This window comes from Poecilia reticulata, chromosome 12, assembly GCF_904066995.2.
Source record: "Poecilia reticulata chromosome 12, P_reticulata-male-v2, whole genome shotgun sequence".
Lineage (NCBI taxonomy): Eukaryota > Metazoa > Chordata > Actinopteri > Cyprinodontiformes > Poeciliidae > Poecilia > Poecilia reticulata.
The window spans coordinates 32,572,121-32,642,676 of record NC_088841.1 but is presented as its reverse complement, the minus strand read 5'-3'; the positions used below and the strand labels follow the sequence as shown (position 1 = coordinate 32,642,676).

Sequence of the window (70,556 nt, the reverse complement as noted above, 5' to 3'; positions counted from 1 at the left end):
TTTTTTTATATGTTGTGTTTTAATTACAGCACTTTGTATCAGCTGTGGTTGTTTTAAAGTGCTTTGTAAATAAAGTTGGTTTGGTTTGATTCCACTTAACCTACAGGGCTAAGTGGATCAAGTTAATAATGTAGCTGTCACATTCAGTCTTCAGTTGTTTCAGTGGCTACCTGTATTAGATGTGTGCAAGTTTTCCTGCCGTGTTGCCCTCTGGACTGTGTTTGAGCTTCTCTTTATTAAATTATAATCATCATCATCATCATTCTGGGTCAGTGTTCATCCTCACCACCAACAACAACATATGACAGTTTAAGTTTTGAAGGAATATGTGTTTCTGAACAGTTGATTGATACTTTATATCTAGTCACCTACGTTGGCATTAGCTGCATTGTGTTTACAGCAGAACTCCTTGGTGAAGCACACAACATCTCAGGCAGATTAGCCAATGTAGAGAGGAGATACAGCTATTTATTAACCGAAAGGGTGCAGTAGAGTCAAGTTATAATCTAATCTTTAGAGGTCCACCAGTCGATCATAGAAAATCTGGTGCAAAACGGATGAAGCCTGGTTGATTTAGAGGCAGACAAAAACAGGTGACTTCCTGTTGGAGGGGGGCGTGGCTAAGGTGATGTCATCATATGACCTTGTGAATGTGATCAAGGCTGGCCAATAATGAGACATGGAAAGTCTGATGAAGTTGTCACTTTTCCTGTAGAAGTTATTGCATTTTAGTATTTCATGGCACAAAGCCAAAGTTTGACACTTAGCCACGCCCACACGCTTTGATGTATGAGAATTCTTTTGATAACTTTTCTCCTTCAATGTCTTAGGTGTGTGCTGAGCGAGTTTGAAGTCTGTATCTCAAAAGCTGTAGGAGGAGTTCGATCAGATGCGACGTCTATGAAAAATAGGAAATGGCAGCTTTGATCCAAAATGGCCGACTTCCTGTTGGGTTTGGACCATTGCTCCAAGAGACTTTTTTGTACATCCTGACAAGATACACATGTGTATCAAGTTTCATAATTCTAGGTTAAAGCATGGCTTGGGGCTGATGATTTAAAATATTCTAGAGGGCGCTGTTGAGACATTAGGCCACGCCCACCAAATATTGCACTGGATTACTGTCCGGAGTTGGATCAGGATCCATCTCAGTGAGTTTGGTGCAACTGGACTCACAATTGTGGAATTAACAGCCAAACGTAAGGACAGGTATATTCACCACGCCGCCACGCCCACTTGCTGCATCCAAACCAAACGGGGTTGGACACCCTGACACAACAACATGTCTTTTGTCTGTCGACAGTGTTTCATGTTGATTAGGTCAAAGGGGTCAGATAGTGAATGTTCGCAGTAAAACATGACACTTCCTGTTCTAAGGGGGCGTGGCTTAGGTAATCTCAAAATTTCACAACTGGGTGTCGTAGGTCATCCAAAGGTGATCACACACAGAAAGTTTGGTGGCTCTGTGAGTTTATTTGTAAGAGATATAACAGTTTATTACATTCTGGTGAGTCGGTGAACTTTGACCCCTGGAACGACCCCTTCAGCATGCTCGAAAACTCACAAATTTGATAACTTTGAATCGGTGACGCCTTATGAACAATCTGACCGAGTTTGAAGCCGATCGATCGAAATCCCTAGGAGGAGTTCGATCAAATGCGACGTCTGTAAACGGCCAAAATGGGGGCAAAATCGGAACTTCAATCCAAAATGGCCGACTTCCTGGGATACTTGCACTATGACATTAATTGTAAATTCTGAGTGTCTTGGGGAGCTCTACAACTGTACCAAATTTCAAGTCTCTACGATAAAGTAAGTGAATAGGAAAGGGTCTTTTGAAAGTTGCTAGGGGGCGCCATTGAGCCGTTTCTTGTGCGATTTTTGCGAGGACCTTAAAATACGTAAATTTTAAACGGGTTCTATGCGCCCGCCAAGTTTGGTGAGTTTTTGAATATGATAAAGCCCCCAAAAAGCCAATTCATTTGGGGGGCAGAATCGTAATAATAATTAAAGCTCCGCGGAGCCTCAAGCGGCCCGAGCAGCCAAGCGCCGCTCCGGCCTATAGCCACCGCGGGGGACCCAGCACCGCCGCCCGCCTGCCACCGCGTACCCTTTCGCACAGTTGAGGCGCGCGTCCGCCAGGCAGTTCGCACCGTTTACTTCGGCATGGTTCCCTGGCGACACACCACAAATTTGGTGTAGATCGGTAGATTTAGAGAGGAGATATTGATGATGGGATAATCTAGGCGCACTGAAGAGTAAAATCACAATTCAAACCCGTTGGGCTCTTTAGCATTAGCACAGGTCAAACGTTTCCAGTTTGGTTCCAATCGGAAGATGCGTGTTAGTTCATAGACAATTTTATGCATATGGCGAAGGACAGCCAGTTGGCCACGCCCCCATGAGTCAGAGTTCATCATCACAGTTCCTCATCAGGTCATATAATGTCAGGTGTTAGAAGATTAATTCCATATGTATTTCTCAGTAAAAATAAGACATACAGTAGAAAAAACAGGTAACTTCCAGTCAAAAGTGGGCGGAGCTACGGTTACGTCATCATCTGACCATGAGAATGTAATGAGGGTTTGTCAGTATTGAGACATAGGAAGTCTGAAGCAGCTGTGACCTTGTATGTGGAAGTTATTTCACTGATGTTTTATGGCGAATAGTCAAAGTTTTGCACTTAGCCACGCCCACATGCGTTGACATACAAAAATTCCTGTGATAACTTTAGACCTATAATCTCTGAACTCTCTGCTCACTGAGTTTGAAGTCTGTATCTGAAACGCTGTAGGAGGAGTTCGATCAAATATGACGTCTCTGAAAAACAGCAAATGGCGGCTTTGATCCAAAATGGCCGACTTCCTGTTGGGTTTGGACCATGGCTCCAAGAGACTTTTCTGTAGGTCTTGACAAGATACACAAGTGTACCAAGTTTCATAATTCTAGGTTAAAGAATGGCTTGGGGCTGGTTATTTAAAATTTTCAAGGGGGCGCTGTTGAGACATTAGGCCACGCCCACAAAAAGTCACACTGGATTCCTGACGAGGGGCCCACAAGGATCAAACCTAGTGAGTTTGGTGCAGCTGGGCTTTAAACTGTGGAAATCAAGGCCAAACGTAAGGAGACGGCGTTAAAGGTCACTTCGCCACGCCGCCACGCCCACCTGCTGCATCCAAACCAAACGGGATTGGACACCCTGACACACCAACATGTCTTCTGTCTGTGGACACAGTTTCATGTTGATTAGGTCAAAGGGGTCAGATAGTGAACGTTCGCAGTAAAACATGACACTTCCTGTTCTAAGGGGGCGTGGCTTAGGTAATCTCAAAATTTCACAACTGGGTGTCGTAGGTCATCCAAAGGTGATCACACACAGAAAGTTTGGTGGCTCTGTGAGTTTATTTGTAAGAGATATAACAGTTTATTACATTCTGGTGAGTCGGTGAACTTTGACCCCTGCTACGACCCCTTCAGCATGCTCGAAAACTCACGAGTTTGATAACTTTGAATCGGCCATGCCTTATGAACAATCTCACCGAGTTTGAAGCCGATCGATCGAAATCCCTAGGAGGAGTTCGATCAAATGCGACGTGTGTAAACGGCCAAAATGGGCTCAAAATCGGAACTTCAATCCAAAATGGCCGACTTCCTAGGACAGTTGCACTATGACATTAATTGTAAATTCTGAGTGTCTTGGGGAGCTCTACAACTGTACCGACTTTCAAGTCTCTACGATAAAGTAAGTGAATAGAAAAGGGTCTTTTGAAAGTTTCTAGGGGGCGCCCTTGAGCAGTTTCTTATGCGATTTTTGCGATGACTTTAAAATACGTAAATTTTCACCAGGCTCTATGCGGCCGCCAAGTTTGGTGAGTTTTTGAATATGATAAAGCCCCCAAAAAGCCAATTTACTTTACGGAAGAATAATAAGAATAATAATTTACAGCACGAAAACAATAGGCCTTCGCAGCGCTTAGCTGCTCGGGCCTAATAATAAACAGCACGATTACAATAGGCCTTCGCAGCGCTTAGCTGCTCGGGCCTAATTAAAGCTCCGCGGAGCCTCAAGCGGCCCGAGCAGCCAAGCGCCGCTCCGGCCTATAGCCACCGCGGGGACCCAGCACCGCCGCCCGCCTTCCACCGCGTACCCTTTTGCACAGTTGAAGCGTGCCTTCGCCAGGCAGTTCGCACCGTTGACTTCGGCATGGTTCCCTGAGGACACACCACAAATTTCGTGCAGATCGGTCGATGTAGAGAGGAGATATTGATGATGGGATAATCTAGGGGGCGCTGTAGAGTAAAATCACAATTCAAACCCGTTGGGCTCTTTAGCATTTAGCACAGGTCAAACGTATCCAGTTTGGTGCCAATCGGAAGATGCGTGTGTGATTCAGAGACAGTTGTATGCATATGGCGAAGGACAGACAGTTGGCCACACCCCATGAGTCAGAGTTCATCCTCACAGTTCATCATCAGGTCATATTATGTTAGGTGGTAGATGATTAATTCCATATGTATTACTCAGTAAAATAAGACATACAGTAGAAAAACAGCTGAATTCCTGTAAAAGTGGGCGGAGCTAAGGTTACGTCATCATCTGACCATGAGAATCTAATGAGGGTTGGTCAGTAGTGAGACATAGGAAGTCTGAATCAACTGTGACCTTGTATGTGGAAGTTATGTCACTTTGATGTTTTATGGCGAATAGTCAAAGTTTTGCACTTAGCCACGCCCACATGCTTTGACATACAAAAATTCCTGTGATAACATTAGACCTTTAATGTCTGAACTCTCTTCTCACTGAGTTGGAAGTCTGTATGTCAAACGCTGGAGGAGGAGTTCGATCAAATATGACGTCTATGAAAAACAGCAAATGCCGGCTTTGATCCAAAATGGCCGACTTCCTGTTGGGTTTGGACCATGGCTCCAAGAGACTTTTTTGTAGGTCGTGACATTGTACACAAGTGTACCAAGTTTCATATTCTAGGTTAAAGAATGGCTTGGGGCTGATTATTTAAAATCTTCAAGGGGGCGCTGTTGAGACATTAGGCCACGCCCACAAAAAATAACACTGGATTCCTGTCGAGGGGCCCACAAGGATCAATCCTAGTGAGTTTGGTGCAGCTGGGCTTTAAACTGTGGAATTCAAGGCCAAACGTAAGGAGACGGCGTTAAAGGTGACTTCGCCACGCCGCCACGTCCACCTGCTGCATCAAAACCAAACGGGGTTGGACACCCTCACACACCAACATGTCTTCTGTCTGTGGACACAGTTTCATGTTGATTAGGTGAAAGGGGTCAGATAGTGAACGTTCGCAGTAAAACATGACACTTCCTGTTCTAAGGGGGCGTGGCTTAGGTAATCTCAAAATTTCACAACTGGGTGTCATAGGTCATCCAAAGGTGATCACACACAGAAAGTTTGGTGGCTCTGTGAGTTTATTTGTAAGAGATATAACAGTTTATTACATTCTGGTGAGTCGGTGAACTTTGACCCCTGGAACGACCCCTTCAACATGCTCGAAAACTCACGAATTTGATAACTTTGAATCGGCCATGCCTTATGAACAATCTGACCAAGTTTGAAGCCGATCGATGGAAATCCCTAGGAGGAGTTCGATCAAATGCGACGTCTTTAAACGGCCAAAATGGGCACAAAATCGGAACTTCAATCCAAAATGGCCGACTTCCTAGGATAGTTGCACTATGACATTAATTGTAAATTCTCAGTGTCTTGGGGAGCTCTACAACTGTACCAAATTTGAAGTCTCTACGATAAAGTAAGTGAATAGAAAAGGGTCTTTTGAATGTTGCTAGGGGGCGCCCTTGAGCCGTTTCTTGTGCGATTTTTGCGATGACCTTAAAATACATAAATTTTAAACGGGTTCTATGCGCCCGCCAAGTTTGGTGAGTTTTTGAATATGATAAAGCCCCCAAAAAGCCAATTCATTTGGCACAAGAATAATAATTAAAGCTCCGCGGAGCCTCAAGCGGCCCGAGCAGCCAAGCGCCGCTCCGACCTATAGCCACCGCGGGGGACCCAGCACCGCCGGCCGCCTGCCACCGCGTACGCTCTCACAGAGTTGAGGTGAGCGTCTGCCAGGTAGTTCGCAGCGTTTACTTCGGCATGGTTCCCTGGCGACACACAACAAATTTAGTGCAGATCGGTCGCTGTAGAGAGGAGATATTGGTGATGGGATAACCTAGGGGGCGCTGTAGAGTAAAATCACAATTCAATCCCGTTTGGCTCTTTAGCATTGAACACAGGTCAAACGTATCCAGTTTGGTTCCAATGGGAAGATGCGTGTGTGATTCAGAGACAATTTTATGCATATGGTGAAGGACAGCCAGTTGGCCACGCCCCCATGAGTCAGAGTTCATCATCACAGTTCATCATCAGGTCATATTATGTGAGGTGGTAGAAGATTAATTCCATATGTATTTCTCAGTAAAAATAAGACATACAGTAGAAAAAACAGGTGACCTCCTGTCAAAAGTGGGCGGAGCTAAGGTTACGTCATCATCTGACCATGAGAATGTAATGAGGGTTGGTCAGTACTGAGACATAGGAAGTCTGAAGCAGCTGTGACCTTGTATGTGGAAGTTATGTCACTTTGATGTTTTATGGCGAATAGTAAAAGTTTGGCACTTAGCCACGGCCACATGCTTTGACATACAAAAATTCTGTGATAACTTTAGTCCTTTAATGTCTGAACTTTCTGCTGACTGAGTTTGAAGTCTGTATCCAAAACTGAAGGAGGAGTTCGATCAATATGACGTCTATGAAAAACAGCAAATGGTGAATTTAATCCAAAATGGCCGACTTTCTGTTGGGTTTGGACCATGGCTCCAAGAGCTTTTTTGTAGGTCCTGACACGATACACAAGTGTACCACGTTTCATAATTCTAGGTTAAACAATGGCTTGGGGCTGATTATTTAAAATCTTTAAGGGGGCGCTGTTGAGACATTAGGCCACGCCCACAAAAAATAACACTGGATTCCTGTGGAGGGGCCCACAAGGATCAAACCTAGTGAGTTTGGTGAAGCTGGGCTTTAAACTGTGGAATTCAAGGCCAAACGTAAGGAGACGTAGTTAAAGGTCACTTCGCCACGCCGCCACGCCCTCCTGCTGCATCCAAACCAAACGGGGTTGGACACCCTGACACACCAACATGTCTTCTGTCTGTCGACAGTGTTTCATGTTGATTAGGTCTAAGGGGTCAGATAGTGAACGTTCGCAGTAAAACATGACACTTCCTGTTCTAAGGGGGCGTGGCTTAGGTAATCTCAAAATTTCACAACTAGGTGTCGTAGGTCATCCAAAGGTGATCACACACAGAAAGTTTGGTGGCTCTGTGAGTTTATTTGTAAGAGATATAACAGTTTATTACATTCTGGTGAGTCGGTGAACTTTGACCCCTGGTACGACCCCTTCAGCATGCTCGAAAACTCACGAATTTGATAACTTTGAATCGGCCATGCCTTATGAACAATCTTACCGAGTTTGAAGCCGATCGATCGAAATCCCTATGAGGAGTTCGATCAAATGCGACGTGTGTAAATGGCTAAAATGGGGGCAAAATCGGAACTTCAATCCAAAATGGCCGACTTCCTGGGATACCTGCACTATGACATTAATTGTAAATTCAGAGTGTCTTGGGGAGCTCTACAACTGTACCGAATTTCAAGTCTCTACGATAAAGTAAGTGAATAGGAAAGGGTCTTTTGAAAGTTGCTAGGGGGCGCCCTTGAGCCGTTTCTTGTGCGATATTTGCGAGGACCTTAAAATACGTAAATTTCACACGGGCTCTATGCGCCCGCCAAGTTTGGTGAGTTTTTGAATATGATAAAGCCCCCAAAAAGGCAATTCATTTGGGGGGCAGAATCGTAATAATAATTAAAGCTCCGCGGAGCCTCAAGCGGCCCGAGCAGCCAAGCGCCGCTCCGGCCTATAGCCACCGCGGGGGACCCAGCACCGCCGCCCGCCTGCCACCGCGTACCCTTTCGCACAGTTGAGGCACGCGTCCGCCAGGCAGTTTGCACCGTTGAGTTCGGCATGGTTCCCTGGCTACACATCACAAATTTCGTGCAGATCGGTCGATGTAGAGAGGAGAAATTGATGATGGGATAATCTAGGGGGCGCTGTAGAGTAAAACCACAATTCAAAGCCGTTGGGCTCTTTAGCATTGAGCACAGGTCAAACGTATCCAGTTTGGTTAGACTCGGAAGATGCTTGTTTGATTCAGAGACAATTTTATGCATATGGTGAAGGACAGCCAGTTGGCCATGCTCCCATGAGTCAGAGGTCTTCATCACAGTTCATCATCAGGTCATATAATTCAGGTGGTAGAAGATTAATTCCATATGTATTACTCTGTAAAAATAAGACATACAGTAGAAAAAACAGGTAACTTCCAGTCAAAAGTGGGCGGGGCTAAGGTGACGTCATCATCTGACCATGAGAAGTTAATGAGGGTCGATCAGTAGTGAGACATAGGAAGTCTGAAGCAGCTGTGACCTTTTATGTGGAAGTTATGTCACTTTGATGTTTTATGGCAAATAGTCAAAGTTTTGCACTTAGCCACGCCCACATGCTTTGACATACAATAATTCCTGTGATAACTTAGGACCTTTAATATCTGAACTCTACTGACTGAGTTTGAAGTCTGTATCTGAAACGCTGTAGGAGGAGTTTGATCAAATATTACGTCTCTGAAAACAGCAAATGGAGGATTTAATCCAAAATGGCCGACTTTCTGTTGGGTTTGGATCATGGCTCCAAGAGGCTTTTTTGTAGGTCCTGACACGATACATAAGTGTACCAAGTTTCATAATTCTAGGTTAAAGAATGGCTTGGGGCTGATTATTTAAAATCTTCAAGGGGGCGCTGTTGAGACATTAGGCCACGCCCACAAAAATCACACTGGATTCCTGTCGAGGGGCCCACAAGGATCAAACCTAGTGAGTTTGGTGCAGCTGGGCTTTAAACTGTGGAATTAGAGGACAAACGTAAGGAGACGGCGTTAAAGGTCACTTCGCCACGCCACCACGCCCACCTGCTGCATCCAAACCAAACGGGGTTGGACACCGTAATACACCAACATGTCTTCTGTCTGTGGACACAGTTTCATGTTGATTAGGTGAAAGGGTCAGATAGTGAACGTTCGCAGTAAAACATGACACTTCCTGTTCTAAGGGGGCGTGGCTTAGGTAATCTAAAATTTCACAACTGGGTGTCGTAGGTCATCCAAAGGTGATCACACACAGAAAGTTTGGTGGCTCTGTGAGTTTATTTGTAAGAGATATAACAGTTTATTACATTCTGGTGAGTCGGTGAACTTTGACCCCTGGAACGACCCCTTCAACATGCTCGAAAACTCACAAATTTGATAACTTTGAATCGGTGACGCCTTATGAACAATCTGACCGAGTTTGAAGCCGATCGATCGAAATCCCTAGGAGGAGTTCGATCAAATGCGACTTCTGTAAACGGCCAAAATGGGCTCAAAATCGGAACTTCAATCCAAAATGGCCGACTTCCTGGGATACTTGCACTATGACATTAATTGTAAATTCTGAGTGTCTTGGGAGCTCTACAACTGTACCAAATTTCAAGTCTCTACGATAAAGTAAGTGAATAGGAAAGGGTCTTTTGACAGTTGCTAGGGGGCGCCCTTGAGCCGTTTCTCATGCGATTTTGCAAGGACCTTAAATACATAAATTTCACACGGGCTCTATGCGCCCGCCAAGTTTGGTGAGTTTTGAATATGATAAAGCCCCCAAAAAGCCAATTCATTTGGCACAAGAATAATAATAAACAGCACGATTACAATAGGCCTTCGCAGCGCTTAGCTGCTCGGGCCTAATAATAATAATAAGAAACAGCGCGATTACAATAGGCCTTCGCAGCGCTTAGCTGCTCGGGCCTAATTAAAGCTCCGCGGAGCCTCAAGCGGCCCGAGCAGCCAAGCGCCGCTCCGGCCCATAGCCACCGCGGGGACCCAGCACCGCCACCTGCTTCCACCGCGTACCCTGTAGCACAGTTGAGGCGCGCGTCCGCCAGGCAGTACGCACCGGTCACATCAGCATGGTTCCCTGGCAACACACCACAAATTTGGTGCAGATCGGTCGATGTAGAGAGGAGATATTGATGATGGGATAATGTAGGAGGCGCTGTAGAGTAAAATCACAATTCAAACCTGTTGGGCTCTTTAGCATTTAGCACAGGTCAACATATCCAGTTTGGTGCCAATCGGAAGATGCGTGTGTGATTCAGAGAAAGTTATATGCATATGACGAAGGACAGACAGTTTGCCACGCCCCCATGAGTCAGAGTTAATCCTCACAGTTCATTATAAGCTCATATTATGTCAAGTGGTAGAAGATTAATTCCATATGTATTACTCAGTAAAAATAAGACATACAGTAGAAAAAACAGCTGAATTCCTGTTAAAGTGGGCGGAGCTAAGGTTACGTCATCATCTGACCATGAGAATGTAATGAGGGTTGGTCAGAAGTAAGACATAGGAAGTCTGAAGCAGCTGTGACCTTGTATGTGGAAGTTATGTCACTTTGATGTTTTATGGCGAATAGTCAAAGTTTGGCACTTAGCCACGCACACATGCTTTAACATACAAAAATTCCTGTGATAACTTTAGATCTTTATTGTCTGAATCTCTACTGACTGAGTTTGAAGTCTGTATGTCAAAAGCTGTAGGAGGAGTTCGATCAAAACGACATCTGTGAAAACAGCAAATGGCGAATTTAATCCAAAATGGCCGACACCCTGTTCGGTTTGGACCATGGCTCCAAGAGACTTTTTTGTAGGTCTTAACAAGATACACAAGTGTACCAAGTTTCATAATTGTAGGTTAAAGAATGGCTTGGGGCTGATTATTTAATATCTTCAAGGGGGCGCTGTTGAGACATTAGGCCACGCCCACAAAAATTACACTGGATTCCTGTCGAGGGGCCCACAAGGATCAACCTATTGAGTTTGGTGCAGCTGGGCTTTAAACTGTGGAATTCACGGCCAAACGTAAGGAGACGGCGTTAAAGGTAAGTTCGCCACGCCGCCACGCCCAGCTGCTGCATCCAAACCAAACGGGGTTGGACACCCTGACACACCAACATGTCTTCTGTCTGTGGACACAGTTTCATGTTGATTAGGTCAAAGGGGTCAGATAGTGAACGTTCGCAGTAAAACATGACACTTCCTGTTCTAAGGGGGCGTGGCTTAGGTAATGTCAAAATTTCACAACTGGGTGTCGTAGGTCATCCAAAGGTGATCACACACAGAAAGTTTGGTGGCTCTGTGAGTTTTTTTGTAGGAGATCTAACAGTTTATTACTTTCTGGTGAGTCGGTGAACTTTGACCCCTGCTACGACCCCTTCAGCATGCTCGAAAACTCACAAATTTGATAACTTTGAATCGGCCATGCCTTATGAACAATCTGACCGAGTTTGAAGCCGATCGATCGAAATCCCTAGGAGGAGTTCGATCAAATGCGACGTCTGTAAACGGCCAAAATGGGCTCAAAATCGGAACTTCAATCCAAAATGGCCGACTTCCTAGGATAGTTGCACTATGACATTAATTGTAAATTCTGAGTGTCTTGGGGAGCTCTACAACTGTACCAAATTTCAAGTCTCTACGATAAAGTAAGTGAATAGGAAAGGGTCTTTTGAAAGTTGCTAGGGGGCGCCCTTGAGCCGTTTCTTGTGCGATTTTTGCGAGGACCTTAAAATACGTAAATTTCACACGGGCTCTATGCGCCCGCCAAGTTTGGTGAGTTTTTGAATATGATAAAGCCCCCAAAAAGCCAATTCATTTGGCACAAGAATAATAATAAACAGCACGATTACAATAGGCCTTCGCAGCGCTTAGCTGCTCGGGCCTAATTAAAGCTCCGCGGAGCATCGAGCGGCCCGAGCAGCCAAGCGCCGCTCGGCCTATAGCCACCGCGTGGTCCCAGCACCGCCTTCCCCCAGCCACCGCCGATGCTCTGACGGATAAGCCGAACCCGCCCCCCTTCAATTACTCAGTGTGTCATGTTTGGCATTGCTCACAGACAATGCACAAAAATCTGTTGCAGATTGGCTGCAGCGAGTAGATCAGGGGTCACCAACCTTTTTGAAACTGAGAGCTACTTCATGGCTACCGAGTCATATAATGGGCTACCAGTTTGACACTATTCTGAAATAACAAATTTACTCAGTTTGCCTTTAGTTATATATAATCAATAATGATTAATGATACTGATCCATGAGAATACTCATCCATGAGAAGACACTGATCACGTTAATGATTTCTCACAATAATTAGCAATGAAAACTAGGTGGGAAACAGATATCAATATTCAGCACTTTATCTCTTTTAATCTCATTAATTGGGTGATTCTTTTTTGTGGCAACATTTCGGCCTCAGGATTTTTGAAAAAAAAGTATTGTTTTAAGTTTTGAATATTTTGTTACAACACTGACATGTTTAACAATAAGAAATTAATAATAATGGGCAAGCACAGGATTGGATAAATTAATTATTACATGTGGGTTTTTTCACCATTGTCTCTGAATTCAGTGTTCCACCCTTTATGAACATTTACATATGGACCACAAATAGTTAAACATTTAAATTTTGAGAAATAATGACTTTTTCTTACATAGAGTGTGTCCCTTTTACTATATAATATGTTTTTTTCTTGAAATTGTAACACATCATGAAGTTACGAATAATTTATGACTGTATTGCAAAGAAAACACATTTTTACTCATTATTACTGACAGCATTGAAAATATTGGTAATTTCAAAACTTATACCAATATTTTCATTTATTCGTCTTTAACTCCCAACATGGTTCAGAAAAATCCACAGTACTTAATGTTTCTGTAACAATATTTAATAAAAACATGTGTGGAATGGAACATAACATGGTGGATTGTCCCATAACAGGGTGGAAAATAAAAGTATTTGATTCTAAAATCTGATGATTTTCATTATTAGTTGCAGGTTTCCTAACAGGGTGGAACTTTAAGCTTTACATATACAGGTTTAACATATTTAAGATAAGAAAAAGTACAGAGACGGTGATTCTTGAAGCTCACTTTGTTTTCCATGGTTGAACTCACATCAAACCAATTGATGTCACTTACATTAAATGGTTTTTAAGGAATTTTAGACTTTTTGAATGCAGAAATGAAACATCCTAACAGGGTGGAAAGTTAGTACTGGCACTAAATCTAACATGCTTTTTAAATTTTACTGAATAAACATTTTTCACAATCTTTCCTAACAATCTTTCCACTGTCCAATGGCGCAACAAGTAACCAAGCAGAAGGAGTATCGTGACTGTTTTCATCCTCCCTCCCACTGCAATGTTTGCCATCATAATAGGAGACGAAATCAATTAGCAATGAGCATGCTATGTGTTCATACGTTCAACTTTTACTTATTCAGCGATTAAATAAATGTGTATATATATATATATATATATATATATAATATATATATATATATATATATATATATATATATATATATATATATATATATATATATATATAAACAAATAAGGGCTCTAAGTGAGGCTTCAGTCCTTAGGAATTAGTAAAGATCCGTCCAGAAGAATCAGATCGTTCCTGAATGTTATATCACTATATTGCAGACTTTGGTCACAGCGTTGTCCCATATATGCGACACCTCAGTCAATACTGTATAATTCAGCGCATGAGTGACAACTTTTTTTAATCAGATGCAACATGTGTGTCTGTACAGCTAGCTTAGCTAGCATCACGTCCACAGATATTACCTTTCTTTAAGCTATCCTTCCAAGTGACGCTAAAAGTTGGACGAAGTCCCCGCCGTCTGAAAGCGAAGCGCTGCTGATTTTACATGTCGCCATTTATTTTGATTTATGCAGCGCTTTTATATTACTGATGATTGGGCAGCTTCACCCGCTCAGAGGAAACCACTGCGCATGTCGTGGAGCTCCGCGTGCGAGTAAAGGTGGAGCCGATGGGTAACAACAGACACTACGTCACGTTATTGCTGGGATTTTACGGCGCCACCTTAAATCCCTGAACTTCACATTTTAACGGAAGAAAAGAGCAACGCAACTTGGATGTAACAAGTAACGAGACAGTTTTGTAGAAATGTAGTGAAGTAGAAAGTACAGATACTTACTGTAAAATGTAGTGGAGTAAAAGTAGAAAGAACCCATTATTAAATCTGCTTAAGTAAAGTACAGAAACACGAAAACTCTACTTAAGTACAGTACTTCCCACCACTGTTTACAGCAGCGCTCACTGCTGCAGCCTGCAACATCTCATGCAGATTAGCCAATGTAGAGAGGAGATATAGCTATTTGATTAACCGAAGGGGGAAGTGGAGTCAAGTTATAATCTAATGCCATTGGGGTCTTTAGAGGTTCACTGAAGTCAGCCATAAATATCTGGTGGAAATCACATGAAGCCTGGTTGATTTAGAGACGATCGTTGACATGGCTGGTATTGCTATTTGCTAATAAGGGACGCCCACATGCTTCAGCTAGCATCCGAAGCAGGTGGCTTCGGCTGCTAGCTAAAGCAACATGCTTCAGCTAGCAGGTGCTGAAGAATGCTAGCTGAAGCCACATGCTTCAGCACGCTTCGGCTGAAGCACACTTGAAATCAGCAGTTGGAAACGGGGGTGACATCACCATTAGAGATGGGGTTTTTTTTTACTGAGTAAAAAACTCAGTAAAAAACCGAGTTTTTTACTCAGTTTTTTACACAGACTCAGTTTGTGTTTTACACAAAATTAGTCTGTGTAAAACACAGACTCAAAACTGAGTCTGTTTAAAACTCAGTTTACACAGAGTTGATCATCATGTCATTTTATATCAATTTGCACAGCATTGAACCCATTTGAGTCAGAGTAAATGTAAGACTACAGAGATGGTGACAGTTGAAGCTTACTTTGTTTTCCATGGTTGAATTCACATCAAAACCAATTGATGTCACTTACATTAAATGGATTTTGTGGAATTTTAGACTTTTTGAAGGCAGAAATGAAACATCATAACAGGGTTTAAAGTTAGTACTGGGACATGTATAATATGAAGAAAATATCAAATGTGAAAATAGTTTCAGTAGATTAAATTACATATTAAAATAAGGTGTAGTCCAGTCAATCAGCTTGTTGAAGAAAAAAATAAATATAAATATATTTTATAGTTTAAATGTCATGAGGAAGTCTATTACGCTGCACTGGGGACACATGAAATTGAACATGTCCAGCAACAAAAAGGTGTGTAAAGATCAAAATAATATTTAAATGGCATTTTGTTTATATTTGAATAATGGTAAACATCTAAATCCATCCTTCCTTTTCCTGTACCTTGTCCCTTAGTGGGGTCGGGAGGGCTGCTTGTGCCCATCTCCAGCTGGCGTGCAAACATCTAAATGTATAATTAAAAACCTTTGTTGTTCAGTTGTTTCAGTGGCTACCTCTGTGCAAGAATTCCTGCCGGTGTTGCCCGTACTGGATTGTGTTTGAGCTTCTCTTTATTAAATTATAATAACATCATCATCGTCATCATCATCACCTGGGTTTCAGTGTTCATCCTCACCACCAATAACCACAAATCATGACAGTTTAAGTTTTGGGAAAATGTTTTGCATCTGAACAGCTTGATTGATACTTTATCTTGTCACTTGTGTTGACATTAGCTACATTGTGTTTACAGTAGCGCTCCCTGCTGCAGCCTGCAACATTTCATGGAGATTAGCCAATGTAGAGATAAGATACAGCTTTTTGATTAGCCTAGGGAGTGAAGTGAAGTCAAGTTATAATCCAATCTTTAGAGGATCACCACAGTCGATCATAGAAATGTGGTGCAAATTGGATGAAGCCTGGTTGATTTAGAGACGATTGTAGACATGGCTGGCATTGCTATTTGCTAATAAGGCATGCCCACATGCTTCAGCTAGCAGTCAACATACACAGAGTTCATCATCATGTCATTTTGTATTAATTTGCACAGCATTGAACCCATTTGAGTCAGAGTAAAAGCAAGACTTCCGGCAGACAAAAACAGGTGACTTCCTGTTGGAGGGGGCGTGGCTAAGGTGATGTCATCATATGACCTTGTGAATGTGATCAAGGCTGGCCAATAATGAGAAATGGAAAGTCTGATGAAGTTGTCACTTTTCCTGTAGAAGTTATTGCATTTTAGTATTTCATGGCACAAAGCCAAAGTTTGACACTTAGCCACGCCCACATGCTTTTATGTACGAGAATTCTTTTGATAACTTTTCATCTTCAATGTCTTAAGTGTGTGCTAAGCGAGTTTGAAGTCTGTATCTCAAAAGCTGTAGGAGGAGTTCGATCAGATGTGACGTCTATGAAAAACCGGAAATGGCGGCTTTGATCCAAAATGGCCGACTTCCTGTTGGGTTTGGACCATGGCTCCAAGAGACTTTTTTGTACATCCTGACAAGATACACATGTGTACCAAGTTTCATAATTCTAGGTTAAAGCATGGCTTGGGGCTGATGATTTAAACTCTTCTAGGGGGCGCTGTTGAGACATTAGGCCACGCCCACCAAATATTGCACTGGATTACTGTCCGGAGTTGGATAAGGATCGATCTCAGTGAGTTTGGTGCAGCTGGACTCACAATTGTGGAATTAACAGCCAAACGTATGGACACGGCGTTACAGGTATATTCGCCACGCCGCCACGCACACCTGCTGCATCCAAAACAAACAGCGTTGGAAACCATAACACACCAACATGTCTTCTGTTTGTGGACACAGTTTCATGTTGATTAGGTTAAAGAGGTCAGGTAGGGACCGATCACAATAAAACATGACACTTCCTGTTCTAAGGGGGCGTGGCTTATGTGATCTCAAATTTCACAATTGGGTCTTGTAGGGCATCCAAAGGTGATCACACACCGAAAGTTTGGTGGCTCTGTGACCTTCTTTTTAGGAGATATAACTTAATTATTTTATGGTGAGTCAGTGAACTTTGACCCCTAGTATCACCCTTTCAGCATGCTCAAAAACTCACCGTTTTGATAACTTTAAATCGGGCATGCCTTATGAACAAACTGATCAAGTTTGAAGCCGATCCATCATAGTCCCTGGGAGGAGTTCAATCAAATGCGACAGTTATAAACGGCCAAAATGGGGTCAAATTTGCTAATTCAATTCAAAATGGCCGACTTCCTGTTTGACATACACTATAAGAACAATTATAAATTCTGAGTGTCTTGGGGAGTTCTACAAGTGTACCAAATTTCAAGTCTCTACAATAAAGTAACTGAATAGGAAAGGGTCTTTTGAAATTTTCTAGGGGGCGCTGTTGAGCCATTTTTTTTGCTATTTTTGCAGAGACCTTAAAATACGTAAATTTTCACAGTCTCTATGGGCCCACCAATTTTGGTGAGTTTTTGAATACGTTAAAGCCCCCAAAAAGGCAATTCATTTGAGGCGAGAAAAAAAAAATAAATAAAAATAAAATAATAAATAATAATAAACATTTGAAAAACAATAGGCCTTCGCAGCGCTTAGCTGCTGATTTCAAGCCACACTTGAAATCAGCAGTTGGAAACGGGGGTGACATCACCATTAGAGATGGGGGTTTTTTTTACTGAGTAAAAAACTCAGTAAAAACTGAGTTTTTTACTCAGTTTGTATTACTCTGTATTACTCAGTAAAATAAGACATACAGTAGAACAAACAGCTGAATTCCAGTTAAAAGTGGGCGGAGCTAAGGTTACGTCATCATCTGACCATGAGGGTTGGTCAGTAGTGAGACATAGGAAGTCTGAAGCAGCTGTGACCTTGTATGTGGAAGTTATGTGACTTTGATGTTTTATGGTGAATAGTCAAAGTTTGGCACTTAGCCACGCCCACATGCTTTTACATACAAAATTCCTGATAACTTTAGACCTTGAATCTCTGAACTCTGCTCACTGAATTTGAAGTCTGTAAGTCAAACGCTGTAGGAGGAGATTGATGAAATACGACGTCTGTCAAAAACAGCAAATGGCGAATTTAATCCAAAATGGCCGACTTTCTGTTGGGTTTGGACCATGGCTCCAAGAGGCTTTTTTTAGGTGCTGACATGATACACAAGTGTACCAAGTTTCATAATTCTAGGTTAAAGAATGGCTAGGGGCTGATTATTTAAAATCTTCAAGGGGGCGCTGTTGAGACATTAGGCCACGCCCACAAAAAATTACACTGGATTCCTGTCGAGGGGCCCACAAGGATCAACCTAGTGAGTTTGGTGCAGCTGGGCTTTAAACTGTGGAATTCAAGGCCAAACGTAAGGAGACGGCGTTAAAGGTCACTTCGCCATGCCGCCACGCCAACCTGCTGCATCCAAACCAAACGGGGTTGGACACCCTCACACACCAACATGTCTTCTGTCTGTGGACACAGTTTCATGTTGATTAGGTGAAAGGGGTCAGATAGTGAACGTTCGCAGTAAAACATGACACTTCCTGTTCTAAGGGGGCGTGGCTTAGGTAATCTCAAAATTTCACAACTGGGTGTCGTAGGTCATCCAAAGGTGATCACACACAGAAAGTTTGGTGGTTCTGTGAGTTTATTTGTAAGAGATATAACAGTTTATTACATTCTGGTGAGTCGGTGAACTTTGACCCCAGGAACGACCCCTTCAACATGCTCGAAAACTCACGAATTTGATAACTTTGAATCGGCCATGCCTTATGAACAATCTGACCAAGTTTGAAGCCGATCGATGGAAATCCCTAGGAGGAGTTCGATCAAATGCGACGTCTTTAAACGGCCAAAATGGGCACAAAATCGGAACTTCAATCCAAATGGCCGACTTCCTAGGATAGTTGCACTATGACATTAATTGTAAATTCTCAGTGTCTTGGGGAGCTCTACAACTGTACCAAATTTCAAGTCTCTACGATAAAGTAAGTGAATAGAAAAGGGTCTTTTGAATGTTGCTAGGGGGCGCCCTTGAGCCATTTCTTGTGCGATTTTTGCGATGACCTTAAAATACATAAATTCTAAACGGGTTCTATGCGCCCGCCTAGTTTGGTGAGTTTTTGAATATGATAAAGCCCCCAAAAAGCCAATTCATTTGGCACAAGAATAATAATTAAAGCTCCGCGGAGCCTCAAGCGGCCCGAGCAGCCAAGCGCCGCTCCGGCCTATAGCCACTGCGGGGGACCCAGCACCGCCGCCCGCCTGCCACCGCGTACCCTTTCGCACAGTTGAGGCACGCGTCCGCCAGGCAGTTTGCACCGTTGAGTTCGGCATGGTTCCCTGGCTACACATCACAAATTTCGTGCAGATCGGTCGATGTAGAGAGGAGAAATTGATGATGGGATAATCTAGGGGGCGCTGTAGAGTAAAACCACAATTCAAACCGTTGGGCTCTTTAGCATTGAGCACAGGTCAAACGTATCCAGTTTGGTTAGAATCGGAAGATGCTTGTTTGATTCAGACAATTTTATGCATATGGCGAAGGACAGCCAGTTGGCCACGCTCCCATGAGTCAGAGGTCTTCATCACAGTTCATCATCAGGTCATATAATTTCAGGTGGTAGAAGATTAATTCCATATGTATTACTCTGTAAAAATAAGACATACAGTAGAAAAAACAGGTAACTTCCAGTCAAAAGTGGGCGGGGCTAAAGTGACGTCATCATCTGACCATGAGAATGTAATGAGGGTCGGTCAGTAGTGAGACATAGGAAGTCTGAAGCAGCTGTGACCTTTTATGTGGAAGTTATGTCACTTTGATGTTTTATGGCGAATAGTCAAAGTTTGGCACTTAGCCACGCCCACATGCTTTGACATACAAAAATTCCTGTGATAACTTTAGACCTTTAATATCTCAACTCTCTACTGACTGAGTTTGAAGTCTGTATCTGAAACGCTGTAGGAGGAGTTTGATCAAATATTACGTCTCTGAAAAACAGCAAATGGAGGATTTAATCCAAAATGGCCGACTTTCTGTTGGGTTTGGATCATGGCTCCAAGAGGCTTTTTTGTAGGTCCTGACACGATACATAAGTGTACCAAGTTTCATAATTCTAGGTTAAAGAATGGCTTGGGGCTGATTATTTAAAATCTTCAAGGGGGCGCTGTTGAGACATTAGGCCACGCCCACAAAAAATCACACTGGATTCCTGTCGAGGGGCCCACAAGGATCAAACCTAGTGAGTTTGGTGCAGCTGGGCTTTAAACTGTGGAATTCAAGGACAAACGTAAGGAGACGGCGTTAAAGGTCACTTCGCCACGCCACCACGCCCACCTGCTGCATCCAAACCAAACGGGGTTGGACACCGTAATACACCAACATGTCTTCTGTCTGTGGACACAGTTTCATGTTGATTAGGTGAAAGGGGTCAGATAGTGAACGTTCGCAGTAAAACATGACACTTCCTGTTCTAAGGGGGCGTGGCTTAGGTAATCTAAAAATTTCACAACTGGGTGTCGTAGGTCATCCAAAGGTGATCACACACAGAAAGTTTGGTGGCTCTGTGAGTTTATTTGTAAGAGATATAACAGTTTATTACATTCTGGTGAGTCGGTGAACTTTGACCCCTGGAACGACCCCTTCAACATGCTCGAAAACTCACAAATTTGATAACTTTGAATCGGTCACGCCTTATGAACAATCTGACCGAGTTTGAAGCCGATCGATCGAAATCCCTAGGAGGAGTTCGATCAAATGCGACTTCTGTAAACGGCCAAAATGGGCTCAAAATCGGAACTTCAATCCAAAATGGCCGACTTCCTGGGATACTTGCACTATGACATTAATTGTAAATTCTGAGTGTCTTGGGGAGCTCTACAACTGTACCAAATTTCAAGTCTCTACGATAAAGTAAGTGAATAGGAAAGGGTCTTTTGACAGTTGCTAGGGGGCGCCCTTGAGCCGTTTCTCATGCGATTTTTGCAAGGACCTTAAAATACATAAATTTCACACGGGCTCTATGCGCCCGCCAAGTTTGGTGAGTTCTTGAATATGATAAAGCCCCCAAAAAGCCAATTCATTTGGCACAAGAATAATAATAAACAGCACGATTACAATAGGCCTTCGCAGCGCTTAGCTGCTCGGGCCTAATAAACAGCACGATTACAATAGGCCTTCGCAGCGCTTAGCTGCTCGGGCCTAATAATAAACAGCACGATTACAATAGGCCTTCGCAGCGCTTAGCTGCTCGGGCCTAATAAACATTTGAAAAACAATAGGCCTTCGCAGCGCTTAGCTGCTCGGGCCTAATAATAAACATTTGAAAAACAATAGGCCTTCGCAGCGCTTAGCTGCTCGGGCCTAATAATTTACAGCACGATTACAATAGGCCTTCGCAGCGCTTAGCTGCTCGGGCCTAATAATTTACAGCACGATTACAATAGGCCTTCGCAGCGCTTAGCTGCTCGGGCTAATAAACAGCACGATTACAATAGGCCTTCGCAGCGCAATAAACAGCACGATTACAATAGGCCTTCGCAGCGCTTAGCTGCTCGGGCCTAATAATAATTTACAGCACAATTACAATAGGCCTTCGCAGCGCTTAGCTGCTCGGGCCTAATAATAATAATAATAATAAAAACTATTGATTTGATGGCGTTCTCTGGCGGCATGAGGTTTTATTTTGAAAGGCCCAGCCGGATGTTTGGCGCCGCGCCGCTTCCATCTTGACCGTTGGAGGTGAGATGGCCGTGAAGTGTCTCTGGTTCCCGTGAAGTCGGAGCGGGCTGTGCGGACACACCAGGAACCGCTCCGTTTCCCCGCCGGGTCTCCTTCCTCTCACCCCGCTTCACGGTAAGACCGGAGGAAGCGCTCACCTGCCCGGTCCGCCTGCAGGTAAACAACCAGCAACAACACACGGAGCGTTCGTTTTGTTGGCTGCCTTCTCCCGCCTAGGGGGAGGGGCGGGAGAGGCAGCAGCAGACAGCCGGAGACCGAGCCCAGTCCCCGGCTGTCTCCCTCGTCTGGGACAGTCCTGGTCCCGGGTTGGACTCTCGGACTGTCCCGCTGTTGTTGAGTGGACTGCGGCGGGTGTCCGCCCCCTTTCCCCGTCCAATTCGTTCATAATGGACTGAGAAGATAAAGGGAGAAGGCGAGCAACATGGCTGACGCTGGCCCTGCTGCAGAACCTGCTTTTTCATTTCTCACTGCAGATATTCGTGATAAAATATCACATTTTTAACACAAACAGTGAAAAGCAGCTGCTGCATTTTGGCTTTCACAATCCAAAACAAACATAAAAATAAAAAATGCAGTTTTACACTCAAGGTTTCCTCTGACTGATGCGTTTTGGTGCATTGTCATGTTCACATGCAGCAGTAGGAGCAGGAACAAGTTGCTGGGAAGCGGATTTTGAATGTTTGGGAACCAGAACCGGAAAACAAGGCGGCCTGACGTCAGAAACCTGCGGCTGGTCAGTCCAGGTGAAGCGGCTCCGGCCAATCAGAGAGCAGACATGTCAGTGACAGGAAGTGAAACTTCATTGCTGCTCATTTCCAAACACCCCCCACCCCCTCTGAAACCGGAGATTCACCAATATCAGTTCAGAAACATAAAAATCTGATTCTTTCCTCTCCTTTTATTAAATCAAAACAATAATTTAAGTGTCAGAATATTACATTTACAAAGAAGTTTCACATACAGAAATATGAGCTTTTTGAATATGTGGTCGTACACCACTTGACTTTTTTTCCTTCCACTCAACTTTCCACTCTGTCCTTTCTTGTGAACTGCTCCAGGATTTAGTTGGACACAATATAAAACTTCTGTATTCAACAAAATTTCTCAAAATCTTAAATTTTGTGTGCAATTAATCTCTAAAATATGAACTTGGCATCATAATGGAGTCACATTAACTTATCTCAGTTTTTGTTTTTTTTAGGTTGCTGCAACTGACCATTTCAGGATTGAAAATCTTCTTTTTGTGTCTTTTTAGCCTGAAAACAATAATTATAAATAAATTAACAGAAAGAAACTGAATCATTTTGGTCTGTGTGAGATTCTAATTCAGAGGTTTTCATCATAGGATGGAGATAAACGGCAGTCATTGATCCCAGTTTGACTGGACTGATAGCGAAATGCTAAAAAACGGCTAGCATCGGCCGATACGACATTAATTCCAATATATTGTATGTAAATACCAATTTTATTCATTAAAAGAAAAACCTGTCACTGTGGGAAAATGTCATCCTCCTGGTTGCCAAACCTAGCAGGTTTTCTGTCGGAGATGCATTTCTGGGTTCTGCCGTTTCAGAACATGAATTTCTGTCCTGGTGGATGACCGCTTGGGAAAAACATAAATATTATGAATCGTTCATAAATTCCAGGTTCACCTGATGGAAATTCACCTCTAAAGTTTCACTGTTTGTGTCTCTGAATGTCCAGTTTAGTTCAGTGGGACTAAAACAGCAAACAAACACATTTCAGATTATTTCATAATCCCAGCCTGGTGGGAACGTTTTGCCGATGGTTGCTTGGTGATCCAACATGGCGGCAGGTTTAATGTCCGAGTCCAGTACTGCACTTCTAGATGCACCTCTGTAGGAATGGAGTTCAGCAGTAACTGGTTTGTTATTAGTGAAGCATCTCATGGTTTTGGTGGGAGTTTATATAGTCGGTCACACACTCATTCATGGCACTGATGTTCTTCCAATGAGGCTGGCAAAGAGCGATCCGATCCGTAGCCTCAAAACAACTGCAGTGTTTCTTCAGGTTCCTGTGACCACTTTGCAATTCTACAGCTCACATCCCCCTGAGCCAGCAATGTTGATGCATTTAATTAGGATTTTATATTATCGGCAGATCAAAGATCAGTTTGAACGATTTGTTTGGTCCGTTTGTGTTCAGGCCGCCTGACTTGGTACCGTGTAGAACCGCCTCCTGCTGCAGGTCTTTAGGGTTCGTCTCCACCGGTTTTAAACATCTGGAGTCTAAAGTTTGTGTCCATTCTTTGTAAAATAGCTCCAGCTCGGTTAGATTGGGTGGAGAATGTATTCCAGGTCTTTGACTAGGCCATTCTAACTAAACCTTTCTACTGAAGCTCTGGCAAGAAGTTTAGGTTTGCCGTTTTTACCTCTGACCAGCTTTCTTATCCCTGCTGTACAAAAAAAAGGATTCCTGCTGCATGATGCTGCCGCCACCATGTCCCACCGTGGGGATGATGTGCAGTGTTGGTTTGTTTGAAATTAACTCTGTGTGCTTTGACTGGCCAGCTGAAGAGGACCTTTTAAAGACTGGCAATCGGCCAAAGAACTGCAGTCGGTGAACCATAAGTGCCATAATTTAATTTGTGAGTTTCTACCCAGATGATGCAGTGATGGAAACAAATGTTTGAAATGGATTCAGCCTCAGAACCAATCAGACGTGAAACATGTGCAGCTTAGATGCACATGTTTCACATCTGCATGTTTTACGCTCCTTCCCTGAGCCTCCATGTTGCCGAGTCAGAAGGTCGTAAAGAATCACGTCTTGTCGTCTCTGGATGAAGTATCCATGCACGCAACCGACCGTTTGGGTCAGAACCTCTGCAGGACGGCCTGAGCAGAACCAGATCCAGTCCAGATGTTTCTAGGGGAGGAGGAAAGAACTTTCCCTTTTTCTGCACCGACTTTCTTACGTCACCGGTACCGGCCGCAAATCTCTGGCCGCAGTCTCGTCCAGAACCGAGCGGCGGTCTGAGGTCGGATGGAGGCCGACCCGGTTTGTGTTCGGTTTCACCGTGACGTCCGGCTCTCCGGGGATCAGCCGATGACTCACAGCGCGTCGCCCGGCATGCCTGGAGGAAAATCGCCAGCAGCTGTGGTCCATTTCTGCAGAACCTTTTGAGGTTCTGGTCTGCCAGGAATGCGTTTGAGGCCTGACCATCTCCTCAGCTGGAAAATTAAAAAAACAGGTTGTCATAAAGTTTTCAGAGGAATAAAGCTTCTTTTACGTTGGGAGTGAAAATCCTGCCTCCCTTCAGGATTCTGTCCAATCGGGTCGGGCCGTTTGGTTCTGGTCCGCCGTCTCTTTAAGTTGGAGAAGTTCTCTCTGCAGTTGGAGAATTTGTGTGTGTTTTGTAGTTTTCATCTTTCAATTTGTTGCTATAAAATCAATAATAATAATAATAATAATATATAATAATAATAATAATAATAATGTCATTTTTTCCATTCTGTTTCATCGTCCTGCATCTCAAATGTTTTTTTTTTTAAATTGGATAAAATAAATTTTAATCACTAATAATTTGAAATTCCCACCTTCAGTCATTCAGGCTGCCGTCCGGCTACAACCCGTTGCTTGGACTAGGCAGAGACTGTCAGGGACATTTTAAAGGGAATCTGGAAGGAGAATTTTTCCTGTAGGTGACAGTTGGATCAGATTTAACAAATAAATCGAGTTCATCACAGATTCCCAGCCAGTGGGCCTGGAACAGAACCTCTGGGTTCTGAACACAAATGTCTTTATTTGTCGTCCAGCTGCAGGTGGTTTTCATTTAAACTCAGTTTAAAATGTTTTGCTTTCTGGTTTATTGAGCTGTGATTTAAAAGTGAAATCTTTTAAAACTCTTTGAACCATTTTGTGTTTCCCAGGTTTGATTCTGACTGGGTTCAGGAGCTGAAGGGCGAACGGCTGCATCGACTCTCCTCTGCTGCTGAGTTCAGGTATCAGGCTGCGCTGTCATGACCTTTAACCTTTGACCTGCTAACTGAGGCCTGGGGAGAGAGAGAGAGAGAGAGACAGAGGTGGAGCTAAAGCTCACTGATCGTTTGGTTTTGCTAAAAAGAAAAAGTTTTTGTTCATCTGTAATCTTCAGAACTTTATGACCATTGACTTCCAGAAAGGAACTTCTACAAGGATTAATCTGACCCATCTCCATGCTCTCTGCAGTGATTCTGTTCTGATGTTTTAAAATGGACCCTAAAGGTCATCTGAAGGTCATCTAGCTCCCCCTCCTCTGTGTGGTTCCAGACCTGGAGGCCCGGTTCTGATTGTGGCCCAGTGGTGAGGCAGCCCGGCTGCCCGTCTGCCTCCAGATGAATGAAGAGCCCACCGGGTCACAGAGACACAGCTGATGCAGGTCACTGCCTCACACACACACACACACACACACACACACACACACACACACACACACACACACACACCTGCAGCTGAGACTCGCTGTCTCTGAATCGTTCCTGGTTTGTCCTCCCAGGCCATGCAGGTGTTTCTGCAAACATGATGAAGAAGAAGAATCCACACAAGTGAGTAGAAGCTTCCAGCCTGCCGGTTCCGGTTCCCCGCCTCACTGAGGGAACCGGCCCGGTTCACTGGGTTCTGTCTGCTCCTGCAGGAAGCATAAGAGCAGCCTTGGCCCGCCCACCAAGGTTCTGTCCCAGCCGCGGCGCAACATCGTGGGCTGCAGGATCCAGCACATCTGGAAGGACGGAGGAGGACACGTGGTGTGGAAGGGGACGGTTCTGGACCAGGTGATCTGGGTTCAACCAGCCGGGTCAGACGCTTCAGGAAGCCGTCGACTTTGAGCTTTACATTAAAGGCTTAGACTGTAAAATAGTCAAAGTTTGGATCGTTTCTTTACCTGCTTTGTTGTAGCGCCGCCGCCGCCATCTTTCTTTATCTGGCTCCGCTTCAGGATGACCAGCGGCGCCCTCTGCTGGATGGCGGCCAAACTACAACAATATGAAAGTCTGGCGGAGGTTATTAGTTAATCGACCGGAACTAATTTTAATCTAATAAACGAATATTCGACAAGTCACCTGATTGTTTGCATTTTCAGTTTCCACATGAACAGGGAGGTTTGGTTCTGCAGGCTTACAGGAGGATAAACCAACGTTTGTCTCCCCAGGTGCCGGTGAACCCGTCGCTCTACCTGATCAAGTACGACGGGTTCGACTGCGTTTACGGCCTGGAGCTGCATAAGGACGAGCGGGTTCAGGGCCTGGAGGTTCTGCCCGACCGGCTCGGTGAGAACCGGCTGAGACGGAAAAACAACACTGCAAAAACGTTTTTCAGTTTGTACACTGCAAAAACTGAAATCTTAGTAAGATTAAATATCTTAAATTAAGGAGATTTTTCTTGTTTTCTTTCTGACAAGATAATTTTCTCACCAAGAGGGATTTATGTTAGAATATTTTCTTATTTTAAGTGTTTTTGTACTTAATTATCTCAGTAAGATATAAAAGCTTAATGTTAAGAAAATATTACTTATTATGAGTAGATATGTGCTAGAATCTAGAATATAAATATTTACCAATCAAACTTCAAGTCTAGAACTTATTTTATATAAATAAAAATTTATTTCAAGCACAGAAAGCGAAATCACATACTTAATGAAATGTCTTCAGATAATTAAAACAGACTATGTCCAAATGGAATCCTTTGTGTTTTTGTCAATGAAAAATAAAAAAAAAACCCATGAACTTATACTCTTGTATAAGTTGGCAGAGTGTACTGGAAATTATAATTTAATATTTAAACGGTTGACATTTAACACAACAATTTCAGAGACAATATCAGTTTATATATCAAGATAATTCTTGGCATGTTTCCATCTGCTAAGGACCTTCTTAATCTGATCTTCTTGATGTAAGATGTGGGACCTCTTACTGACATGTCATGAAATTTCTATTGATGTGTGATTTGAAATGGCTGGTATTCCACACAATGAGATTAGAATCAACAATATTGATTGGGTCAATGTCATGATAAATATTTTAACTTTTGGTTTATATTTCAAATTCTTACTTTATAAGTTACTAATATTAGTTTGAACAATATTTTATTCATCATGTTTGTAACCCCTTTTATGACATCATACAATCCAAATGGGAAAGCGCCCAAATGTCAGTGAGATAGTATTAATGTTCGATACAACAGATTTTCTTTCCAATCCATTTCCGAGTTAAATTTAAGATAGTATTCGCAATACTTAACCCATACTTTGTGCAAAGATAGTTAATTTGTTTCTTAATTAAATAAAAATAAATGTAATCCATATCTTGGCTTCATAAAAAGAACACAATGTACTCTGATGCACTCATTTTAAACTCAGAAGTACATTGAGACAACAATCTTGTTTACTATAAACTATTTAATTCAGCAGAAATATACAAAATATGTGAAAATGGAGTTGCAAACTAAAAAAAAGAAAATTAGTAAAGTAATAACCCTACTAAATATACTGCTCAAAAAAAATAAAGGGAACACTTAAGTGTTCACTTAAGTGTTTAAGTGTTCCCTTATTTTTTTTTTAGCAGTGTACATCATTGTTTAATTATTAAAACTACTATAAAATGACAGCTGAAATAGCTCCGTGTCACTTTTTATAATCTGTCAACATGTCCATTTCTGAGTGAGTGAGCGTCAGCAGCACGCTGCGCATGGGCATTACGTCCTTACACCTTACATACTTACCAGGCGGAAGAAAAGTAGTTCCCATTAACAAAGTTTCATTTAGGCAAGATCTCAATAATTTAGTTACTTTCTAACGTGCTCTTGTTAATCTACATTATCTCAAATTACTAAAATGTTGAAAGTATGATCCTTGGATCTGACAATAGATTTTAAAGAATTAAGTTCTGGTATCGGAAGAATCGATATTTCAGTATCAATCCGCACATCACTAACGGCAACGCCAGAGATCATTTAACTGCCCTCATTAACGGTTAATTCAGTTGTAACAGCCTAACTAAGCTTTTATCTACTGTACTTTTATAAGATTTTCTTTTGGTAAATTCTCTAATCTCGGTTGGACATGGATGAAGATGGAGGACTTTTTACGTGTATAGACCCTACAGCTGCTGTACTCAGAGGTAAGTTTAAAGTTGTCTGTCTTTCTAAGATAAGCTAACTGAAGCTAGTTAGCATGTCGTGAAATGCCAATTTTCATCCGCGGTTAAAAAGCCGCTCTTGTGAATATGAGCTTTGAACCACAATAGATGTGGCTTAAAAATAATATCGACACGAGTTCTTGGTAGCTTCCGTTTTTTAACATAGCTAAGGTGGCTTCTCATTCGTAGCTTCTGATTCGGGAAATGGTTAAAGGGCAATTCCGCCTAGTATTTCACTAACTGAGGGTGTTTGATGTGCTGTAATTTAAAAACTTAAATGCAATGAGTCTAATAGCCTAGGTTAGATATTCCACACTGTTACCAGGATATTTTAAACACTATTTTTAATTGGTGAATTTAAGTAGTATTTTGTCTTGGCATAAGAACCTTCAGTAAAGCTATGACGAAATATATATTTTAATCCTATGCAACAATAAAATAAACTAGATTTAGGTATATCACTGCAAAAAGTCCCCTTTCAAAAACAAGAAAAAAAAGTACAAAAATAGGGTATAATCTTCTTAAATAAGAAAAATTATCTGCCAACAGAACAAGAAAATTTATCTTGTCAAGATTTTCTAAAACAAGAAAAAATATCTAACCAAGATAAACCTACAAATATCTTAAAATTAGTGTATTTGTACTTAAAACAAGCCAATTTTACTAATACAAATAGAATATATGAGATTTATTTTCTTAATACATAGAGCATTTTTCTTAAAATAAGAATATTTTACGCTATTTCAAGAAATTCAGTGTCAAGTAACATTTTCTTTACTTGAGATAATTTTTCTTAAAATAAGATAATATATCTTACTCGTATAAGTAAAATTGGCTTGTTTTAAGTAAAAATACACTAATTTTAAGATATTGTAGGTTTATCTTGGTTAGATATTTTTTCTTGTTTTAGAAAATCTTGACAAGATAAATTTTCTTGTTCTGTTGGCAGATAATGTTTCTTATTTTAAGAAAATTATACCCTATTTTTGTACTTTTTTTTCTTGTTTTTGAAAGGGGACTTTTTGCAGTGTAGATTTTAAGAGTTTTAATTATTGATGTATATTTTAGCTTATTTTCCTTCAATTACATTTTTCGGATGAATCACAAAACATTTCTGATAATGAATAGGAGATAAGGTAAAAACAAAAATGTGATAAAACTAAATTCAATACATTAAAACATACATTACTTTAGATACTGAGTTAAGTAAAATTGACATGTCATTAACAAGTAATGTTATACAGGTTAAGGTAACCTGTATAACTAATGTTAACATTAGCTTCTGTTGATGTTAGCTTCTGTTAACATTAACTTAATGTTAACATTAGCGAGAAGCTAAAGTTAACATTAGCTTCTGTTAATGTTAGCTTCTGTTAATGTGACCGGTGGATTTCTGCGTTGTGTGTGTTGTGTGGTGATCAGACAAACCACAAGACATCAAGTCTGGATTTGGAGGCGGTCTCCGTTTATTTAATCTGTCAATCGGGAGATATTAGCATTAGCACCTAGCATGTGCTCCAGTTCTCCAACCCGATCTCTCCCCAGTGGAACGAATAACAAAAAGGGCCGCGCAAACGTACCTGTCAATCGGGAGATATTAGCATTAGCACCTAGCATGTGCTCCAGTTCTCCAACCCGATCTATACAAAATAATAGTTAGCATGCATCAAATGATATAAAGGTGTAATAGCAACTCAAATGAAAATATCCAAACACTTATCATTAATACAGAAGAAAAAAATAAACATTTGAACAATATAAATGAAAGGATTACAATAGATTATAAAACTTGCCTCTCCCCAGTGGAACGAATAACAAAAGGGGAGAGGAAATTAATAACTTAATATTTATAATAGTCCTGGAGGACCCTGAACAAAAGAAGAAGAAAATAAGGCAGAGTTGGAGGACCAAACCCCTTATAGTAGACACAGAGGAACACAGCAACAGTCAAGTAGAAGCAGACAAATACATAAAATAACACATTTTGTGGAAATATAAAACTATTAATATAGACCCAGTTACATTAACATTAGCTTTACAGAACCTAATGTTAACATTAGCTTCTGTTAATATTAACAGAAGCTAATATTCTGTTAATATTAGCTTAACAGAATAAGCTAATATTCTGTTAAGCTAATAACAGAATATTATTAGCTTAACAGAACATTAGCTTCTGTTAAGCTAATGTTCACTATACATTAGCTGAGACACTACCATTTTGGTATAGTGCTTTAGTATTAGCAATACCAATCTTTGTGACTAGTGCTTTAGTGTTAGCACAGCTAGCTTTTCAATTAGCTGCGCTAACTTTTTAAGAAGTTCTAGAATAAACTGTGTTTTTGTGAATGTCCTTCACTTTGTTCCTTACATAATGATTCCTGAGCTGAAACATTTGACAGAAGCTCAGCGACTGCTGAGTCTAACAGAGTCTTCTGTCCACAGCCAAGTCGCGCCTGACGGACGTTAGCCTAGCCGACACCATGATCGGGAAGGCGGTGGAGCACATGTTTGAGACGGAGGAGGGCCCGAAGGAGGAGTGGAGGGGGATGGTTCTGGCCCGCGCCCCCATCATGACCACCTGGCTCTACATCACCTACGAGAAGGACCCGGTTCTGTACATGTACCAGCTGCTGGACGACTACAAGGAGGGCGACCTGCGCATCATGCCCGACTCCAGTGAGTCTGCTCACATTCGGTGTTTTCAGAGTTTCCCGTGCGTTGAGGAGGTTAACGTGTCGCTTGGCGCCCGCAGACGACAGCGTCCCGGCGGAGCGGGAGCCCGGCGAGGTGGTGGACAGCCTGGTGGGCAAGCAGGTGGAGTACGCCAAAGAGGACGGCGGCAAACGAACAGGCATGGTCATCCACCAGGTGGAGGCCAAGCCGTCCGTCTACTTCATCAAGTTCGACGACGACTTCCTCATTTACGTCTACGACCTGGTCAAGACTTCGTAAAGACTCTGCGGACGGCGCCACCCCGACGTGACGGAAAGTAGAAAAAGAAAGCAGCTCATGCCGACGCCTCTGAAGCATTTAACCCAGCACACGTTAATCCGACCATCCAAGACAAAAACACTGAGATTAAGGGATGAAGGCGGAGTCGAGGGCACCTCCAGACCCTGTGGAGTGAATTATCATTTCATTTTACGTTCGACTTGAATTGGTTTGAGGCCGTTAAACTTTCCAGGATGAAGAAACTGGTTCCAGTTACTTTTTTAAACTGAAAAAGAACCATTGAAGGCTTTTTGTTGAAACAAAACAGACCCACGCTCTTGTCAATCGTAGCCGACTCCTCCTGGAAAAAAAAAAGAAGTGAAACCTGAACGTTGATGATTTCCAGTGGAAAAAGTTTTCTGATCAAATAAAGACAAGAAGAAGAAGAAGAAGACTGGAGTTCTGGGAATGAAGGAGTTGCACTGTTTGGACTCTTTAGCTCAGTGTTTATGATCCTTTTTAATCAAGACACGGATATGGAGACCCATTTCTGCCAAAAATAAAACCGACGAATTATTAGACATTTTTAAAATCCTACAGTATTATCACCTAGAAAAATTAGTTTAAAGTGGTTTAAAAATATGTAAGAAAATATTTTACCTGTTTTTTTTCACAGTTTAAAAATGAGAAATTAATCAGTTAGCACAAATAAACAAGCCCTCACCCCAACGTTGTTCTTTTAAGAATAGAAAACCTAATGTTTGGCTTATATATCAAATTTTAGCTTTTGAGTGCATTTTTTAAGATTCCTTTTTCACCGCATAACAAATGACGTTCAGTGCAGAATTTTTTGTAAAAAAAAAAAAAAAGCCACCTAGTCACAGATTAATAACGGACAGGAAGTTGGCCATCAAAAAAGTCCATCAAAACTCTGAGATAAAGAAAATAACATCTGTTAACATCAGCCTCCACACTTCCTGACACCCTGGTAGCTGCGCCGCGTCGTACCGGATTAACCTGAGTACGAAAAACTGCTTTCTCTGAGAGGCAATCAGATTTTTATTCCAAAAGTCATTACAAAGAAACGGTGGGGAAACAGGCCCACAGCATCACAGATCCTCCACCGTACTTGACAGTTTTCTCATTTCATCCTTTGCTTCACAGCGGAAACATCCTGGAGAGTTTGTTTCTGGAAAGCTCAGTCAGAAGCTGCTTTTCCATTACAAATGTCTGCAAAACTTTGTGAATATTCCGCTAATGTTAAAAAACACAATTTGCAACTGTGGTGTTTCGATTGAATAAGAAACGCAATTAAAACAAAATCACACGTGAATAAGTTTGACACTATAAACCTAAAACTACTTCCTGTTGTCTTCGTGGTTTCCGCCAGTAGCAACATCCTGTTGTTGATCATGTGACTCGTGTGAAGCGGATATATTGTTTCTGTTGCAGTTTGCGAAATGAACCGATTTCGATAGGGCCAAAAAAAAGTAACCCAGGTGCTAACCAAACCTTTTATTGAAAAACCAGGTGTGTTTTTTCAAAATTAACACATTTATTTTCAAAATATCAAATTGTGCAATCGTGTTTAATGGAAATGCAGCTATCGTCCTACACGATCACTGTATCAAAACTGAGTGAGATCATTTTTTGAATTAAGACTCTTTATCTAACCGGATCAGTTGTTGAGTTGTTCATCGTTTTTCAGTGTGAGGTTGTTACGGAAACAATTCATGCCTTCATTTCTTCACCAGGGATGCCAAAAACTGTGGAGCGTTTGTGTCAAACCACATCTGGACATGTTGGCAAAAAACTGGTGGACGTGTTAAACATCCAGCTGTTGTACAGATCAAACCAATCAAACGTTTCTCATCACATAACGTGCTACAGGCTAATGCGACAAGTATGAAAAAATCAACAACTTCTTGTCTTGAAGACGTCTGCAGGTAAAAACTGTGAAGAAAAATGTGGCTTTATTTTTCTTCTTTTGATTAATGCAAAAAAAAAAAAGAAGAAGAAAAGTCCCTTTCTTGTGTTGAGTTGTTTGGTGTTCAAAATGATCGGACAGCTTTTCTTGTGATTTCACTCAAGCCTTTAAATTTAACCGTGTTTGTCTTTTCTAAGTCGTCAAAGAAGGAGCGATGGACTGGAAACAGGAGGCTGGAAATTTACCCGTTTTTCTGTCATTTTATAGTTGTTTTGACTCCTATCGAGAAAACGAGATGAAAGGAGAAACAAATCAGCTTTGGAGCTGAAGATAAGAATCATTGGAGATTCGTTTTGTTCAGTCCCATTTCTTTTGCTCTACAACAAAAGTATCAGTGATTTATGGCAGCGTAAAATAAACACCCACTGAAGGTTTAAATTTATTTTGCACTAATGTACGTATTGTTTACTTTGGATTAGTCCAGACTGAAGGTTTTTCATAAACTTGTTTCTGGCTGGCAGAAACTTTATCTTTCCACTGATTTATTTTATTTCCACATCAAGCATGTAGATTATGGGGATGTATCAATCTTACTGAAAAAAGTAGCAAAATGTAGCAAGGCACTTGGTATAGGCAGCTTCTTTAGGGCTAAAACATTAAAAATGCTATTTAATTTCCTTCACTATTTCAAATATATTATTATTTATGTTGTTTCTCAACAGAAATATCTTGTATATAAAACATATATCCAGATTTCAGATGCGTCATTATAGCATTCATCATAATGTTACAAAAAATATCAGTAATGGGAAGAAAACATTTTATTTTGTACATATTGTTATATTCCATAATAAGAAACTAATTTCTTCTATGCATGAGTGCAGTATGAAGTATTTTATCTTGTAGTACCTCTCATTGATATAATGGTACTGCTGAACCGTCGTAGCATTTAGCATAACTGTCATGAAAAGTCTTCAGTAATGTTGAGGTATAATTTTGTTTTGTTGATATAAGGAGAAACAGGCTCTATGTTTACGTTAATAGCAAAATAAAAATATTGCAGCAGAAATTAAAAATACTCATGCATATGGCTACTTGGCACATGCTAAATAGCATCTTGCTAGTTAGCAAATGCATGATAGCTTTATTTTTTATAATAATAATAATAATAATACATTTTATTTCAAAGGCGCCTTTCTGGCACTCAAGGACACCGTACAATAGTAAAAAAAAGTGACAGAAACAAATAAAATGTAACAAGTAAAAGTAGATAAAAATAAATAAACAAAACAATGTATCTATATAAAAACTATGTAAAATCAGGCAAACCAATTGTGTCATGTGGAAAAGGCAGATCTAAAAGGTGAGTTTTGAGTTCGGTTTTAAAATTTGATAATGACTTTATGTTTCTAAGGTATGGTGGTAATGAGTTCCATAGTTGGGGAGCAGAGCGACTGAAAGCTCTGCTCCCATGGTGGTGAGACGGGCAGAGGGACAGTGAAATGGATTGAGGAGGATGATCTGAGGAGCGAGAGGGAATGGCAATATGAATAAGATTTGAAAGATATGGTGGGGAGAGATTGTAAAGGGCCTTGAAAGTGTACAGAAGAATTTGTAATCTATGCGGAACTTGGCGGGCAGCCAATGGAGTCTTTGCAGGACAGGAGTGATGTGGTGCATGGATGGGGTTTTGGTAATGATACGGGCAGCTGAATTCTGGACCAGTTGGAGCTTATGAAGAGATTTCTGGGTGAGACCAAACAGAAGGGAGTTGCAGTAGTCCAGGCGTGATGTCACAAGACAGTGAACAAGGATGGCAGTGGAATGGGGAGTAAGGGAGGGGCGGAGGCGGTTGATGTTGCGTAGGTGAAAATAAGCCGAGCGGGTAATGTTATTAATATGAGACTGGAAAGACAGGGTGCTGTCAAGGATGACACCCAGACTCTTTACCTGAGGGGAGGGAGAAACGGGACAGTTATCAATTACAAGACTGAAGCTTTTGATTTTGGCCAGAGTAGATTTGGTACCAATGAGAAGAACCTCTGTTTTATCACTGTTAAGCTGAAGCAGATTTGAGGAGAACCAGGATTTTATTTCAGTCAAGCAGTCAGTAAGCGAAGATGGTGGGAGGTTGGAGGCGGGCTTATGGAAACATAGAGCTGGGTGTCATCCGCATAACAGTGGAAATCAATGCCATACTTGCGAAAAATATTGCCAAGGGAAGGAGATAATAATGAAGAGAAGGGGCCCTAAGACAGATCCCTGTGGAACTCCTGATGTGACAGAGGAAGGCTGGGAAGAGAAGGTTTTGATCCGAATGAACTGAGTGCGGCCAGAGAGATATGATTTAAACCAGTTTAGAGGAGTCTGAGTGATGCCAATAGAGGAAAGTCTGTTGAGTAGGGTGGTATGACAGATAGTGTCAAACGCTGCACTCAAATCAAGTAGGATGAGAATGGACAGCAAGCCGGAGTCAGCTGCCATAAGGAGGTCATTGGTGATTTTTATGAGAGCTGTTTCTGTACTATGGAGGGGACGAAAACCAGACTGAAACAGTTCATACAGGTTATTGTTGGATAAATAAGTGTGAAGTTGGGATGCTACTATATTCTCAAGAATTTTGGAGATGAAAGGCAAGTTGGAGATAGGACGGAATAATTTGAAGAATACATACTAAACATTGTCAGTCACAAAGTTAAAACGTATAGCTTCAGAGGTTTAAGCTAATGGTGTCTTTTGATGGATGCTGACTAGCATATGACTAAGAGGTCTAGTACTATATTAATGCTAAGTTAAGCATTAGCCATATGCTAACTAGCTTGAGTAAAATTAATCTCTGCCTTGACGGGATGAGTTGTGATGCTTTGAGTCACTCAGTTAAAACTTTTATCTAAATGAGATCAGAACATTTCTGCACAGAAAACGTAAACAAAATGTTGGCATTATGCAAGTTAGCTTAGAAGTTCTCTAAATGTTAATCGGTGACTACAGATTTCACATGAAAATCACTTTTTTACCATGAAGATTACTTTTTTTTATTTTTATGTAACATTACATTTGCTAATAAAATTTTAATATTGTGCCGTTTCCTGTAATCTGACAAATTTTAAAGATTAATTTTCATTTTTTAAATATAGGCACGACATTATTTTCATTTTTTGACAGTTACAAAGGTTTAACAGCCGTGGTCCGGAAATAATTTGATAACAGTTTTTGCTCTATGGCAATTATTATTTGACTAAAAGTTCTCTAGCATTATGTTCAAGCTAATTTTGAGATAATTACGTTATATAAGATGTGTTTGTGTAAAATGCTGCAGTGTGCTGACATAGAACAGAGACTGAGGTCAGATGTTTTCAAATGTTTTTTTTAAGCATTTTTTGTTCTGGATAATTTCACTATGTAGTAATGCTTGTTGTTTTACATGACAACTAGCATGAAGCTAAAAGTACAATAGCATTCTATACAAGCTAAGTAGCCATTTGCTAACTTATAGAACCCAGTTTGCTGAAATAAAACTATTTTTCTGAGTTTCTCAGGTTGGAACATCCCTATAAAAATCTACTAATATGACTTTCTAAGCGTCAACAAATTTCAAAATGTCTATGCTCGCTTAACGGTTTAGCTTTGGACTTATTTGTATTTTTATTACCATATTCACAAAATCCTACATAAAACCGATATATGAAACTTGTCACTCCTGAAATGTTTATTTTGGGGAAATTTGGTGCCTTTTTTTTGGCTCGACAGAAAACGGTGGCGTATGTAAAACCTTCAGTGTGTGAGTGTACTCCTGTGACGTAGCTAGTTACTGAGGCAAAAAACGGCTATTATTGCATCTGTTCTTATGTATAGAAAAGAAAAATTCTCCCAGTGACCTTTGGGTCTCTGGAGTTGTTTGGTTTTTATTGAGCGTATGGTGATCATCTCAGCAGGACAATGTTTTAATTAGCAAACACACCAATGGGTCGTCACTGACCTGTGCTTCGGTTGGTTTAGCTCATTTTGCTGTACGTGATATCAGATTATTGTGGTTATTGTTGGAGCAATTTGGGCCTTCCATCATCCTTCTGCCTTGTAATATTTGTTTTTGTATGTTCAAATATGTATGTTAATAATTTTTATTGTTAATGGACAAACGGACATTGTGTGCTTTGTCTTTCTTTCGCAACAGTTTCATTTCATCCAAATTACATCACATTAATCAGAACTATTTTTACCCATTATGGGTGTAAAAAGTTGAGTTTCTCGGATGCCTGGCTGCTAAAAAAAAAAGCCCAGATCATCATTCTTTCACTGCCGTGCTCAACACCAGTAAGCTGCCTAAACGCCTGATTTTTTATCAGTGCTTACGCTGGTGATCATGTAATGAGCTTCAAAAGCAAATTCTTGAGACATATTGGATATTCAACAGCCTTTTGAGTTTTTGTAATATTGTAATTTACCAAATCAAATTTCTTCTATTTACCTATAACGTAAGAAAACGTTGAAAATCAGTTGTGCATGGTTACTTCATTCTTTGGTAATTAAATCCATAATTAAATTGATTTAATTTGTGAAATGCGTGTTAAAGTTGCTCGACTTATTAATTTAATGTTCCTGAGCTGCAGGTTAAACTCACTGTGGCTCATTAAACATCTGATTAACATGAACAGCACTAATTAAGACTAATCACTTTAAGCTTTCAGATATAAATCAGCTTAATTAAAGTTGATTTATATCCGCTTTAATGATGTGTTGCAGCAAGAATTCATTTTAGAAAGTATGTGATTTTGTAAAATGCAACTTCCAGAAGCCGACCTTTTATCTACAAAAACTACTTTCCTCCAGTTCCCTTCGAAATGTCATTGATGACATTTTAGATTTGGCAATAAAAGTCGCTTTTTGCCACAAATCACAAAAATGTTTTTTTTCTGACAAATTCGAAAACCTTAGCAGTTTGGTCCATTTCCACTGAGCATATCATTGTATATCAAGGTGTATTGAACAATTAAAATGGGTATTTTTAAGCATTTTATTAATTTTTCAACAGAATAAACATTGGATCTGGATTTTTCTTTTTTTATATCAACAGGCACCAAAATCACAACAATCTATTTGTTTTTAACTTTGAGGTTCAACTTCTGAAAGTTTTCAACATAAACAGTGAAATACATTTTTTGGATTAAAAAATGTAATTCTTTTAGTATTTTTAGTTAATTGATGCAGAAATTGGGAACATAGTAATAAAAAGTGATTTACAGAAGAGTCGACCTGCAGGCTCCTGGTTGAATCACATTTTATTTCAGTGTAGTTTCAGCAGGAGAATTTCAGATGAAGATGCAGAACAAAAACTTTCCTCTGGTTCTGGTTTCTTGACGGGTTTCTGCAACAAAACGCTCCAAGAATCAGAAACCGTTGAGTTATTTAAACAGGAAATAAACTTTAGGCAGAAACCAGTAATAAACAGAAAGAAGGATCATTGATCTCTGTAACGTCTACTGTACATAATAATCAGATATTTTGGTGATCAAATCCTACGTTAAACCATTATTACCCTTTAATCCTGAACGGGAGATCGTTTTAATCCTTGCAGCGTGAAGCTGAATCTGGGAACTTTGTGAATATTCTAGAGTAAATATTTATCTGCTGAGCGTCAAACATGATCCGCCTGAATGTTTCAGGAAACCGACGTCGTCTCTGGCTTCCACTTTGACACAGTAAGACATGAAAACTAAGAACTCTGCTGTAGCATGCAGTGACTCGAACGGGCTGCAGGGGGCGCTGCTGTGATCCAGAGGTGTGGGTTGGTGGTGCGTTCAGGGCCGGCAGCGCTGGATGAAGCGCGGGTACAGGCAGACGTCCCGGATGTGGTGTCGGTTCAGCAGCCAGGTGAGGAACCGTTCCAGGCCCAGACCGTAGCTGCCGTGGGGACACGAGCCGTACTTCCTCTGCAACGGCAGAGAAAGTACGGCTCGTGGGTCAGACACAGCAAAACAGCTGACGCTCACCTGGTCGGTGTACCAGTAGTACGGAGTCGGCTCGATCCCCTCCCTCTTGTATCCCTCCAGAAGCTCGTCAGAGTCCCAGATACGCATCGAGCCGCCGACGATCTCCCTGACGTTCGGCATCAAAACGTCCACCTGGGGGCGACGACAAGGAACAGTCACATCCGCTTCTAAACCTGCAGCTCGGATAAAACTAAACATGTCTAAAAACTATTTATTTATAATGTAAAACTGATATAAATCATTTCAGAACCTTTTCGGCGTTTATCAAGTAAAACTCAACTGAAAAACATAAATCTGTTACAATAAACTGGTAAAATTACAACTTTAACCTGAAAAAATTATTCCTGCATTTTTATAACTTTATCCTTGCAGAACTTTTTTTCTTGTAATATGAGTTTATTCTCTCTTCCTCCTCTGGGCCTTCATGAAGAGTCCGGTTCTGGACTCTGTCCTGTCTGGTTTTCTAACCCGTCTCCAGCCTCTGGTCTTACCGACTCGGTGAGGCGCTGGTCCTCTGGGCAGCGCTGCATGTAGAAGGACTTGATCTCGGCCGGGAAGCGACAGAGCAGGATGGTCTCGTTGATGGAGTCGGTCATCAGCCTCTCCGGAGCTTCAGGGATGTCCTGAGAACCGAACACTAAAAGCTCAACCCAAAGGCCACACACACCTGACTTCATCACATCATTAAACATGACGGGTCAGACACAGCAAACAGCTGACGCTCACCTGGTCGGTGTACCAGTAGTACGGAGTCGGCTCGATCCCCTCCCTCTTGTATCCCTCCAGACGTTCGTCAGAGTCCCAGATACGCATCAAGCCGCCGACGATCTCCCCGACGTTCGGCATCAAAACGTCCACCTGGGGGCGACGACGAGACAACAGTCACATCCGTTTCTAAACCTGCAGCTCGGATAAAACTTAACACGTCTAAAAACTATTTATTTTATAATGTAAAAACTGATATAATCATTTCAGAACCTTTTCTGCGTTTATCAAGTAAAACTCAACTGAAAAACATAAATCTGTTACAATAAACTGGTAAAATTACAACTTTAACCTGAAAAAATTATTCCTGCATTTTTATAACTTTATCCTTGCAGAACTTTTTTTCTTGTAATATGAGTTTATTCTCTCTTCCTCCTCTGGGCCTTCATGAAGAGTCCGGTTCTGGACTCTGTCCTGTCTGGTTTTCTAACCCGTCTCCAGCCTCTGGTCTTACCGACTCGGTGAGGCGCTGGTCCTCTGGGCAGCGCTGCATGTAGAAGGACTTGATCTCGGCCGGGAAGCGACAGAGCAGGATGGTCTCGTTGATGGAGTCGGTCATCAGCCTCTCCGGAGCTTCAGGGATGTCCTGAGAACCGAACACTAAAAGCTCAACCCAAAGGCCACACACACCTGACTTCATCACATCATTAAACATGACGGAAATGTAAAAAAAAAAACTTCTACTGGCCAGGAAGGTCATAAACTGATTCACTGTTGAGACAACAGCGCCCTCCACTGGTACGTCTTATAACTGCAACGTTTAACTGAAGAATCGGTCACTGAGGTTTCTAACAACATGACAGATTCTCTGTAGAAATGCATAAGTGGTAAGCAAAGTTATTCATTTTATAAATATCAAATCCATCCATCCATTTCTTACACCCTTGTCCCTCAGTGGGTCAGGAGGTTGCTGGTGCCTCTCCAGCTAACGTTCCGGGCGAGAGGCGGGGTCACCTGGACAGGTCGCCAGTCTGTCGCAGGGCAACACAGAGACACACAGGACACACAACCATGCACACACACACTCACACCGAGGGACAATTTGGAGAGGCCAATTAACGTGACAGTCATGCTTTTGGACTGTGGGAGGAAACCGGAGTACCTGGAGAAAACCGACCATGCACAGGGAGAACATGGAGACTCCATGCAGAAAGACCGGGAATCCAACCCAGAACCTTCTTGCTGCAACTGCGCCACTGTGCAGCCCTGGCTCAACATTCCTCATTTCATTATTATTTTCATCTTAGAGCTATAACATTTTGCTCTCATACTTTTACAACTTTATTTTGTATTTTACGACTTCACTCGCCTTTGTACAACTATTCTTGAATTTATTTCTGTATTATTAACACTGTTGTGTTGCTCTTATAATCTCATTTTTTGGGTCTTTATTAACTCATTTTCATTACGAGTATTTGCCCCGTTGCCTCTACATTAACACACTGCAAAAACTGAAATCTTAGTAAGATTAAATATCTTAAATTAAGGAGATTTTTCTTGTTTCTTTCTGACAAGATAATTTTTCTCACCAAGAGGGATTTTGTTAGAATATTTTTCTTATTTAAGTGTTTTGTACTTAATTATCTCAGTAAGATATAAAAGCTTAATATTAAGAAAATATTACTTATTATGAGTAAATATGTGCTAGAATCTAGAATATCAATATTTACCAATCAAACTTCAAGTCTAGAACTTATTTTATATAAGTAAAATTTCTTATTTCAAGCACATAAAGCGAAATCACATACTAATGAAATGTCTTCAGATAATTAAAACAGACTATGTCCAAATGGAATCCTTTGTGTTATTGACAATGAAAAATAAAAAACCCCATGAACTTATACTCTTGTATAAGTTGGCAGAGTGTGCTGGAAATTATAATTTAATATTTAAACGGTTGACATTTAACACAACAATTTCAGAGACAATATCAGTTTATATATCAAGATAATTCTTGGCATGTTTCCATCTGCTATGGACTTTAATCTGATCTTCTTGATGCAAGATGTGGACCTCTTACTGACATGTCATGACATTCTATTGATGTGTGATTTGAAATAGCTGGTATTCCACACAATGAGATTAGAATCAACAATGTTGATTAGCTTAATGTCATGATAAATATTTAACTTTGGTTTATATTTCAAATTCTTACTTTATAAGTTATTAATATTAGTTTGAACAATATTTTATTGTTCAAACTAACAATAACAAGTAGTCCTTGTTTGATTTAATTATGACATCATACAATCCACATGGGAAAGCGCCCAAAATGGCAGTGAGATAGTATTAATGTTCGATAAACAGAATTTCTTTCCGATCCAATACTGAGTAAAATTTAAGCTGGTATTGGCAATACAGATCCCATACTTTGTGCAAAGACAGTTAGTTTGTTTCTTAATTAAATAAAAAATAAATGTAATCCATATCTTGGCTTCATAAAAAGAACACAATGTACTCTGATGCACTCATTTTAAACTCAGAAGTACATTGAGACAACAATCTCATTTACTATAAACTATTTTAATTCAGCTGAAATATACAAAAGATGTGAAAATGGAGTTCACAGCACCTACTAAACACATCCTTGTTTAATTATTAAAACTACTATAAAATGACAGCTGAAATAGCTCCATGTCACTTTTTTAATAATCTGTCAACATGTTCATTTCTGAGTGAGTGAGCGTCAGCAGCACGCTGCGCATGGGCATTACCTCCTTACACATTACATACTAACCAGGCGGAAGAAAAAGTAGTTCCCATTAACAACGTTTCATTTAGGCAAGATCTCAATAATTTAGTTACTTTTAACTTGGTCTTGTTAATCTACATTATCTCAAATTACTAAAGTGTTGAAAGTATTGATCCTTGGATCTGACAATAGATTTTAAAGAATTAAGTTCTGGTATCGGAAGAATCGATATTTCAGTATCAATCCGCACATCACTAACGGCAACGCCAGAGATCATTTAACTGCCCTGATTAACGGTTGATTCAGTTGTAACAGCACCCATCCGAACACCTTCACCCTCTCACCTCGCTTGGCCTCCAGCATGTGGATTTCACCTGGAAAAAAAAACATGAGCGACATGTTGCAGCTACATCCAAACAGGATTTCTGGGAAAATTTGCCTTTGGCGGACATGAATTCATGGACGTGTTGATGGACAAAATTAAGACAAAGCAATGTGACCAATCTTCCACTTCCTGTGAAACTTCAATCAGTTGTTTATGAGCTGCACTAATGGGAGTGCTGTTTATTCACTGCAGGAAATAAAATATGGTATTTTTACAACCTTAAACCAAGAAAGATAAAATGATGATAAAATATTTTGTAATTAAGGAATCTAAAAATGGTTTAAAATGTCAACAAAAAATATATATAAATAAACTTCTGGTCACATTTGTAAATTAAAACCATACTGTCAAACATTCATGTTTCCATTTTGCAGCTTTTTAAAATCACATCTCAAACGAAATCCTTCCACTTCTTGTTTTGAACATGCAATCAAATGAGAATGAGAAGCAGGAGACCGACCGTCTCGGGTTCAGGAAGGTTCGGGTCATTCACGATCTCGATCTTCTTGGCCTCCTCCAGGTTCTTCTCCCTCCTCTCGTTGTCCTCAGCCTGCATAACAAACAGAAAGACACAGTTTAAAGGCACAGTCGCCACCTGGTGGACAATTTTAGTAATGACAGTGCGTAGAAACCGAACCACAAACCTCTTTCTTGTCTTTGGCATCGTTCTTCATCTGCTCGCGGTTGAAGGCTTTCTTAGCGTTCTTCATCTGTGTTTTTGAGATCACCGCCCAGCGCTGAGGACAACAACACACAGCAAAATCCAGAGGTTTTTACTCAATTTTATTTAAACAGCTGGAACAAACCAGGCTGCAGTTCATCTCTCCACCAGGAGAAGGCGCTGAGGCAGGTAAAACCACCTCTGAAGCTCATTAGCTGTGTTTCAATTAACCATAAAATTTATCAAATTGAAAATACAAAATTAAATTCACTTAATGGAAACATGACAATTGAACAACAATATGTTTTTTGATATAAAATTTTGTGCTAACATGCCATGGCAACTACTAGATCCATTAGGAGTGATGCCATCCTACCATCAAACACAAATGTGTGGAGTTTGTTATCTCTGCTTGGACTTAAGTCTGGTGGATATGTGGGGAAGAACCTCATCCTCACTGTTAAACACGGTGGAGGACGTGTGATGCTGTGGGAACTCACCTCTCCCTCCTTCTGGGATTCCACATAGATGGTCGGGAACGGCTCCTTCCCAGCAAACAGCAGCGCCTGACAGGTTCAGATCACAAACTGAATTTAAGAAGTGGAAACAAAACGTCTACGCCAAATTTTTTTTAAAATAAATATAAAAATTGCAGGGTTGTTTTTTTTGTTTGTTTTGAATCATTTCAATTCAGTTAAACTTCAAAGACTGGATCCATTTCAATATGATTAGAAAGAAATTGACTAAAAAATTATTCGATTTAGAAGTTCCCTCATATCAATCCGTCATATATTGATGTTTATAACAGATTTGCGGTAAAAAAAAAAAAAAAGTGCAGCTCTGTTTGTCTGTCTACCTTGAGGGGAGTTTTGAAGGGTTTCTCCTCCGATCCGTCTCCATCCTGGTCGCTGCCGTGTTTATCAGAGACGTACATCTCAGCTGAGGCACAGAAACAACAGCAGGTTTAAAACATGAACGCAGAGACTCCATGATTTACCTGAAGGAGGTTAAAGTTCAGGCAGCTGAAATGTGGAAATGAATCTGAATCATGAACTTGAACGAGGCAGATGACGTGAGGAAATAACCTAGCGGAGAGTTTCTGCTCTGATGAAACAGATCAAAACTCCCTGATGATAATTATATGAACTTAAGCGAAACACATTTGGGTCTAAAAATGGGTCTAAAATATAATTTAATTTCTGGTTTTGGGTAAAACTGAGCTTATATTTACATTCGTCAAGCTTTTGCTCCTTCTTTGCACCAGATTCAGAAAATAAGCATCTAAATACAGAAAAAACCTGTTTTCCAAGGGATGATAGGTCGGAAACGTTTTTAGTATGTATAACACACTATATTTTTCTTCCCTAAAGAAATATAGTGCAACAGGAGAAAAAGGGTCGAAGGTACATCTTACTAAAATTATACACAATTTAAAAAATGTTAATTTGCATTTTTGAAAATTAAACTTATGTATTACATAGATTTATAACACAAATACACATTTTAAGTGTTTATTTGTGTCAAGTTGGATGATTATCGACAAAACATTAAAAACAGGAAAAATAACATAACAGCTGTAGTTTTCAGGTAACACCATTTGTCTGAAAGATCAACAGATACAACCCAGAAACCTTTTTAAATTCCGTTTTTATTAAATTATTCGATTAATAACAGCAATGTGACTAAAAACGTCGCCTTTCCTCCACAGATCGCTCGTCATATTTTATCCCTTAAACCTCCGCACTGCAGAATGACAGCTACCTTAGCCTGAATTAGCTTCCAGTCTTTATTTACGGTTTTTGATTCAATGTGTAAGGTCAATAAGACCAGTTTTAGTAAAAAAAAAAAATCAAACTAGAGACTCATTGATTGATAAAGCAGACATTTAACCACCTTTATCATCGCCATACCAATCCGGACAGACACACATGTCCCTGCTAACCAGCTAGCTCCCCCTGGACAGGCTCATTTATCTCTTACCGACCGAGACTTGGTCCACACCTTTAGTTATCTCCGTCGCCATGTCGGCCCACGTCTAAAAACACCTCGCTGAATGCAAAAGGTGACAACTTTTTATTTAAAAAAATCTAAATCAGCCGTTAGAAACAAGCACCGGTGACGTCTCCGGGATCCTAACGTGCAACTTTGCATCAGCCTTCTGCAGCTTCAAAGAAAAGGCGAGACAAACATCTGATTGGTCAGTCTGGAAACGTCATGCATACTGTATTAAATCTGATTGGTTACATTCAATGTCAATAACTATTCAATGTTAGCTTGAATTCATACTTAAGGTTTTGTCGGAGGAAGAGAAACTAATAATATATGTTTCACGTAATATACATTTAATTTCGAAATTAAATATTTGAGGCTTCACTTACATTTTCAAAGCAAAACACAATTTGATTTTTGCTTATTTTTCAACTTTATGCCATAAAATCATATTTTTATATCCGTTGTTGAACGTCTCATGAAGAGGCGGGGTTAGACAGATTCCTTTTCTGTCAGGTGTCATGATGCATTCAATTGAGCTGTAAAGTTGGAAATTAGAGCTACGGCACAAACGGATCGATCTATGTATGTTCACTGCGTTTAAGACACTTTATTGGAAACAGTTAATAAATGACGGGAAAATATTTACAAATGACAACTATAAGGTTATTTTACAATGAGCTTGTTGAAAATATGTTTTAAAATTATAAAGTAATAAAACACAACAAGCTAAAGAACAGCTCAGACAATAACAAAAATTTAACCCACATTTATTGCAATTAGATAAAAGAAATACAACTTAAACAATTACACTCACTTGAAGCAGAAATAATCAGATTTAATATTTGAATTTTATCAAAAAGTGATTATGTCAACATAAAGACAGAAAATTTTCTTACACATTTGTCCATTAGGATAACAAAATGTTTTATTTTGATTTTTAATGAATTATATTTTATCATGTCTTATGTTGCATTGTAAATCTTATACTGTGTTAAATTTTGTAACTTTACATCAAATATTAATATGTCAAATATCAGTTTTCATCTCATATCGTATCAGATCTAATTTTTTACTGAGAAAAATGCAGCTTTCCTGTTCTAGATCTTATTTATGGAAAAATAAACACCAATGTCTTGAAATATCAAGACACGTCTTGCATGCATGTGCACATGCAAAAGAAATAGAAATTCAATTTTTCAAGAATTAGAATTATTTTAATCAGATAAGACATCTGCGGATTCTGTAGATTTTGCTGACAGGTTACAAATCTGAGCACAGGCACTGGGATAATATACAGCGAAGCCAGGACAGAGCGGTCGGGTGAACGTTGTCTGGACTCTGTGCAGGAGGCTCATGTTGTTGTCAGAGACGCTGTAGAAGGACAGAACACCTGCACTGTGATCCAGGTAAACTCCTATTCTGGATGACAACGGACCCGAGACTGGAGTTCTGATCCAGTTGTGTCTAAATTCATAACTTTTATTGTAGCACTGCAAAGCCCAGGACTTCTTATTGTTTCCAAACGCACTTTCATCACCTTTTTGGCTAATGTCCTTATGTGAAACTGCTATGAACACTTCATGACCGCCATAACTTGTGTTCCACTCCACCTCCCAGTAACATCGCCCAGTTAGAGCTTCTCTACACAAAATCTGGGGCCAGGATAAGAACTTATCTGGATGATCCAAAGACTCCAATTTTGTATAATAAAATTTTGCTCTTGAGTTGTTCTCTACTGTGACCCACTTGTGTGCAGTCCTACGATCTAGTGTAAGGGGACAGGTGTACTGCAGGAACTCCCTCTGGTCTGAGGTTCTGCGTGTGGAACCAGAACCTCCACATCAGCTCCAGTCGGTGGAACTGGACTCCATTCCTCGGTGAGCAGCTCCTCCAGTCTGTCTCTCAGCTCAGAAACCGTTTCCTCTGCGTCTCGTCTGAAGCTCTCAGGCTGAACGCCGATGCGGGTCGGGTCAGGGGCGTCTCCGAGTCGGGCCAGAGAGCCGTAGTTCTGCAGAAAGCGGATGTGGTCACTGGTCTGCTGCAGCTCCTCCAACATGGCGGCTCTCCTCCTCAGACCCCTGATCTCCTCCTCCAGCGGACAGCTCCTTCACTTTGTTCACCTCAGATTCCTGCTGAGATCGGAGCTGTTGCTTCACGGCGGTGAAGATCTTCTCTGCGCTCCTCAGCGCCTCGTCAGCAGCCTGATGGATGTCCTTCTCCACCTACTGCTCTCGGCCCTGGATCCTCCGCTGGACGTCCTGCCGACGCGCCGCCAGCTCCTTCTGCTTGTTGCTCATCTCTGCGGCAGCGGAAAGGGTCTGGTGGCCTTTATGCTCGTCCATCAAGCAGAGGTAGCAGATGCAGCTCTGATCGGTGCGGCAGAAGATCTTCATCACCTCGCAGTGCAGCAGGCAGACGCTGTCCTCCAGCTGCCCGGACGGCTCCACCAGCTTGTGCTTCTTCAGGGCGGAGATGGAGAAGTGAGGCTGGAGGTGCTGATCGCAGAACGACACCAGACACTGCAGGCAAGTCTTCACTGCTTTTTGCTTCTCCTCACTGCAGAAATCACACAACACATCTACAGAGAGAACAGTTTGGATCAAAGTTAGCATAGTTAGCTAACACTGAGGAAATGATCATGTGGGCAGATTTTTACTCAAATTAAAGTAAATAATATCCATCCAATAAATCAGTACAAAGGTATTTGTTTAAAAAAAAAATCTACCCAAGTACTAACATAACAAATTATCAATCATTTTATATTTAAAAATTATACCACCAGACGGACCAAAATATTTTGGTATTTTAAAGATGAAAAAAAAAAAAATCAAAATCAGACAAAAGAAAATAAGTTTCTTTCAATAAAAGAACTTCTGAAGCTTTAACACAAACTGCAGGTGTGAGTCTGTCTGGTGAATATTTAGTTAAAACATGTTTGTTTTTCATTCAGTGGGTAAAAAAAAAAAATCCTGAAATTTTACTCAAGTAAAAGTAAAAAGTACAGCGCAGTAAAAAATACTCCTAAAAGTGAAATTTAAAAAGATACTCAAGTACATACAACTAGTTTCTACCCAACTCTGGTTGTAATGTAAATATTGTTTCTAAGTTAACAGCTAGCGGGTGACTTCCTGTTGTCATAGCAACTGACTTGCGGAGGTGTGACGTCACACCAGAAAACACTCTAAAATCTATTTAAAACTAACTGAATCACAGAAACAAAATGAAAGTGAATATAATGAGACCCGGAGCTTCTCTAACCCTGGTGTGGCTCGTCGGGAGCCGCCTGCGGGCCGCCCTTCCTCCCCTCCTCCACCAGCACCGGCCTCGGGCTGAAGCTCTGCCTGCACTCCGGGCAGCTGGGGCTGGGCTCCCCTCCGCGTCCCATTACCTCCCGATGCAGCTCAGGCAGTAGCTGTGGCCGCAGGGAATCGTTGCAGATCCTTCATGAGATCCAAGCAGATGGAGCAGCTGAGCTTTTCCTGCTCCAGTTTCAGTCCCGGCTGCGCCATTTCTTAGCCGCTTCCAGAGGCCAGACACCAGGAAGAGGCAGAGCAGCGAGAGGAGGAGCGGGAATAGCGCCCCCTAGGCTTCACAGGTGGAGGATTCTTCATTTAAAAAGTCCCATTTGAAGTAACAAAAAAATAACATTCATTTTTACTCAGATTGGAGAGAAATATTTAGTTTCTGACTGAATATCTAATTTTGAGCCAAATAAGTCACAGAGGTAAATAGTTGATTTGTAAGCTAAATATTCAGTTTGGAGCCAAACACTTAGCTTGTAGCCAAATATTTCGGTTGTTTTTTTTATTTGAATCAAAATATTTTGTTTGCTGCGTTAGAATCTAGTTAGCAATCCAACTAGTACATTTGTAAGCTAAGTATTTAGATTGGAGCTAAACATTTTGCTTGAAGCTAAATATTTAGCTTGCTAACAAACATTTGAGGTCTGAGCCTAATTTTCTTTAGTACCTTTAAGTTGCTTCTGACTTTCTTTCTTGTTGAAGAGCTTGTGGACTTTTTCCTTCTTCCTGTTAATATTCTTACAGCTAACATGTTAACAACTGGCTCAGCTTCAGGGACCAGCTGATTGTGTAGCCATAACATTTATGTTTAAACTAGCGTAATATTAAAACTAACTGTTTAAAACTGAAGGAACCTGGAAACGCATGCCTTTGAAAACAAATTATGTTTTATTTACAGCAATTTCAACAGAATTACAATATAAACGACTGGCAGACGGAGCGCCCGGTGAGAGCAACAGGAGGTCCGTTCCTCTTCTCCTTTGGCAGAAGGAAAAACCCTCCACTGTTTCTGCAGCCTCTCCTCCTCCTCCCTCAGTGACTCTCTCCTTTCTTCCCGACAACCTGCAGAGTGAAAACATGAGCAAGTCTCTGCTGAGCGGGAGGCTTTAACCCTCAATAAAAACAGTTTTGTTGCTCCGCACCGCAGCTTTAAGCCTCGATAAGAGCAGTTTTGTTGCTCCGTATCGCGGCTTTAAGCCTTGATAAGAGCAGTTTTGTTTCTCCGTATCGTGGCTTTGAGCCTCGATAAGAGCAGGTTTGTTGCTCCGTATCGTGGCTTTGAGCCTCGATAAGAGCAGGTTTGTTGCTCCGTATCGTGGCTTTGAGCCTCGATAAGAGCAGGTTTGTTGCTCCGTATCACAGCTTTGAGCCTCGATAAGAGCAGGTTTGTTGCTCCGTATCGTGGCTTTGAGCCTCGATAAGAGCAGGTTTGTTGCTCCGTATCGTTGCTTTATGCCTTGATAAGAGAAGGTTTGTTGCTCCGTATCGCGGCTTTAAGCCTCGATAAGAGCAGTTTTGTTGCTCCGTATAGCAGCTTTAAGCCTCGATAAGAGCAGGTTTGTTGCTCCGTATCACAGCTTTAAGCCTCGATAAGAGCAGGTTTGTTGCTCCGCACCGCAGCTTTAAGCCTCGATAAGAGCAGGTTTGTTGCTCCGTATCGCGGCTTTAAGCCTTGATAAGAGCAGGTTTGTTGCTCCGTATCGTGGCTTTGAGCCTCGATAAGAGCAGTTTTGTTGCTCCGTATCACAGCTTTGAGCCTCGATAAGAGCAGGTTTGTTGCTCCATATCGTGGCTTTGAGCCTCGATAAGAGCAGGTTTGTTGCTCCGTATCACAGCTTTGAGCCTCGATAAGAGCAGGTTTGTTGCTCCGTATTGCAGCTTTAAGCCTCGATAAGAGCAGGTTTGTTGCTCCGTATAGCAGCTTTAAGCCTCGATAAGGACAGTTTTGTTGCTCCGTACCCGTTTGAAGTTGTTCATGTTGGTGGCCTGGACCGGAGTGCCGATGAACGTCAGGTAGTTGATCTTTGTCGTTTCCTCGTCTCCCTGGTTTGACTTGACAAACAGCTGCAGAAGGAAAACATGATGAGACACAACATCAGGGTGTCCAAACTGCGGCTCGGGGGCCATTTACTGACCGTCCAGCAGCTTCATACTCCAGTAAATGCAGCTGATGCAGATGGAGTTTGTGTGAGATTTTCAAAACCAAATGTATTTATCAAACTGACCACTGTTGCTCCTACTGCTCTCCGTATCTGCAGTGTGTTTACTGTACCCAGTAAACACACCTGGTCATGTTTCTGTTCATTTAACTTTCAGACGTTCTTTTCCTCACCGTGACACTCTGGACGTTCTGGAACTTGACGTAGCGCAGCGGGATCAGCCCGTCGTCTTTGTAGTCTTCCTCTGACAGCTCCAGGGTCTGGGTGGCCTGACTCCGCTCTGCGTCGTCGAAGTCCATCGACCGAGGAAGGTTGATGAAGACCTTCAGGAGCTTGGGGGCCCGGGCTGAGGCGAGACGACACCCGGTGAAGGAGGGTCGGGTTTTAAACGCCGCACTGTCAAAACAACTCACCTAAATCTGAACACTGCAGCTTCATGGAGAAAAGCTTCACCGGCTGGTTGAAGGCGATCGTTATCAGCAGCTGGAGGAGGAAACGGTTATCAGTGAAGCAAGCAGGAAGTGTGAGTCCCAGGTCGCTCGGGGTCAGAGGTCACCTGCTCGTCGCAGTCGGATTCCAGGCAGGACGAGTCTTTGACTAAGCAGTTGTCGAAGCCGCAGTCGTCGCTCTCGTTGAGACACTTGCAGCCGGCTTTGTTGACGAAGGGCATGAGGTCCATCTGAGCGACAGACAGAGAGGTCAGAGCTCAGAGCGGGTCTCCTGAGAATGTTCTTAACTGGCTACATTTGGATACAAAAACAAAATCATGTTCCAACATGAAGACACAGCCTGACTTCACTTCAAGGCTCCATCTTCACTGCAGCTTTTATAAACATCTGCTGAATTTTCATTTCATCTGCTTTGTTTCTGATCATAGTCACTGAATGTAATGAAGGGGCGTCACTTAGGGTGTTTTCACCCTGACAGTCCGGTCGACCCGGTTCTACTGGAACCAGAACATCTGCTCCACCTCCAGCTGCTGTGGCTCTGAGTCAAACCAGAATAATGTCCAGCTTTCTTCAGTCTCCCAGCAACCAGATCTGCCAAGGAAGGGCGCAATTTGGAGGTGGGTGAACTTCTCCGTCTTATAGAAGTGGCTCTTATTTTAACTGTTTAGTTATAATCCTGTACAGCTCTACAGTAAATCACTGATAAAACCACCAAACTTGAGCTTTTCATGTTTCTATTCAGGCTTTATTTCACTCCAAGTAGCTAATTTTTCCGTCGGTCTGCCATTTTCCCAAACTCCAGTTTGGACAAAATGTTTGCTCTAGTCTCAGATTACTAGTTTTAACCAGACAGGGAGTGTCAAGAACCAGGCCTGGACCCGCGTGGTGGGGTAAACTCACATATCCCTTGGGAATGTCCGAGTCCTCGTTGTTTATCGGGTCATTCTCTGTGTGCTGTTTGATCTTCTCCTCCAGGCCCGCCGCGTCCGCCCCCTGGTACTGGTCCACCCGGACCCGGTTCCTGAAGAACAGGAAGGTGGGCGTCGCTGAGATGTTGTTGGCTCCCGCCGTCCCCTGAGGAAACAAAAAAAACAACAACTTTTCTTTCAACTGACTTCAGTTTTAAAAACGGCATTAATGACATTAAGAGTTTTCTCAGGAAAATCACCGTCAGATTCAACCTGTAGAACCTCAACTGGTTTATTTTTACACCAATTCATTCATTTTAAAACAGCTTTGGATGAATGTTTGGGACACAGAAATAACAAGATGTTTACCTGACAGACATGAACGTCGACCTCCAGGAAAACCACATGTGGGTATTTGTTGCTGAACATGTTAAAAGCAGGAGATATTCTGATGCACGGCCGACAGCTGAGGGACGAGCAGAACGTCAGAAAACTCTTCATCAGGAACCAGAGCCAAACGTTTGAGAAAGTTATGGACGCTAATCTGTTTCAATCCGAGCTGGCAGGATGGAGATGTTAAATACGAGCATGAGGGGGCAGAGTAAGAGTAGCACTAGTAAAAATTATAATATTTAAAAATTACATCATCAGATAAAGTCTAATTTTAAGGACCAAAATTACAATAATTCAAATATGTAAAAAAAAACAGTTTCTTCAACAAAAGCTCCATGTCTGTGTCTGGTGACACTTTGGTTAAAACCTGTTTGTTTTTCATTCAGTGGGCAGAAATTCAAAAAACATTTTTATTCAAGTAAAAAAAAATCACAGAGTAGTAAAAAAAACTCCTGAATTTACATTTTTCAAAAACGTTACTTTAATATAATACAGTTGATGTAACTAGTTACTGCCCAACCCTGAATTAGAGGGAGTCCAGGGCGGAACCCGGAGGTACAACGTGAATATCCACAGATTGTACATGAAATAGCGCCCCCTTCAGTTCCGGAGTGAAATGGTGCCGGTTCCATGTATAGTAATACTCTGACCATTTCCTCCTCACTCAAAATAGACGAGGTGCTGTAATAAACTTAATTGCTTGAAAAGGTATTCATTCAATGACGTAGAAATGTATACTTCCACATATTTTACTTTTAAAGTAAATCCGGTTAAGCTGTAAACCACATTAAACTAGGACTATTTTCTTATGCTGACAAACATAAAGTAACATATTAGAATATGTTATTTTAGTACAGCTTTACATTGTTCCGGTTATTGTTAATATATTTCTATATTTTGCATCAGAACCCTGTGATTTCAGCGGCGCTACACCTGAGCAGCTAACTTACTGTAATACTGCCAAGTCATTGTAAGCAGCACAGCTAGCTTCCATCGGCTAACAGCAGCAACAATCTGAGATAAAAATCTGAGTTACTCCAGCATCCAGCTGGTTTAAGTTCTTTAAATTCTGATCTCCCACGTCCACATGACCCACACACGGAGCCTGGTTAGCCGCAATCTGTCCGTGTGGAGAACCTTACCGAGCCATTGTGAACTTCACCACGGCTAGCCTGGAGCCGGCGGCCGCTAACTCCGGCTGGAAGTCCGGGTCGCTGCCGATTACTTTAACGCCAACCATGGTCCGGTTCTGGGCTGCGGTCCGAGCCTGATCCTCCGGGAGACGTTCAGAGCAGGAAACCGGGCAGCCTTGTGGGTTAAACGGTTTTGTTTTTAGCTTTCTGTCACAAAATTAGCTTAGCTGCACACCACAGGAACACAATGTAGCCTTAAGAATGGAGACTCCTGATTGGTCAATTCCTGACAGGAAAGGCGGAGTCTGTTCTTCTTCTTTGGTTCCTGAATTCCTCTTTGCTGCCCTCATGTGGAAACAGAACATACAGTTTTCATTAAAATTTTCGACCAGTCAGGTCGTTTGAGGCTCCGTGGATGTTTTTAAAACCTTTTTTGGTTTCGTCATCTACATTTATCTTGGACTTTAATTTATGTAGTTCATAATAATAACTAGAAAACTAAAAGATTTTTGTATGGTTCCTTTGGTCTGTGGATCTCGTGATTCCTTTTTTATTTAAATCCCATTAAGAATCCTTTAAAATTATTAAATAATAAATAAGCATAGAGTTTCTATGAGCTTTATTTTTGAAGCCAAACAGATTAATTTTACATCGTCTCACGTAGCTAGATTTAGGTTCCCTGTTAGCTCAACTATGATTAGCCATTAGCTTGATTGTGATTAGGTGTTAGCTTGCCTCTGAGTTCCTAGCTGAAGACTTAGCTTGTCTCTAATGAATTGCTAGCTTGTCTCTGAGTAGCTGCTATCTACACTTAGTTTTAATGTGATTAACTGTTAGCCTAATTGTGAATAGTTAGCTTGTCTCCAAGTTGCTCCTTTTAAGACTTGAGCTAACTGTTAGCCTGTCTAATAAATTGCTAGCTTGTCTCTGAGTAAGTAATATTGAGAGTTGGATTTATTGTTAGCTTCACTGTGATTATCTGTTTGATTGTAAGTAGTTAATTGTCTGAGCTCCTGGTAATAAGACTTAAATTAACTTAGTTTGACTTTAATTTTAAAAATACTTTGAATAGCTAATTGATTTCACTATCCTGTTTGATAACTAAGATTTACTGAAATTATTTTTTTGATAAAGTGCCTCAAGATGATATTTTGTTAGTTGAAAACCTGCATTGAATTATTCTGATATTATTTGTATCATAGGTGATCAATCAATTAACCAAACTAAGTGACATCACTACACTTAAAAATGTTAAGTTTAATTTCTTATGGTTCAAAACAGCTGGGTTTTTCTCTCTCTCTTTTTTGGCTGTTTTTACAATTTTCAGGAAGTTTGTTTCAGGTTTGAGTTGAATCCTTCATGTTTGGTCTGCAAAGAGAAGCAGTACCAGACATGGATTGAACATTGTGACGCTATTGTGGCAAACAAGTGTGGGGAAAAAAAACACTATTTCACACAACCCCACGGTTAAAAACAAACAAAAAAAAATTAACTGTCCCTTTAAATCACCATGGAAACAGAGAAGCGCCTCTTTCGCTAAAGAGCTTGAAAATCCGAGGTTACGTGAAGACCTTGAAGGCATCTTGAGCGTCGGTTCCCCACCCCTGAAGCGAGCGGGGCCACATCCGTCAGAGCCGCAGCTCTCTCGGAGGTTTTCATCCCGCCCCGCCGCCGCCTCAGCCCGGTTCCTCTTCGCGGATCCTCCCGTCCATCCGAACCGGGGGGAGCGATGCGACGTCCCGGAGGAGACCAAGCAGCCAGGCAGCAGCGCACACCTGTGAGGAGCATCTGACTTGGTTTCCACTACAGAAAGGTGAGCGGCAGACAGAAAACAGGGGGTTTCTGGCTCTGTGTGTGTTTTTTGGGGTTCTGCTCGGCGACGCGTTTCGGTCGTGCCCAGCCCAGCATCAGTGACTGGCAGGCGGGATGAGTCATAGCCTGAGCGGCGCTGCTGGAGGAGCGGAGCTCCGCAGCCTGAGCGGCTTCATTATCAGCTGCTGCTTCACATGCAAAGCGGCGCAGCGCAGCGCAGCCAGCGGCTCCACTGTCCGCACAGTTTGCATAAAGTGTGGGAGGCAGGCAGAGATCCACAGATCACACCGGAGACAGAAATGCTCCGTTTGTGTTGCGCATCTAACTTTGAATCTACATTCAATGAAACTTTTTCAAACATAGATGCAAATAAATACTTTCAAGAGAAGAAGAGAAGGCTGGCAGTGCTGTTTACAGTAGCTGTAAATAAGCTTATAAAGGAAAGTTGAGTGGAAGGAAAAAGTCTGTTCCTCAGTATGTTTTAGATCTAACAGGCTTCAGTGGATGGAATACACTTTATTGATCTCAAAGGGGAAAATGTATTATTTGTTGACAAGGTGATAAATGTTATACAAACCAAACTGCAGGTGCATCTTGATACTTTCAGAACCAGGAAATGCAATTTTTTAAAGAAGCAGTTTGTTCCTGCAGCTGTATCTAAGCTTATGGAAGGAAAGTTAAATGGAAGGAAAAAGTGTTTGTGTGAAGCAATCCTGTTGCTCTGCCATGTTTCATTATGATGCTTCGTTATTAACGAGCTGCAGCAGATCCAGGTGTTTGAGTCGTTTTCATTCATGTTGAAAATCTAAATTATGAAGAATTAATGATCAACAAAACGACTCGTGGATGTTTCAAATCAAACAGCAGGCGTCCAAAAATGAGTTGGAACATCACCGGGCAGTTAAGTAGTTCGGTAAAGAAGCTCACTGTTCAGAAAGCTTCCTCTAGGCATTTTAACAGAAAGTTGAGTGGAAGGCGAAAGTGCAGCTGTGTGAATCAACTTTGTTTCCTGGTGGTCATAAGTGGAACTGCGGGTTCATCTGAATCAATCAGAAAATCATTTAATAGTTAATTAGTTAAGTAATTTAAGGGAAAAGGCGTGAAAATGTTTTGGTTCATTCATTTCTGATGTTTTTTTGTCCCAGAAGTCTTTGCAACGTTGACGCCACTTTCTCACGTCAAACAATCGAAACGCGTTGGCGGTTTTCTGCATCCAGCTGTCCTGTCTTGACCTTTAACCTTTCAGCCCGCTGAGTCGCTCGGCGATAATCTGGAGCCGCGAGCGTCCGAGGCGTTTTGCAGACCTTTAAGCTCCGTCTCTGATCAGGCTGTTGCCGTGGCAACGCGTTTAAAAACCAGAAGCTCCCGTCCCGTCGGAGGCGTCTGGCTCTGATGATCCTCGGTGACCTTTAGGCTGGAGGACCTGGTGACCTTTCCCTCAGTCTGACTCCGCCTCCTGTGGCGTATTGACCAGGAGCAGCGGGGCTCGCCGGGCCTCCTGCAGCGAGGATCCGGCAGCAGAGAAAAAAAAGAGAAAAAAAAAGTTAAAGAGAAAGTTAAAGTTAAAGTTAAAGTTAAAGAGAAACTTACTGGCGGAGAAAACAAGACTCCATCCAAAAAACAAAACCACTTCCTGGTCTAATCATCTCAGCTAATGGAATTAATTCACATCAGTAGAAACTGGAATGTTGACAAACTGTGAGAATTTATTGGGATTTGTTCAATAAATGTCTCAGAAATATCAATACCTGAAAAGTGCGGCATGTTTTTGCTGCTCTAGTTCAGTCAGATGGGATGGAGAACGTCTGAACGCTCATTTTCAGTGCATTACACAGATGACTTTGACTAGGCCATTTTAACCTGTGGTTCTGCTTTTCTCCAAAAGATGATCCAGATGCTTCATGGATATTTTCTCAATTATCTCTATTTTCCATAGCAACAATATTCCACTGATGTAAAAAAAGCTGAATTTTGCAATTGCGTATTTAGATTAGGTTGTTTATTTAAATAAGAAACACGATTTAAATAAGTTTATATCATTAAAAACATGCGGCGCCATCATAATCCAACCACTTCCTGTTTGTCTTCTTTGTCGTTTCCACCAGTAGTAACATCCTGTTATTGATCATGTGACTCGTTTGATGCGTTTCTGCTGCATTTTCTCAAAATCTACTAATCCAAGTAAAACAAAGACGAGCTGAAAAAACACCTCAAGTTAGAGCAAAAGGTTTTTACTGGACAAAAAAACATTGTTTTTCTAAATCGACATATTTCCTTTAAATGAATTGGATTAATTTGTGTAAGTATGCAGTGAATAGACGAGCCTCTGGTTTTGTTCTGCTCCCGGTTCGTCGTCTGGGTCCAGGCTGATCATGTGACTCATTGAGCTCAACGTGTTTCTGAGCCGCTCGGCGTTTATCGCGTTCAGCTGGGAGGAAACGAGGAAACCTGAAAAGCCTCGACTTCTTTCCAGCAGAGCCTTTTAGAGCGAGTGTGCAGTAATGGACGCAGTCGGGGAATAAAAAGCAAAGCAGCGATTCATGATGGACGGCTTCGCTGTTTTTAACAGCAGGACGATCCTGTGATGTCCAAACATCCAGTTATACCAGGGAATATTTCACGTTATTTTAAATCTGTGTCAATATTTTCCATATATGAAATAAAACCCTCCAGTCTAGAAGTGGAAATAACATAATGGCATCATTATGTGAGTCAGGAGACATTGCAGAATAATTGGAAAATGCCTAAAAATAATAAAAACTAATTGAGTTTTAACGGTTATGTGTTTTTTGTTCTTCGGAGTCGAAGTTGAACGATAAATTTGATGAGCTGGATTTAGTGGAGCAGATAATTGAAAGTTTCAGAAACCTCTTTCACATGCAGATCAAAGGATCTAAACTGGTACAGAGAAGTGAAGGAGAAGTGAAAAAAAAACCTTTAGCCACTGATCAAGGATCGCCATGGTGATCAAGGAAGCTATTGATTGAAATAAAATCCCAATTAGATGAATCTGTTTGGTGTCAAATAATTAATTTGAATCATAGAAATCATAAATATTTTCTTGATGTTGTTTCATTTATCTGGTGGAAAATGGCCGTCATGGTTGTAATGGGGAATATATGTTCACTGGCCACTAACCCAGAATATTAGCTATGCTAATGCTAATGCTGCTAAACACATACAAATGACCAGAAGCTAACGTTAAACCATAAAACACATTACAACTTTTGCTTGGTCTGATAATAAACACAAAAATCTGACTGGAAGCTAACAGTAAACTGCTAAACAAATAGGAAAATTAGTGGAAGCTAATGCTAACCTGCTAACACACATGAAATAATTAATGCCGAAGCTAATTGAAAGCACACAGAAATGACTGGAAACTAACTCTGAACTGCAAAATACATAAAAAGGTTTATGGAAGTTGATAAAAAACCACAAAACAGAAGCTTTAGCTAATGCTAAACTGTTATGTTGTACATCCTCTTCTACTTCCAGTAGTCTCACTAATTGTGTGAGACTCAAATATAAATATGATTTAGTGCAATAACTAGTTGCTGTTTCCTTCCTAAATGCACCAGGTTCTTTTGTAGCTGTAAAGCTGGTGAGGAAAATGGTTGCAGAAACTTGTGCTGATTTATTTCACCTGATTTACTGTCGGGTTTGGCTCAAATGGCAAATGTCAAGCCTGCAACGACGGCAGGAAACCATCCAGCTCCCACTGGAATGGAAAACAATCTTCACATGTCGGGTAATTTGTGTCTGTGCAATAAATGGAGGCAGCAGAAATAAATTGCAGCTCATCAATAATTGAATGCAACAGGCAGCAGCAGCGGCTGCAGGACCTCAGTGGCGTCACACAGGGAAACATGGATATGGGAGCAAACAGCAGAACGTTGTGAAGCTCAGCTCATGTCTGGATTCCTGGAAACCAACCGAGGCTGTGATGAATCATGGGACCTTCCAGCTGGTTTGGAAGAAACAAACAAGACTGAGGTTATCAGCGAGACGAAGAACTGCAGCTTCCAACAAATGTGGAGGTTTTCCTGCTAGATTCTGGAAGACGATCCAGAAGGAGATGTAGTTTGTTTTCCCACCGGATCGTCCAGCAGAGTCGGTTCAGTTGGAAATAAAAACTGAAGCATTGACTCCAATTTAAGCTACTGCAGTTCTTCATCAAACTGCAGCAGTTCCCCTCCCGGCGTGTGGGGGCGCTGCACCAAGAACCACTGAGGGAATCACAGGAAAACCTCTGAAGACACTCAGAGAAACTTCCTGCTTCATCAGATGGAAACAAAATGGATGCGTTAGATTTTAGCTGGTGCAGGATATCTCTTTAGCTCTGAAGTCATTTCTCCTGGTAGCACTTGGTTAGCATGTTAGCTTTGGTTGTATTTACCCAGAATACCCTGGGCTCTCGTCCACTTCCTGCTTTGGTGTGGTCTCTGATCCGGTTGGCGTTTAAATATGCATTAAAACAGAACCAGAGTTCACTTCAGCCGAACCCAGACCGACGTTTTTAGGACCAGAGTTTGATTATTGATTCACGTTTCCCCAAACGATCCCGACTTTCCAGCCAAACGGACCGAACAGGCTGGAGGGAATGCAGCTTTAATCTCTTACATTAGTTGTTTTGTTATTGTTGGACTTTTCTGTCAGCCAAACATTTGAGTCTCTTCATGCGATTTGTAACTGGTTGAGGCTAGTTGCTAGCAAAGCCTTGCTAAGTAGCTAGCTAGCTTTATTGTGTCTATCATTGGTTGTTAGCTTCTAACAGCAATGGTCTGTATGCTCCAGTTAATGAAAATTAATCGATTAATCATTCCACCTCTAGTCCCACCTGGCTCTGGAACGGCCTTCCCAACGCTCTGACTTCAATCTCACTTGAAAATTTGTGGCCTTTCTTTAAAATCCAGGTCAGTTTAGATCAAATTTACCATTTTTAAATAAAAAAATCCAGTCAGAAGGACACCAGAACCTGAATTCTTCCTATTTTCTTTTTCCCTAGAAATCCTCTCTGGCTTCTCGTCAAAACAGCCTAGATTTCAAAATAAAGTAACTTCCTTTAAATGTGTGGCACAGGTTTCCATGTTGGACGGCGTTTCTGATCCTGAATGTTTCCTCTGAGCGTCGCCTCGCTGCTGATTTCTCACGTGACACCAAGATGCTCACTTCCTTCCTCCCAGCGGTAGCCATAGCAACCAGGCTAACTCCTTGTTTCTGCATTTCATTCCCTGAGAAAACAAAAAAAATCTGTTTCGATTTGAATTGGCGAGAAAATATCAGTAGAATAAATGTATTTAAATTTTGATTTGCTAGAATTTCAACGTCGGGTTGAAACAATATTTCTCGGTTCAGACGTTCGTTACGTCGACCTGAAGGTTTGGGGTTTTTTATCGCTCACAATCAATAATGAAATGGTTAAGTTGTCCAAGTATTTTAAAAAGGGAGAAATTAAACTAAGCTGGATGAATATTGAAGAAGAATTGGTTAACCCCTTTAGACCGATAGATATTCTTTCTCATAGTAAAACAGATAATAGGAAACCTCTTCCCACAAATCCGATATTAGCACATTCTAAATCAGTATGGAAGGAGGCACATAAAATATGCAAGATGTCACATTCGAAACAGTTGTACTCCTCACTGTGGCTGAATCCATCCATCTGTATCGGAAGGAAAACTGTCTATTGGGAACAATGGCTTGTGAAGGGAATACGTGTTGTAGATGATTTGTATACAGAAGGGGTTTTTATGTCTTTTTCAGATGTCATGCTGAAATACAATATAAAGAAGGATAGTTTCTGGAAATATCTACAAATTAGAGACTGTATTATTAAAGACAAATTCATATATGAAGATAATCCAATAAAAGAATATATGGGCTCAAGTAGAATTGAATATAAAGCATCCACATATTACAAATTGTTTAATAGTATGCAAAGTGATATATGTAAAAGTCTGGGGACTATCTGGCAGCAGGACCTTGGATGCACTTTTACTGATGAAGAATGGTTGAAAATATTATCAAATAACGGGAAATATATTAGAGAATCAAGAGGGAAGTTTATACACTATAAGATTGTACATAGATTTTATTTCACTCCATCCAGGCTCCATAGAATGGGTCTGCTCACCAATAACCTATGTTGGAAATGCAAAACTGACCCGGGAACCTTTATACATGCGTTCTGGGAATGTAAACTAATTTTCCCATTCTGGAAAACAGTATTGCTGTACGTTGGAAAGTGGATAGGTTTAGGGATACCTATGTCACCAAGACTCTGCTTGTTGGGGGATCAAACAGTGATGCCTAATATGTCAAAACACCAAAATACTGTAATGCAGGTGGGGACGGTCACGGCTGCCAGAATAATCCTCAGATTATGGAAATCTCCATCCGCTCCAAATATTAAGGACTGGTTGGAATTAATGTTGGAAATAGTGTCATATGAACAAATGTTGGCCAAACTAAATGATGACATGGAGAACTTCAAAAATCCTGGAACTGTTTCCTCTCCTGTAACATGGGGACAAGTTAGGGTACTACTGGCCTATTGTTTTGGAAAATACTAGCGAGTGACTACTTCTGTTTACTGTGGTTGTTTCTGCTAACACCGAGGATATTTAATCTTTTGTGAAACTTTTATTGATTTGTAATGCACTGACCTGTTTTTTTTTGTTTTTTTTTTTCTCTCTTGCTTTGTTTTATTTTGTTTGTGTATTTTATTTCATGAGGGTGTGTTGGGGGTGGGGGTTGGGAAAGGCTGTGAACATGCTCTGAAACATTAATAAAAACTTTAATAATAAAAAAAAATAATGTGTTCGATGTTTTTCACGGCTTTCGCTGTGCAGCAAACCTTTTTCTCCTCTTGCATCCTCTGTCTGCTGGCGTTTGGTCTGACGAGGCTCAGAGAGACGGACATGTTGAGGGAGGAGGAGAGACCAGTTGCCTGGTGACGGAGGCAGGAGGAGACAAAGGTGGAGGAGGAGGAGGAGGAGGAGGAGGAGGAGGAGGAGGAGGAGGAGGAGGAGGAGGAGGAGGAGGAGGAGGAGGAGGAGGAGGAGGAGGAGGAGGAGGAGGAGGAGAGTTGTTTTCCAATAGCAAAGAGTTTCTGATCACAATCTGCTGATTGAATCCAGTCAGGATCTGTTTATTTCAACAGCATCCAGTTATATTTTTATAATAATTAAACATTTAGAAAAAGTAAAAACTCATCTTTAGATGATCTACATCTGCAACAGTAACAATATTGCAATAAACGGTCAGAAATGCAATAAATGTTTAATTTATTTGATGAAACGTAAAATATTTTATAAGGACATTAAAAGGGAAGTGAGGAATAAAACTATAAACAGTTTTTCTCATTAAAAACACGTTGACATTAAATGTTAGATTTAATTTTATTCTAGTTTCTGAATGATCTGAGGTCTGTTCAGATTTTTATGGTAAATTTTTAACATTTTTATTCATCTTACTTGAAGCTGATCTGATCACAACCCAATTTTAACATATAAATGTTAATCACCTTTAATTATTAAATTAATTGAAGTGTTTAAATGGATCTTGGTGTAATGTTTAACCTCCTAATGAAGCTGTGAGTCTTTCTCTTGCCGTTTCCTCTTTACTCTTTAAAACTTTTCCCATCTCTCCTCTGTGATCTGGTTTCTCGTTGGTCTGGAACTCGCCAGTTTCCGGGGATTTTCATGCACCAGTTGTCCTGAAAGTGAAGATCTGGTCTGTAAGCAAACACAAAGCGGAGCAGCCGTCGACGCTGCGGGGAAGTTAGCAAACCTTTATTATCCGCACTCACAAACAAACCGTAGGGAATAAAATCCAGATAAAATCAATAAATTAAAGAAAACAAAGTTTAATATTGATCAATTTGAGCACCAAGCATTAGATGAAACTAAAGTAATCAAAAGAATATTCTTTATCTGGATCTGACCTGCGATTGTTGTCATTAATATCACCTGTTTGCTTTCTGAATGTACTTTTTATTATTAATATTTAAAAATCTGGATGAGAATGAGAAACTCAAATAATCTGTTTATTGATTATTTTCTCATCATAATGTCGCATCAGGTTACATTCATTTCAGTTCATTTATTGGGAACCAATTAACAAAAACATCAACATTTTAGACTGTATAAGACTTTTTATTCACCACAGCGGTCTGCAGCATTTTGCTAATGTGCTAATAACTCGGCTAACTTTTTTGCTAACTTTGAAATCGTTTAGCGCACTTAGCTTCTTAAGTGCTAATGTACTCGACTGTTTTGTAAACTTTTATTTCAATAAAGTAAAATTTTTATGTTGCAGTTAATGCTAATGCATCTGTGTTGAAGCTAACATGCTAGTAGGAAAGCTAATCTTTCGTTTAGCATTTTTGCTAACTTTCAAAACCTTTAGCACACATAGCTTCTTAAGTGCTTGGCTGTTTTGTAAACTTTCACTTGAATGAAGTTCAACATCTGTGTTGAAGTTAATGTGCTAATAGCAAAGCTAACTTTTGTTTAGCACTTTTGCTAACTTTACTGTTGTGGTAAAACAGTTTTTATTCATAATTTTATTGCATCATCTTCAGCTCTTTTCCTCTTTCTGGTTCATGTCTGTAATCTGTCTTCTGGGTCCATCCCCTCCTCCTCCTCCTGCTCCCTGTGGCCTTCCCGTTACTTCTTCTCATTTATCTTCTCCTTGCTCCGCCGTTCATCGTGTTTCCCCTCCTCGGTTGAGCTCTTCTCCTCCTCCTCCTCGTTTTGGGACTCGTGACTCATGAGCTGATATTCAGCTGACAGGACTTTATTGAAGTCAAACACAGGGACCTCTTTCTCTCTCTCTCTCTCTCTCTCTCTCTCTCTCTCTCTCTCTTTCTCTCTCTCTCAAATACTGTTAGCAGGAACCTGATGAAATAAAATCTGCTCCAAAACAATGTGACTTTCTGTAAACAGTAAAGCAGATTAAGATGATCGGATCAGAAAGCGATGCGTCTTTATCCGATCTTTGCTCTTGCTTTTAAATGCCGGCATCACACACACACACACACACACACGCACACACACACACACACACACACACACACACACACACACACACACACACACACACACACACACACACACGTTACCGGCGCTCTGCTTGAGGTTGAAGGCTCATACATTTTTAAAGTTGCTGCTGTCGGCAGCCTGCTCTTCCTCTCCTCTCTCTTCACACCTAAATTTGTTCTTTCCTCAGTAAAAGTTGTTTGTTCTCATTCTGGACTGATGACTTGATGCTAAATCAATTAGGAAACATAGAAAATAAGTTTGCGTAAAGTAAATGCTTTGGAAAAGTCTCAAATTTAAAGAGAGGTGTCTGCACATCCTTAAAGAGTCTTAAATTCATTGCAATAAATAAATATGTTCATACATTTTGTTTTGGCAGGATTATTTAATCTTATATGCTTTATGAAGTTTTCATTTTTATGGAAATTCACTGTTGTGCTAAAGTTTGAGATAACTAGCTGCTAGCTACTTAGCCAGGAAGGGTAAAAATATCTAGCTTTTTGCATCTATGTGGCTGGACAATATGGCCGACTCATGTAAATTATTTCTTATGCCACCCTGATCAACTTCCTATTTGCCCAGTATCAAAAACCATAACTATTTATGAGCAATCTGTGTCTTACCTGCGGGAATTTCATATTTTTCACAGAGAAATGTTTTTATTTAACCATTTCTCTTTTAAGTTTTGTGTAATTTCTCGATCAGAATCTAAACAAAAACATCTGTTTCCATGGAAATGTAGCAAGGATGTGCTATTCCAGGAAAACATATTTTCTTTTTCTATCAACTCTATTCACAGGCATGATTACGTTTCATTTTCAGTAAAAAGGTCAAACTGAGCCAGACCTTTAAAGTGTGACAGAAGAAGCTTTTACTTACTGGAAACTGTTTCTCTCTTTTCCCATCTTGGCGTCTCTGTTGGCGTGTTTGTACGGGGGACTAAACATGGCAAAACTGAGCAGACTTGGTGGAACATCAAGTCCTGTCATGTCTTGGAAGAATTAATATTCCAGTTCTGAAAATCAGTTTACATTGAGCTTTTATTTTTATTCACATAGTTAATTATTAACTTACATTCTTGGGATGAAAGTGAATAAATCAGAAAGTAGGTAATGACATCAGTTTTACTTTTTGTTTCATACAGGCGACATGCCAAGGCTGATGAATCTTCACAGCGTAGACAAAGTGTCGGCATAATGTCACATGGGATTAACATAATTAAATCTAGCAGTAGTTGTGAAATTTCAAATGTTTTACAAACATTTAAAATTTCAAGAGGCAGATAGGCAACAATATGGCGGAGGTGCTAGGATAATGCTAGCTACTCCAGAACACAAAATGAAACACTCTGATGCTTTTTGTGATGCAACTTCTTCTGTTTCTTCAGTTGGTTCAGTGCTTCCCCTTGTGGTAGTAACTGTCCTCTACAGTTCAAAATAACAACTAAATTGAGTTGATTTAATTTTCAAACTAAAATAATTAAATTCCTTCTTGTTTACGTCTTTGTTTGCCATCCTGCTAACTCGTGGCTAACGAGCAACGTGTTGTTGAAGCTGCGAACAATGTGAACACTGACTGGTGACTAGAGGCTGCTCTTCTCACACTTTCTCTTATAAATGTGGATTTTTAGTCGCAAAATAAAACCACCAGAGTCGGCTGGTAAACAATTTAATAGATTTCCAATCAATGCAAACGAAACCACAGTACAATATTTCTTAGCTTTTATTAAAACTAACTGAATTAGACGAACAAAAAGCCACATAAAAACTGACCTTCACTTCCACACATCATCGTTTTGGTTGTTTTCAGTCGACGGAGATTTAAATCCTCTCCAACTGTTTCATTTTGTGTTGAACTACAGATTTAATTGTTTTGCTGTAAGTAAAAATCTTCCCAATAATCTTCCAGATTATTCATAAACTTTTCTCTGAGCTGCAGTGATGTAACAACAGAAACTCTTCTATTTTTTCCCCAGTCGGTTTTCTTTGATCCACAGCGATCTGATCTTAATCATCCACACCAGTGCAAACGTTTCCAGTTTTAGACGTAAACCGAATTTATTTTAAGCCGGAGTTTGCAAAATGTTTTAGTGCAAAAAACAATTAGATTTGCTTCAGCTGCAGCGTCTGAAACGAGATCCTGGGATGGTGACAGCTGGAGTTCAGGTCTCTGAAATACGAGGTTTCCTAAGAAAAACAAGGATTTCTGACAAACTAACTAGAATCCTGATTATTTCTCATCATTAAATTAACTCTTTGCTCATAAACTGTCTGAACTCTAGTAAACTCTAGTTAGGGTACTATCTTTGACATTTTTGTATAGATTTGTTTAATTCCGGGAAGCTTGGCAGCTATCTGAAACATTTTCGTCTTTGGAGAACTTCATTTGGTTTGACCTTTAACCCTTCAGAGGTTGGTGAGCAGCACCAGTTGTTGACCTCAGATCAATGCTGCTGATAGTTTGGTAGGTTTGGTTCAGAACCAGAACTCCATCTGTTGTAGTTCTCTTCCTCTCTGCTCTGAGCCAAACCAGCCTGTTCCCCTCCTGGCCTGTGGGGGCGCTGCACCAAGAACCACTGAAGGAAACGACACAAAAACCAATGGAGACACTGAGAGCAACTTCCTGCTTCACCAGATGGAAACAAGATGGAAGCGTCAGATTTTAGTGGTTGGAGGATTTCTCCCACTAGCGCGATGCCAGCACAATGCTAATGTGATGCTAAGGTGAGGTTAGCACGTTTGATTTGGTTGTATTTACCCAGAATGCCCTGTGCTGTAGTCAACTTCCTGCTTCACCGGATGGAAACAAGATGGAGGCGTCAGAGTTTAGTGGTTGGAGGATTTCTCCCACTAGCGCGATGCTAGCACAATGCTAACGCGATGCTAACGTGAAGTTAGCACGTTTGTTTTGGTTGTATTTACCCAGAATGCCCTGCGCTGTAGTCCACCTTTTGGAGATGTCTCTGTTCTGTTTAATCACATTTACACTAAAATCGCACCAGAGTGGATTTGAGCCGAACCCAAACTGAGGATTGTATTCGGATCGGAGTTTTTTTGGTACAAACTGGATTTTCTAGACAAACGGACTGGAGTTGGTTTAAATCAGGCTAAGAAGAACTGAAGTGAATGAACCGAAGCAGTAAATCTGCTTTTATTAAGGTTCATTCTGTTTAACCATTGAATGCATTTGGTCCTCACAACCAGAATATCTTCCAGTTTTTGTCCCTTTTGGGTTTAATATGTCTGGTTTGCTGAACGTCTGAAGTTTGATTTGAATCCGATCCGGCAGCTGGATTTGCTCCGGCCTCAGGTTGTTGTATTTTGGGACGTCGGCCTTCGATTTCCACCTGTCAGCTGGTGGTGATGATGATGTCAACGCTCCCAGAAGCGACTGGAGCCCAGTGATAACGGCCAGTATGAAACCAGTTCATCTCAGAGCTTCTCTCTGCTTCACTGGGAATCGTGGGAATTGCTGTCATGTTTCACGTCTCAGTCGCTGGTGATTGGTCAGACCCGGCTGGCCTTTTGACGATCATCCAATCGGAGAGCGGGGATTGGAAAAGAGATTATTGATCCGAAGGAAGTCGTCTTCTTCAGCTGGCGATCGATATCAATCTGATCGATCCGATGTCTTCCTATAAGAGCCAGGAAACGTCAATAATCCTGTTCAGACACTCGAGTCAGGATGAAATGTGTGAAACCTGGTAAAAATGTAAAATAACATTGTAGGGGTTTCCAATGTTTGGTTCAGGGGCCATTTGTGGCACATGACAAGAATGGATGGTGGAAATTAGTTTTCTACCGTTTGTGGAACAATACAAATAATATTTTCTTAATTTGATGAAGATGACAAGAGCCACCAAAAAAAAAAAATATTGACCTATAATACCAAAAGCAAGAATTGAGTTTAACGTAAAATTCTGAAAAATGTCAGAATTCTGAGGAAAAATATTAAAAGTTCATGGAAAAATTCAGAATTCTGTGAAAATTTTTAAAATTGTGAGAAAAACCAGAATTCTGAATTTTAAAATAAGAATTTTGAGAAAGATACCAAATTTTTGAAAAAAAAAAATCCAACTTGGTGAAAAATGTCGGATATTTATTAAAGTGACCCAACACTTTTTCCATGTTTATTAGCTTTTTTTATTATTATTATTTTATCTCATAAAAAGTTGTGCCACAAACATCCAGTGACCATCATAAACGCCATCATATTTGGCTAAACAGATCACAGGTGTGAAAAGAAAATTCCTATTTTATTGCTGGAAATGAACTAAAAACCTTTTAAACCAAGAAAATAAAAATAATTGCCCCAAAACTTCCTTTGATTAAATGAAATATTTTTTTCAGTTTCCTTATTTCTGCCAGACTTTTATTTATTCAATTTTTGTAATTCTCCAACCATAAAGAGAGAAGCTAAAAGGAAGTTTTGTCACTATTATTACTCCATAAATGGAGGGACTTTCCCACCGAGTAAAAATGTTTCTTCTTCTTCTTCTTCCTCATTCTGCTCATTCCTTCAGTGGCGAACAGGAAGTGGATTCTTCATGTCCAGCCAAGCGAACGAAGTCGCTGCAGCAGCAGAACTGAGATTTTTAAGGAAGGCAAAGAGAGGAAAATGTTTCAGGATATTTACCGGGTTATGTTTGACTATTTTTATGAGAGCAAAATAAAATCAGACACATTAGTTTTTTCTTCCTTTTTCTGTTTTTCTTTTCAGTTTTTTCTGTTGTTCATTTACTTCCCTTTTTCTTTTCCTTTTTTCTCATTTAATTCTTGTTTCATTGTCCTCAGTTTAAAACCTTCTGCAGATAAAATGAACTCTGTTCATCAGATACGCTCATTTCAATAATCTGTTTTCTTTCTTTGTGTCTGAGCCAAATGAAGGAGTACTGTAGCTTTAAAACTGCATGTTTCTCCTGTAAATTCATGAAAATTCACATTAAAACTTTTGAAACGTTGAAAATAAACCAGCAGTTGTTTTTTTTTACTCTGAAAATGGAAACAGGAAAATAAAGACAAGACGAAATGAGCCTTTAGGAATCAGCTGATGGATCAGAAACCAAACCAGAACCTTTACTAAAACATGGTTTGTTGTTCTGCAGTCGGGTTGTGCAGACTCTGCATTTTTAAGATCCCGTAGAAAGTGATGTCACTTCCTCCTTCCCAGAACTTACCTGGTTTGACTCATC

General features: G+C 40.8%; 4 protein-coding genes, 1 long non-coding RNA gene and 2 pseudogenes across 7 annotated transcripts in view; 2 read left to right on the top strand and 5 right to left on the bottom strand.

Annotated features, from left to right (window-relative positions):
• The first annotated feature begins 25,943 nt into the window (after window positions 1-25,943).
• On the top strand, window positions 25,944-32,131 carry LOC145554128 (spindlin-1-like). The gene is made up of 6 exons (XM_081613506.1): window positions 25,944-26,070; window positions 26,188-26,236; window positions 26,326-26,461; window positions 26,839-26,956; window positions 31,265-31,498; window positions 31,575-32,131. The coding sequence occupies exons 1-6, from the start codon at window positions 26,031-26,033 to the stop codon at window positions 31,772-31,774; spliced, it is 777 nt and encodes a 258-aa protein (XP_081469632.1). The 5' UTR covers window positions 25,944-26,030; the 3' UTR covers window positions 31,775-32,131.
• A 6,749-nt stretch (window positions 32,132-38,880) lies between these two features.
• LOC145554059 (asparagine--tRNA ligase, cytoplasmic-like) lies at window positions 38,881-40,347 on the bottom strand. The gene is made up of 3 exons (XM_081613319.1): window positions 40,162-40,347; window positions 39,671-39,802; window positions 38,881-39,610 (listed from the first exon to the last, which is right to left on the bottom strand). The coding sequence occupies exons 1-3, from the start codon at window positions 40,345-40,347 to the stop codon at window positions 39,479-39,481; spliced, it is 450 nt and encodes a 149-aa protein (XP_081469445.1). The 3' UTR covers window positions 38,881-39,478.
• A 7-nt stretch (window positions 40,348-40,354) lies between these two features.
• LOC145554058 (asparagine--tRNA ligase, cytoplasmic-like) lies at window positions 40,355-46,312 on the bottom strand. The gene is made up of 7 exons (XM_081613318.1): window positions 46,154-46,312; window positions 45,030-45,112; window positions 44,674-44,739; window positions 44,157-44,249; window positions 43,973-44,062; window positions 40,890-41,021; window positions 40,355-40,528 (listed from the first exon to the last, which is right to left on the bottom strand). The coding sequence occupies exons 1-7, from the start codon at window positions 46,194-46,196 to the stop codon at window positions 40,355-40,357; spliced, it is 681 nt and encodes a 226-aa protein (XP_081469444.1). The 5' UTR covers window positions 46,197-46,312.
• A 604-nt stretch (window positions 46,313-46,916) lies between these two features.
• Window positions 46,917-49,726, bottom strand: LOC103473923 (tripartite motif-containing protein 16-like; annotated as a pseudogene). The gene is made up of 2 exons (XR_014090165.1): window positions 49,424-49,726; window positions 46,917-48,743 (listed from the first exon to the last, which is right to left on the bottom strand). The product of XR_014090165.1 is annotated as a tripartite motif-containing protein 16-like (transcript).
• Window positions 49,727-50,334: 608 nt separating this feature from the next.
• On the bottom strand, window positions 50,335-52,305 carry LOC145554057 (thioredoxin-like protein 1). The gene is made up of 5 exons (XM_081613317.1): window positions 52,183-52,305; window positions 52,040-52,109; window positions 51,800-51,972; window positions 51,427-51,531; window positions 50,335-50,529 (listed from the first exon to the last, which is right to left on the bottom strand). Exons 1-5 carry the CDS (start codon window positions 52,303-52,305, stop codon window positions 50,500-50,502), a joined length of 501 nt encoding a protein of 166 aa, XP_081469443.1. The 3' UTR covers window positions 50,335-50,499.
• Window positions 52,306-52,998: 693 nt separating this feature from the next.
• LOC145554129 (uncharacterized) lies at window positions 52,999-54,793 on the bottom strand. Its single transcript, XR_014090168.1, has 3 exons — window positions 54,519-54,793; window positions 53,353-53,596; window positions 52,999-53,149 (listed from the first exon to the last, which is right to left on the bottom strand). It is a non-coding gene; the product is annotated as an uncharacterized LOC145554129 (long non-coding RNA).
• Window positions 54,794-70,138: 15,345 nt separating this feature from the next.
• Window positions 70,139-70,556, top strand: part of LOC145554126 (ras-related protein Rab-27B-like) — a 9,082-nt pseudogene continuing 8,664 nt past the window's right edge. The window contains exon 1 of the transcript XR_014090166.1: window positions 70,139-70,556. This exon is cut by the window's right edge and continues 816 nt beyond it. The product of XR_014090166.1 is annotated as a ras-related protein Rab-27B-like (transcript).

Bases quoted from the DNA above. Each gene is read 5' to 3' on its own strand.
- LOC145554128 (XM_081613506.1), top strand. From the start codon at position 26,031: ATGAAGAGCCCACCGGGTCACAGAGACACAGCTGATGCAG. The intron at 26,071-26,187 runs GTCACTGCCTCA...TTGTCCTCCCAG, and splicing joins CAGAGACACAGCTGATGCAG to GCCATGCAGGTGTTTCTGCA. The intron at 26,237-26,325 runs GTGAGTAGAAGC...CTGCTCCTGCAG, and splicing joins AAGAAGAAGAATCCACACAA to GAAGCATAAGAGCAGCCTTG.
- LOC145554059 (XM_081613319.1), bottom strand. From the start codon at position 40,347: ATGAAGTCAGGTGTGTGTGGCCTTTGGGTTGAGCTTTTAGTGTTCGGT. The intron at 39,803-40,161 runs GTAAGACCAGAG...CGTCGCCCCCAG, and splicing joins ACCAGCGCCTCACCGAGTCG to GTGGACGTTTTGATGCCGAA. The intron at 39,611-39,670 runs GTGAGCGTCAGC...CTGCCGTTGCAG, and splicing joins ACTACTGGTACACCGACCAG to AGGAAGTACGGCTCGTGTCC.
- LOC145554058 (XM_081613318.1), bottom strand. From the start codon at position 46,196: ATGGCGACGGAGATAACTAAAGGTGTGGACCAAGTCTCGGTCG. The intron at 41,022-43,972 runs GTCGGTCTCCTG...TTCGGTTCTCAG, and splicing joins ACCTTCCTGAACCCGAGACG to GACATCCCTGAAGCTCCGGA. The intron at 40,529-40,889 runs GTAAGACCAGAG...CGTCGCCCCCAG, and splicing joins ACCAGCGCCTCACCGAGTCG to GTGGACGTTTTGATGCCGAA.
- LOC145554057 (XM_081613317.1), bottom strand. From the start codon at position 52,305: ATGGACCTCATGCCCTTCGTCAACAAAGCCGGCTGCAAGTGTCTCAAC. The intron at 51,973-52,039 runs GTGAGTTGTTTT...GTCTCGCCTCAG, and splicing joins GCTGCAGTGTTCAGATTTAG to CCCGGGCCCCCAAGCTCCTG. The intron at 51,532-51,799 runs GTGAGGAAAAGA...TTCCTTCTGCAG, and splicing joins AGAACGTCCAGAGTGTCACG to CTGTTTGTCAAGTCAAACCA.